At 37.9% G+C, this 71,631-nt stretch overlaps 4 protein-coding genes, 2 long non-coding RNA genes and 2 pseudogenes across 7 annotated transcripts in view; 6 read left to right on the plus strand and 2 right to left on the minus strand.

Annotated features, from left to right (window-relative positions):
- Positions 1-504: 504 nt before the first annotated feature.
- On the plus strand, positions 505-10,375 carry LOC131786763 (aquaporin-7). Its single transcript, XM_059103820.2, is given in 11 exon segments — positions 505-821; positions 6,538-6,640; positions 6,831-6,957; positions 7,395-7,405; positions 7,407-7,533; positions 7,891-7,916; positions 7,918-8,010; positions 8,641-8,803; positions 8,806-8,857; positions 9,307-9,520; positions 9,523-10,375. Coding segments are annotated over 10 exon segments (963 nt in total). The 5' UTR covers positions 505-821; positions 6,538-6,565; the 3' UTR covers positions 9,598-10,375.
- A 3,743-nt stretch (positions 10,376-14,118) lies between these two features.
- On the minus strand, positions 14,119-21,396 carry LOC131786764 (uncharacterized). Of its 2 annotated transcripts, XR_010717068.1 has the most exons (5): positions 21,327-21,396; positions 21,170-21,244; positions 21,028-21,066; positions 14,355-14,454; positions 14,119-14,203 (listed from the first exon to the last, which is right to left on the minus strand). It is a non-coding gene; the product is annotated as an uncharacterized lncRNA (long non-coding RNA). The 2 variants fall into 2 exon arrangements; XR_010717067.1 differs by lacking the exons at positions 21,028-21,066; positions 21,170-21,244; positions 21,327-21,396 and adding an exon at positions 16,646-16,742.
- Positions 21,397-21,980: 584 nt separating this feature from the next.
- On the plus strand, positions 21,981-24,899 carry LOC131786767 (glutathione peroxidase-like; annotated as a pseudogene).
- Positions 24,900-25,809: 910 nt separating this feature from the next.
- On the plus strand, positions 25,810-40,106 carry LOC131786803 (uncharacterized). The gene is made up of 14 exons (XM_066164118.1): positions 25,810-26,134; positions 27,306-27,590; positions 28,474-28,821; positions 29,143-29,291; positions 29,927-30,071; positions 30,653-30,937; positions 31,821-32,168; positions 32,494-32,642; positions 33,302-33,446; positions 34,288-34,376; positions 35,090-35,324; positions 36,688-36,802; positions 37,552-37,606; positions 38,216-40,106. The coding sequence occupies exons 1-14, from the start codon at positions 26,044-26,046 to the stop codon at positions 38,297-38,299; spliced, it is 2,523 nt and encodes an 840-aa protein (XP_066020215.1). The 5' UTR covers positions 25,810-26,043; the 3' UTR covers positions 38,300-40,106.
- Positions 40,107-45,960: 5,854 nt separating this feature from the next.
- LOC131790211 (uncharacterized) lies at positions 45,961-47,626 on the plus strand. The gene is made up of 2 exons (XM_066164029.1): positions 45,961-46,276; positions 46,769-47,626. Exons 1-2 carry the CDS (start codon positions 45,961-45,963, stop codon positions 47,077-47,079), a joined length of 627 nt encoding a protein of 208 aa, XP_066020126.1. The 3' UTR covers positions 47,080-47,626.
- Positions 47,627-47,959: 333 nt separating this feature from the next.
- Positions 47,960-61,601, minus strand: LOC131791292 (tetratricopeptide repeat protein 28-like; annotated as a pseudogene).
- Positions 60,389-63,422, plus strand: LOC136279795 (uncharacterized). The gene is made up of 2 exons (XR_010717002.1): positions 60,389-60,479; positions 62,826-63,422. It is a non-coding gene; the product is annotated as an uncharacterized lncRNA (long non-coding RNA).
- Positions 63,423-64,213: 791 nt separating this feature from the next.
- The window catches only part of LOC131791293 (uncharacterized), a 10,875-nt gene continuing 3,457 nt past the window's right edge, over positions 64,214-71,631 (plus strand). The window contains exons 1-8 of the mRNA XM_066164028.1: positions 64,214-64,539; positions 65,764-66,048; positions 66,952-67,299; positions 67,621-67,769; positions 68,638-68,782; positions 69,625-69,713; positions 70,429-70,663; positions 71,553-71,631. The exon at positions 71,553-71,631 is cut by the window's right edge and continues 36 nt beyond it. Of these exons, the coding sequence (XP_066020125.1) occupies positions 64,449-64,539; positions 65,764-66,048; positions 66,952-67,299; positions 67,621-67,769; positions 68,638-68,782; positions 69,625-69,713; positions 70,429-70,663; positions 71,553-71,631 (1,421 nt within the window). The 5' untranslated portion in view covers positions 64,214-64,448. The remainder of the gene's footprint in view (positions 64,540-65,763; positions 66,049-66,951; positions 67,300-67,620; positions 67,770-68,637; positions 68,783-69,624; positions 69,714-70,428; positions 70,664-71,552) is intronic.

Genomic DNA, 71,631 nt, shown 5'->3' on the forward strand with positions numbered 1-71,631 from the left:
AACTGAAATTTTAACAAATTAGATTAAAATTTCCTTCTTCCTATAAAGCTAGTTCGAGTAATAAACTGACAATGAAGGAATTTCTCGGTGCAGTAGAGCTGTGTTATGAGGAGGATACTGAACCATAATCACATATGTCGGAAATGAAGAGTTGTAGTTCGGTATTGAGAAGATTTGTTCACTATCCGTCTTGTCTCGAGCGTGGGACCCATCCCCAGACTTTCGGATTCCGCACTCGTTCAAGGCCAGGGAAATATTTTGGTTCTTCTTCTTTTTTTCTTCGTTGTTGTTGTTTTTTTGTTTGTTTTTCTCTTCTCATTGGAAATATTTCAAATCAAAGGTTTGTATTGCGCTGTTACAGACGTTGGGTGGATAAAACGGAGAGAACTGCTAAATGGTGCTATAGTTGCGGTGTAGAGAAAAAGTGAGGGGGGCTTGGGTATGAGTTTCTTCTTTTTTCTGCTCCTCAGTGTCTGTCACACGTGAGTTAGTGTAGAGCTTCGTTTTACAAACTGAACCGGCGCCTGAAACAAGCTAAGGTCTCCTCTACCTTTGCCTCGTAACTGAATTTCTGTCGTCGGTTCAAACCCACGCGATTTTTTGACACGAATATTTGTGTCAAAGTGCGGATGTCACAATATTTGTTTTTCAAAATGAATAACACGTAGTTTTGTTTGCACATATGAATCTTCACGACAGCTCTACACGCAACTCAAAGAACACTCATCACCAGAGGCTCTGAAATAATCACACAGTGTTAATTCCAATTTCAGGCCTGTTTTCAATATTCCAGGATCACAATCGCCAGATTACTTTACAAGGTATGTTTCCATCGAAGGGTAAATTAGGTTATCTATTCTATAGCCGGTTTTACATTCTCGTAAGCAGAAAATTTTCTTTTAGAAGATTTTAGCTTGAACAGGTTTAATAAGATAGTCTGTTTTGTGAATAATAGCATAATTTTGGCTTCCAAAGTATTAGCTTCGTTTGTCATCCCTTTAAAGATTATCTGATCTTAATTCGCTGCCCTTCAAAGTACGTGCAAGAATTAATTTTATAACTATTGGCAACCTAAATTTAAAAATTTTTCGGTCGTGGTTGATTGTTTACCTAATTGTATCTAATTACGCAGCACATTCTAGTTTCTTTACTGCACGCGACAGAGAGAAAAATTCCTTCCCGAAACAATTTTATCATGACATGTTTTTCAACTGCTTAATATGTTAAACTGAAATGGAATGAACAGTAGTGATTCGCATCCTAAACAAATCTTGGCCTTTCTTCGAAACCCTCGTCGTAGAATTAGCTTATAGAACAGGTTGTCAGGTCAAAGATGACAACAATAACACCACGCTTACAAGAGTTACAGGATATGTTTTTCAGAAAGGACCTAACGAGCACATCTAGGTCTTTCCTGCGTTTGCAAGTTAACTAGGCGGGTATAAAATTAGTTGTTCTCGAGCAAAGCACGATGCAGCTATTGTTTACAAAAGAAACCCTGTGCAATTATTTGCAGAAATATTGCACAACCACAAGTATTCGAAGACCAAGGTCATGTTTCATTCTCAAACGCAAGATTCCTTGGCCGAAAAAAGGCCTCCTCTTGCCATCTAAGCGATTGTTTTAAGAAATTGTTAATTAAGATTGATAAAAGGGAACACGAGCGGCTCCAGTTGTGACATGATCATCGTGCAAAATAAGAGTCATGGCCTCGTCATGTGCCTCGCCAGGGACCACACCGGTACTGGCATCAACAAATTGTTTTTAGAACCACGGGTGATAAGTGACGGTGTGGTCCCCGGCGAGCCACAGTTTGCAAAGGAGGCATGGTTACCAAGCTGGTTTTCAACGGTTGTGTGACGTGTGAAAGTGAACGAGGGCTGTTAGCGACGTCTAAACTGGAAACTTTTGAAGCAAACTGCGGCTTAGCGTCGGCTTCACGAAGAAGACTGAGTATGTGGTGAATTGAAATGAAACTACAGTATATGTGCTTGGATTATGCGTTCGATATGTGGCCGCCCGGTCATGTTGAGCTTGGAATATTTTGCTTCTTGGATCAGGCGTTCGGAAATGGAGTGTGCAGCCCTGGCCTTCTCTTAAGTAGTAAACCTAGAAAGAGATAACTCACTAAAATGGGTTCTTTTCAACATCGTATGCGGTCAGATAACAAGCTCTGCACTGCGGAAGTAAGGTGAGGTATTTTATTGAGAATTTTACTGTATTTTTTTATTCGTGAGAGCGGTTGTAAATATTCCCATACAAACTCTTATAATTTCGCAATGACTCATATTTTGCAAGATGATCATCTCACATTTGGAGCTTAGGCCGCCTGTGGGGGGAAAGGAAAAAGCAGGTATTACGTCTTTAAATACAACGTTAGGCAAACGTCCGTTTTTAAATAAGATTTTCACTTGAAATTGTCACTAAGGCAAATACATTGTGCTCGACTGAGCATTTCCCTCCTCCTGGCCTTTGAACTGTCGAAAAAAAGGATTTTTTTTAAACACAAAAATTGTTAGACAAACATACGCAAAGGTGACTAGTTGACGCTCGTCTCTTGTATCAGGCTGTATACAGGAAATCAAATAAGTTAATATTAACCTCTATTGATTGCCCGCTTGGAGAAATGACTATCAGACGTCTCTTACTAGGGAGTCTAACGGAGATGAGAGACAGAGCTCGAGATTAAGGCTACTAGAAGGACGCCATCGTTGACAATAAATCCAGTGTTAATATCGAGTTACAGTATTGTTTAAACAAGACTTGAAGGAAAATGAAAGCGAAAGTGACGAAATGAGTACTCATCGACAACTCGTGACCCAAAAAGATAGGAAAGCAGTGTGCCGCTTTTGGTTGTTCAAATACATTTTATGGCCCCAATGGTTTGCCAACGAGCTTACACTTCTTCAAGTTTATGCACGGAGGCATGTATTTTTGCTAAGTATTTATCGTTCTATACTTATCTTATTCTCTGTGAATTATGGATGAGGGTAACTATTGTTGCAAAATAAGTACGCATTTTCTAGTAGGTACTTGAATTGTTTTAAGTTCAGTAGAGTTTTTCTTATTCCGGCAGCAAGTCAAAAAGTTCAGTGCTGCTCACCTGTTTACTACATGGCTTGCCTAAAACACTCCTAGCAGAGAAACTCTTGGAAAGTAATTTCTTTTAATAAAATAACCAAGACACTGTATCTTCAGAGTTTTCACTTATTATGGCAGACCCAGAAAACTGACTCAAATTTGGTAGCAATTGTGACAAAAGCAGTTTTCAGTGGTTGTTGTTTTTGTTTTTTATGACAGCATAGTAATCCACTATGGATGCCACATGGAACTCTCAAAAAATATTTTGTGTGCGTAATATGTATCAATCAACTTGATGCTTCAAATTGAAAAAAAGAAAAAGTGAGTTTCACCAACTAAAAGAGTTCTCGACACAAAGATGAACTATGACAATAAATTTTATTATTCACAAAATTGTCCTCATAATAAAAAGTTTGATAGAAGTCTCGCAAAAAATAATTTCTCATACATTTCAATGGTCTGAAAGATTCTCTTTCAAACAAATCTTATGGTAACTATAACAAGATAAAATAAATATCTTGATTTGGATATATTTCTCAATCTTTTAAGTATCTTCTTTACATCTCAAAATTATATCATAACATTGGTTAGCACAATGCAGTAAGAACTAGTATTAATAGCAAACCTTTGTGTCAGAAGGCCTCTGAGTGCTATGAGTGGGAATATCAATTCACTGAATGTTTATCACTGACAGAAACTTAAATGTATGTAAAGGACTAGCATTGTTGAGATCAGTAGCTGAGAGGAAGCATTTCTGTTCTCTTCCTTTAACCCTTAAATACCCAAGATCTGATTGTCAATTCTCCCTTCTAGTTGCTGCACATTTACTTGTAAATAAGTTATGAGAATTTGATGTAAGATCAAGATAACTTTTGCCTGATAAGTTTCAGTATTAACATTATCTGTTTGCTGGATAGTGTTTGGAGAAGTTACATGAGTCAGTCACTTCTATGAGTTTTTAAATTGTCTAATAATTTGGTCTGATTCTTTCAATGGTGTCTTGCCACCTAATAAATTACCATGAGTCGCGAACTGAAATGGTTTTCAATGCATCACGAGTATAAGGTATCCTGGGCCAGATGGGTATGAAAATATTTTGACATCTGTTAGTTACAGTTTTCCTCATGGGTTGATAGAAACAAGGGTTATAATCAAGTGGTTCTACAGGCTCCATTGTATAGTTTCTCATAAGATAAAATGTACAAATGGCAAACTAAAAGACATCTTGGTGAACAAAATGGGAACAACTTTAACTGAAGAATATGGTACAACAACAAGTACCACATCAACAACAGCAGCAATAAAAAAATATCCTCTTCTAGAGGGCTGTAGCCTAAATTGCCCCGCTTTCTAAGCCATACCGAACAGCTTCTGTGGTACTTCCTGTAATGCGTTCCTCTCAACATGATGTGGCGATATTCTCGTGAAACAACGGGGTAATCGTAAAGCTGACTGAAATTCATCTCAGATAAATTACGGAGATTGCTCGCCCATCCAAGGGCTGAAATCCTTACCATAGTTACTTTGTATCTGAAGTCGTTCTGGTTTTGTTCTAGGTCCTGGACATCTGTAAGAGGTTCTCGGTTTTCTCCATTACTTGATGGAAGGACGTGTTACATCAGCAAAGCATAAACTTTCAACACTAAGTCGGCTCTAATTGAGACCGTCGATTTTAAATTATATTTTAAAATCTCCCTGAGATCTTTTGCTTCGAGTTTCTGGATGTCATCTAATGACGAAATTTTCATATTGTTGTGTTAAAGAACTATTTTGAAGGGAGAAATCGCATTGAAAAGTGCATTAGATCATGAAATGTCAGCAGATCAGCTGTTTGAAAGAACCGCCGGGTCAACCTCGTTATCGTGTATGCGCGGTTACTAATCCAATGTGGCGCCGGGAACTGTAAAAAGGTCTATTTCTATTGCCCAATGTTAAAATATGTGATTCACGAAATCTTTTAAGAATTCGCTTTTGCGTTTCAAAGGGTGGCACTTTTTAGTTAAAATGTATAGAATAAATACTCAAACAATAAATGACATACTCTTTTTTTTTTGACTATAGAAATGGTGAGAAATTGATTTCAGGCTTCTGCATCTTTTAGATGTTTGGAGGAGTAAACGAGAGTATCCCGGAATTCGATGTATTTCTCTCCATGAATTAAGTCTATCAAATCCAAAATGCAGCAAGCTTTGGCTAAAGATCTGTTCAATGGTTCTTTGACTTTACTTATGAGCAGTTCTTAGTTCAGATCCACTTAAAATAGAGGCCCATTTCTACACCGGTATCGCAGAGGTCATGGGTTCAAACCCTGTACAGGCCTGAATTTTTTTCAGGCCTTATTTTCTCTAACTGCTCACAGCAGCTGTACAAAATTATTTTCAATATAATTGGAGATTATTATAAAATACCATGCCACATTTTTTATGAGTCGTGAAGAGGAATTTAGCATAACATCGTACGACTGTGTCAAGACAGGAACTGCAATTATAGTTAATCTACAATATCGTAAGGGTTTCCTTGTATTGATTTCGGAAAAAAGGAATGGAAATATTATATTATTTTAAGTCATTTAATGCAAATTATAAAAAATGGCAGGTTGATTACTTCTTACTCCTTCTTGGTGGTCTTATCTTAAAGGTTGAGTTTGGTCACGTTCTTCTTGTGAGTTTAATCACGTTCTCCTATTGAGTTTAATCACGTTTTCCTCGTTGTGATCGTGAGGTTGACATGGAACTCGTGATCAGCCATGTTCTTAATAAAGTTAATTTGTTGGTCCAGGAAGAGTAAATCTCCCTGGTAATAAGTCGCGTTCGACACCTTCTTGTCCCCAGAGGTAATTTAAGGTGTAAACAGGTGATACCCCTCATGTTTCGCAACTAAAAGCAATTTGGAGGCGGTACTTGCGAGCGCCTTTCTTCTTTAACTCTTGTGACCAAGATGTTGTTATGTAACAATCTTTAAAGGTGATTTTCTCTTAAGATACCCTTTCAGGTATAAACAATACTCTGAACCAAGGTTATTTGTAATTTTTATATTATCGATCTCGTTTCTGTTCTGACCGATATCAACCGTAAAGATACGAAAATTAAGGTAGAAATTGATTTTGTAACTGCGTAAACAACTCGAAGGTGCATACTCAGTATGTAGGAACTATAATACGTAGTCAAGCGTGATTTGCTAGTTGAGATGTTACGATAACGACACAAGAAGATTGACGGCTTAGAAATGTCATCTGCAGTGTCACCTTTATAAGCGGAGACTCTAGTTTTCCCTGTCATAGAGAAGCTAGTCCCCGTTGTATTAATTTGTGAAGAAAGAGAATAAAGAAGAATTAACCTATCAAATGACGAGTGCTAGTATCATGGATTGAATTTTTCGTATTTTGTCTCCCTCATATGACAATATGGAATTACCTTTTAGTCAATATTTGCAATTTCTTAATGTTTTCGAAATTAGGTCGCGGGGTGATCTCCCTTAGGAAGTCATGACGTTTCGCTTTCGTTTTCCATCCTTGATGAGAGAAGCTGCAGCTGAGTTCGCTGCTACCTTCATCTTACTGGTGAGTGTTTTTATGAAGCAAATATAGTGAAAGGTCATACTATTTCAACTATATCTGTTATTTCAATAAAGCCGCCGTTCTGAAAAGGAGGGTAAAGTTTTCCCTCTACTCAGCCACTCACAAAATTTTATATTGTAAGTAGTCTTGATTGATCACTGCTTTTGGAAATGAATAGAATTCTATTCTACAGACTTTTGGAATTGGATCAGTGGCGCAGATGGTTCTCAGTAAGGGGAAGTTTGGAACTTTCTTCTCTGTCAACTTTGGTTGGGGAATTGGTGTAACGCTTGGCTGCTACTGGGCCGGTGGGATTTCAGGTGTGCCATTTGGTTTTACCTTTTTAGTAGATATCAGTGACTAAGAAGGACTTGGTGTACTCAGACTATATCATGGCGATTGTGCAGAACAGGTTTCCAGCCAGTCTTCCTTGGAAGACAAGGTCTTTACAAGGACACCCTGGCTCTTTACTCCTACACCTGTCTTTCACCAACACGAAAACCCAAACCATTTTATTCGTACTGACTTTTAATTTCTTTCTAATTTCGTCATTTTACACCCCTTGTCAATCTTCGAAAACCCTAATCATCATCGTTCGTTTTAGGACCTCTGACCTTCCGAGTTTATTGGACCAAGAAAAGAATTATTCCAAGGTTTATTCAATTTAGAGACGATCACTCATTTGCTAGGCTTTTTTGCCCGTGTTGGACCACGTTTCCAAAGGCATGATTAATTAACGTGTAATGATCGTTTGCAGGAGCTCACATGAAACCCCGCGGTCACATTGGCCTTTGCCGTCGTCGGGAGACTTCCATGGAAGAAGGTTCCCGTATATTGGATGGCACCGATGTTGGGAGCCTTCGTCGCTTCGGCTTGTGTTTATGGAGTTTATTATGGTGAGTTACTTGCAAGGACCACTAATAGTACTCATTATGATTATTTCAAATAGCTTTAGATCATATTTAAAGCGTTTTCGTGGTTCTCAAGAACTTTAAATACAAAATATTTGACTCACTGAATAGTCAATCATCTTGATCCGTCGTTTTCCCTAATTCGGGTGAAAAGTTTTTCATTTCACATTTTTTTTGTCTTTTGTATTAAAGAATCATAAAACCAGGAGTCAAAGACTTGACCTAAGGCATAACTAAGTGTCTTCTTAAAATCATAGTTTGTTTGTTTGTTTGTTTTTGTTTGCCGGGTTGGCTATTTGTCCATATGACTATTTCTACGGCTGACCATTTGTGACTTCATAGATGCATTGAATGCGTTTGATGGAGGAAGTACGACAGATATTGGGTGATAGTGGAACTGCAGGGATCTGGGCAACCTATCCCCAGTCTTTCTTGTCTACATGGAATGGACTAGGAGACCAGGTAAATTCCATATCTTACGTTAACCCTTTAACCTCTGAACGTGATTGAGATCTAATTTCTCTCAAAAATTCCCGTCTCATTCGAGTTACGTCACTTAATTGAAACTATACTAAAAAAAGTCCACTAATCAAGGCGTGAAATTGCGCCTAATACAGGCGCCAGTGCGACTAAATTTTTCACTTTGGCGACCAAATCCGAAAAGTAGTCGCCAAATTGGTGACTAGAATGCTTCATCATAATTATACCTAGAGATATAGTGAATTAAAAAGATTTGCAAAGAGAAATCCGCGGCAAACTTCCTCGTTAAGTTTGTTTAATTTCCAAAACGCAGCACATGCATCTTGATCGATAATTAGACGCCATCTTGGATTTAGGTGAGCTTGAACGTTGTATATCACCCATCCTAGTGTCAACTGGTGTAGAACTTTGTAGAACTTAATTTTGGGGAGGGTCTATCTAGAATGCTGACAGCGTTTAAAAAAAAGGTTGTTTGTCTTTAAAAAATGGCGACCAACCTTTTTTTGTATTGGCTGCCACTTTGAAAAATTTAGGAGCCAAGTGGCTATCAGAAAAAAAAATAATTTCACACCCTGCTAATACTATTACCTATTCTTCATTCAACTTTGTTAGGTGTTTGCCACAGCCCTGTTGGTCGGGTGCGTCTTCGCCATCGTCGATAAGAACAATAATGCTCCCGACCAAGGCGTGGCACCAGTCATGATAGGTCTGCTCGTATTTGTGATCGGCGCCACTTTCGGGTCCAATTGTGGTTACGCTATCAATCCTGCGAGGGATCTGGACCAAGGTTATTTACAGCAGTGGCTGGATGGGGCAGTGGAGTATTCACGTGAGTATCACGTTTATGTTCAAATTCCATCATCGGAGATTCAAGGGAAGAAATTCGGAGCCGCGTTGAGCGGTTTTAAATGTATACCACACGATCTCTAGGGATGTCCTCACTCTTACATGTGCCTATTATTTTTTTTTTAGGGAAAACTTTCGTCATTAATTCAGTAACATTGACATTATTAGTTGTTTATTTTTAGCTTTAAAATGTTATAGAAAACACTTTCCCAGGTTAAGGGTAATCTTCGAAGTTTTTTGTTCTCGTTTTCTTTCTTTTCTTTTCTCAGCTCTTGTGTGTTATTGCTCATGGTCTTATATTGCTGCTACCTTTTTAAAATAGTAGTTACTTCCATGAACATGAAAATTGATTTAAATAGCGAGACGATGACCTCGATATAAGAGTCTCATCATTACTGATTCCTTGAATAAATAATAAAATTTTTATTGCAGTGCGGCTAACAATTGGTCGTGGGTTCCAGTCGTGGGATGCATGTTGGGCGGAGTCCTGGGCGCCCTGGTATACATTGTTCGTATCGAAATACACCACGTTCCAGGAGATGATGGGGAGACTGGTTACGAACTTCAGTCAGTCTTTTCAACTAATCCCGATTCTACAAGGTCTAGGACTCAAGAAAATGGTCTGGGTATGGGAAACATGGCCCTTCTACTGAGGATGGTATGCGTCAACTTACTTGCCAGGGACCTACGATGAGCGTGGTTGAAAAGACATCTCAACTGTAACTTTTTGATGAGTTGTTGCTGTGTATTTAACGTGACCGCTTCAGATTCGAAAAAAAAAAAATTATTTTGGCTTTTGTAATTGTGTATTCTTACTCTGCATCTTGGCTTTGCATTCGATTAATGAAGTTGATAGAGCCGCTGCATGCAAAGAGTACATTCAGTGATTTTTAAAAATCATGGCACTCGATGTTCCGACTAAGTCACGCTTCAGGGAATTTTTAATTATGACATTCTCATGCTTTTAAAAGACGTTTATAACTAATTATTTAGAATTTGCTAGAAATGAAAGAAGTGCCTCGCAATTTTTTGAAGAAAAAAAATCGACTTAACAAATCGTTGCGATATACTGCTTTTTTTAATAAATCTTCCAGCGCTGCATTGTTTGATCTGTTGTTTATCGACTGAAAACGTCACAGGAAAAATAAAGAGAAGCCTTTCCGCCCTACGCTGTGTATGCGGAAATATTTGCAAAAGACTTTAACCAGATTTTCATTTCTTTAGGTTTAGAATTGGGCTCGTAGCCTTTTTACTTTTTTCGCCATTTTTCCCTACTATAGTTTGGGTTCGGACCGATGGACTTGACAGGAATGTTTGAAGAGAAGAAAGCCCTATGACTTTACACTATAACTTTACTTTTGAAGATGAAAATGTAATTACCCAAGTTTACTTCGATGCACAAGCTCACATTGCATTTAATATAAATGTTCGTCTAGGGGAAAAGACTTATTGCTTCAGCAAAGTCCCTATTATGGTGGACAACCCTCTTTACTTGTAAGAATACTAGGGCAGTATACTCATCCACCGTTGTCCATACATGGTAAGAGGTGCTAAGTAGAGGGTCTTTTTTTTATCTCTGACCTTATGGCATTTAATGGTCATAAGATTGAATTTTTTTGGCTCATTAAAATTTTATATGTAAAAAGAGGTTCATATTAGCGTTGAAACGTAATACTCAAAGCTATGTAAAAAACGGTGTCACCGTTTTAACTAACGAAAGGAAGTAAGATGTCAGAAAGTGGATCTTGTCCGAGAATATTGCAATAGATCTCCAGCGGTGCTAGTGCGCATGCTAGTAACTTAACAAACAAAGTGAACATGATATGTATTTATCTAATATAACAAGCCAAACGATACGATTATTTTTTTTTCACAATGTCCATCGGGTAGGTGTCCCTGGGTTACTTCATGGTTACTTTTGATGGTAATGTTTTCGAGTTCCACTCCGGGCTTTGCTTGGATCGTCCTTCGGGATGAATGCCATTCTCAATCAGACCGATGTAAGCGAGTGCCACCCAGAACTGCACCATAAGAAGCATACCACGATTGGCACCCAGAACCAATGGTCGCCCGCACTGGGGGGAAAGACATGAAAAAAAACGTTGTCCATTATCGAGAATGTTTTGTTTCGGTTGATAATTCCTTTCTAACCTTAGGAATCCTAACTATTAGGCACGATCTGCAAAGATGCATTAGACGAACATGCTAAAGGGTTTGTGTTAAAGTATGGATTCAATAGGAGTTCGTCCTCTTGATGCTGGTGTGGATAAAATAACTCACGTAAAACATTTCCGCGCCCCAGCCAGCCATAGCAGTGATAGTCTCGGACCCCAGATCCCTGGGCAGGATTAATAGCGTAACCGCCAGTTATATCCAAACGTAGCGCCAATGAAGAACACAGTCAACCCAATTATCACAGGCGTCGCCCCCCTTATCAGGAGTTGTTATTGGTTCTTATCAATGATGGCAAAGACAACAGCCAACAAGCAAGGGCCGTGCCGAACACCTAAGTAAAACATTAAGTCGTGTTAGTGACGCAATGCTAATTTTTAAACTGACCCTACCGGTTTTGGTCCGGCTTTGTCTGCCCATCTATTTTCACGGGCTCATGTTTTCTGGACGTCGAACCGTCTGCAGTTTCTCAATTCCAGATACCTAGCCACCTTCTCATTAACCTTTTCTTTCGTTGTAATTTTCTGCTGTCTATCTACCTTTCTATTTCTACCTGTTTTTCTGAGGTTCTTCCATTGTATATAGCTGTAGGTATGAACTTTCCTTGTCTTGCAATTGTTTTCGTTATCAGGATGTGAATCAGTGCATCGATTCTTATGCCAGTATCTGCCTCCATATATTCTAGGTATATCAATAACTCACTCCATACAGGCTAACCCCCATCTATTCCAGTCATATCAATAATTCACTCCTCTATAGACTAGCCCCCATCTATTCGTGACTGAGTGAGTTGGTCCATCGGTTAGTCTATCTGTTTTTCTTTCTTTTTGACTCTCGACCGTGATAAATTTGGAGTTATTAAGCATGGCAAACCAAATGATTTCGCCCTGGTGTACCTGGTCACCAAAAGCCGTTCCACAATGTTGACCAATAACCCTGAGGATCATGTTGCCCAGATCCCTGCAGTTACTTTTCTCACCCATTACACGAACGAGAACACCTACATCAAATGCATTTAAGGCATCTATAAAGATTAGGCGAAAAAAATGTTGTTAACTCCTGATTCATGTAGAATTGCGTCCCCTTCGTAATAGTGGGACGTCATAATACACTGCGTTATTATCAACCGAGTTATTAAACATAAATTGGGCAACAGTAAAGAGTCTAACGTTTTAAAGTGCTAGCGCCCTCATCAATAGCGACAACATTAGGAACTAGTCGTAAATCATTCCTAATCAAAGTGCTCTGTGAGCAAACTCGTGAATTGACGGATGACTTACATTGATTTTTTGGATTAATGTTTAACGTTATCTGGTTTAGAGGGAATTTTATGGTTGATTGTCATATTACACCACGATTAACGAAATGTAATGATCGATTTTTGTCCTCAATCTCACGCCAGAAAGGAAAAGCTTTTTAACAGCTGTAAACTCCGAGCGCTTCGGAGTAAGTGATATTTTTAATGAATCTTCAGATTGCTTCATTCAAGTTCAAGGATTGTTAAATTACAATTTTATGAAAAAACGAAGTTGTTCTCTTATTTCAGTGTGATCCTTCGCACTGCCTTGTCCAGTCGCTGGCGTCGCTCGTTGAAACTAAAACGAAAAAAATTGAACTCTTCTACGATGATCACTGGCTTCTTTTTCACCCCACCACTATTCTTAGCATACAAAGGTCGCCATTCGTTTTTAAAATCGCAAAAAAAAAAGTTTACAGGAATCGACCCATCGAGCGACGGCGAGCGAGCGAGTGCCATTCTCCACATCATATCCTACCAACTCGCTCTTGTATGCGCGCAATTCACAAGTTAAAAAAGGAATTATCAAAGTTTTTCCTTCCTCGGAATGAAATGAATGCACACGGAGAAACAAAAAGATAGGGAGTTCCATATTGAATACTAATGGGTTTTTGCGAACCTGACCTGTATTATTAAGTTAAAGAACAACAAAACATGAAAAGAAGCGGATCTTTTATGGACATGAGCTGTATATTGTGAGATCTCTTTCAGAGTAAGGAACAAATAACTCCAATTAAACTCTTTATAGACACCAGGTTTGAAACGAACGTAATCGAAGTCTGATGATGTATGCAGTCGTTCGTTTACACTACCCGTTTATGGAATTTCGGAACATTTTGGAGGAAAAATATATCTGGTAGACTGCTTATGCGGGTCGGCATTGGACCCACAAGCGTTGAGGAGAACAGTTTTTATTCTCTAAATTACCCACAATAATAAACTCAATAAACACAAGCCGAAGCAACGAATGCGCCCAGTAGTTGTGCCGCCCAGTATACGGGAACTTTCTTCCATGGAAATCTTCTTACGACGGCAAAGGCCACGGTGACCGCAGGGTTCATATGAGCGCCTGAATAAATAATCAGAATTATCGCCAGAATAAATGTAACCACATGAGTTGAACTGAAAATATGAGATTTGCAACGGAAAAAGATTACACAAGAAAGTTGAGAATGGTAAACAGTGTCCAATGAACGTAAGGCAATTAACACAGTGGCGAACAAGACTTTACGTCAAAAGCAAGATTATTGCCAATCAACTCTGGATTACTCCGATGTAATCCTACTTTTTGGTATAGTTTAAAATGAAAATAAAACTTAAGCTACCACAAAATTTTACTCGTACAATACAGTTAATCGGCTTATCGACAATCTTGCCTCGCGTCCAATACCTGTACCATGAGAATAAACTTCGTAAAGTGCTTATGAGAGTGTTAAAATCCAATTCTACGCATTTTATTTTAGCAAAAACATGTTCGGGATCAGTTTTGGCGTCTTGAAAAAGAAATTGCTTGCATAAAACCCTGAAATGGACCCATAGCTAAGCTTGGAAACACGCCAAAAACAAAAGAAAGGAATGAAGCAACAATGAGTGGGGCTAATTGTGGAGGCGCGAGAGAAAGAACGAGATTTAAAATTATGAAAATAACAAAAGTATTGCTCGGTTTTTCAAAATGGACGGACCAGGAAACAGAAAACTATTCAAGATGGTGACCCTTTGTCACAACTGACCTGAACATTCCACCAGCCCAATAGCAGCCGTAGAATAACACCAAGCCCCAACCGAAGTTCACGGAGAAAAATTTCCAAACTCCGACTTGCTGAGAACCATCTGAGCTAATGACAGACCTATTCCAAACGTCTCTGCAGAAATATAAAATTGATGACCGAACGTTTGCGCTTTTCCAATGTAAAAGAATCAGTTATGCCAGGAGCTACAATAAGATAGAAGGAACGTAGATAAGTTGTCACGTATGGGAATCAGTTAAAAAATCTACTTGCTGTTCACTCACCAGCAAAATGAATGTAGAAGCGAACTCAGCGGCAGCTTCTCTCATCAATTGGGGCAAACGGAAACGAACAGCACACATGGACGTAAACTCAGTGATCACGCTGTAGACACAAAAAGAGAAATGGAAATATGATGAAAACAAGGTTTAACCGGAATGAAATTGTTGCTGCACCAACATTTTTACATGCAGATGTTGGATAACCCATAAAACATCATTCTTACACAAGTAACCAGTTGTGTTTTTATGAAGGTAGTGGTGCATGAAACTTTTGGACCACAAAAAGATTGACCGGTCAAGTCCTCAAGCGCCTATGTTCGCTTTCAAAAAAAGCGGCAAAGATATGACGTCATGCAACGATAAACATCACAACAGCAAACACCGGACGACGGTCAAGAAAGAAGGCGCCAGTTTAGACCTGTAGTAACACAAGAGAACAACTGGCAATTGGCAGTCAGTCTTTAAAAATTATACCGCCACACCATAATTTTGGAGGCGATCGGCTCGTCTTCCTTATGTTTAAATTAAGCCCTCAAACGCGCTCAGAGAAGAGATTACCGGGCTACAGTTATGTTTATACAAAACATAAACCAATTGCTGGCAGACGAAAATTTGTCTCTGTACCTGAACAACCTGAATTGATATAGACATTTCCCCGTCTGTAAATGAACAACCAGAAAACTGTTAGGAGAAAATTTCCCCGCCTTGCTAACAGCCGCTGTAGTTCTGCTTTGACTATTAACTGTTCGAGTATTACATTCACAGATTTTGTGTTTGAGAAACTTGGGGGTAGTAACTTTTAGATCATTTTGCAGTTGAAATGATATCCCAGGAATAAGAAGATGGAGATAACACAGATCCAATTATTGACAATGCTTCATGACCAAATGATAGAGCATTTCAGATAAACCTTCCTTCATCTTCAGCCCGGTAAACTTGAAGCACAATGGTAACATTCGAAAATTTTTTTTTTTGTATCAAACAGGGGAAGCCATGAAGATAATTCATTAATCCAAAAGTCTTTTCTAACTGTCGAAAGTACGTCCTTCATTTGATGGTTGGCTCAATTCTATTGAAAGATATTTGCAAGTGAACTAGGCTGAGGAAAAGAGGGAAAAAGTCGGAAGTATTCTCCAATTACGTCCATGTAAATTCTTGCGAAGAATGTGAGTTGCAATTTGTCCAAGCAGTCTAATAAAACGAGATCGAGCCGAACTTTCGTGTGTTACAGTGTCCTAAAATGTCTGTTGTACTCACAACTCCCCCTCAGTTCTAAAGATTCAACAATAAATCAAACTTCTCCACCTCCTTCGCATTGTAATGTGAAAATAAATGGATCTGTCTGTATAGTATCTTGAACCGTCACACAATTTATAAAAAGGAAATGAACGAAGAATCAGAAGATAGGAAAATATAGTTGAAATTAAATTCTCTACCGCAACCCTCAAGTATAAGAGGATAGTTCACTGGGAGGTGATAGCTTTGCAATGAAACATATGCTTGATAAACTTGTTTGATTTGCTGCTGTTGAACTTGTAGCACGGGAGCATGTCTCTTAATCAGCACGAAACATTTTTTCACCTGCTTTGTTTCATGTTTTTATTTTTGATAGATGATCTGTAACAGGCAGGTTTTTAGCTTTCGATTGAGAATATCCCATCACATAAAGCTTTGCAAATGTCAACTGAAGAAAAAAAAAGCCTTGTCGGTGTGCGCTATCAAGAAACTGGAAATACTCCAAGGCCTGAGTGTAGACTGAAAGTCACGCAAACCGGTAAACTTTTAACGAATAAAAAGCAGAATAAATGGAAAATACAAATGTCACAATTCAGTGATAAATAGCAATTTGTCACACCTTTCGTTTGGGTGGTGTTGGCTAATTTCAAGATTCTATTTCGTGTCGATTTGTTACGCAAGTGCTTTCCATTAAGCTGTAAGCTTATTAACAACTGTGAACAACAACTGAGGAATGTTTGTTCTGAGTAATCACTAAAACGGTATACCCTTGGAAATATTTTGAAGCCCTTTTTCGGTGTTTTACTTTGCGGTAATGCGTAAAAAAAAGAAACATCTGAGAATATAAGCTGTGGTCAGCTTATGGCGTTTACTAAATTTAGTGATTCTACGGCTGACCAGATCCGGCAACTTTAGGACTCAATGAGCTTACTGAAGGCTTCTGTGTTGACCTCCAGCCTCTTTACGTAATACCTTCAATGTCTTGACTTCTTCTTAGATTTTTGTGCACACTTAAACCTTTTCCACTGTTACATTTAATCATCAGTTTTAATTCTTACCTCCGAAAGTGTAGACTGGTTCACAGGTTTCTGCCAAGCAACTACACAATAACGAAGCCTTTCTATGCAACTTACCAGTTCCTTCAATTTGTTTATGATTGAGTTTAAATGTTTATTTTAACCTTAATGTTTATTAGCTTTGATTTGACAGCTTTTTCAGCCTTTGTCACGTATCATTTGACATAATTTTGCAATAGAATGTGAGATTTTTACTGATTGGCGGCTTGGACTCCTGGACAATTGGACAATCAAACCTTTCGACATTGAAAGTGGTATTTGAGTTGATGTCGCGAGAGCTAAGAATATTTCTCTCTTTTGAAGAGACTTGCAATAAAATTAATTGTAAGATGAAAAAAAAAACCGCTATATCTTCTAGCCCTGGTTCTATGGAAACTATTAACCGACGTACGTACGTACGTTTTGAAATAGAGTTGACAACTTATCAGTTTGAAGACATTACAACCATTTACCTTGAAGGCCGAGAGACCATTTTAAAAATTCCAGATATTGTTGAATATTTCATGCCAGTGTAGGTAATGTACACAATATCACTAGCTAAACGGTGGTCGGTGTCTCTAATCCTTATGCCGATGTCTCGGGACCTAAGCGTGAAACGCTATTACGTTAAAATTGTAAAATGAGGTTTGTTCACGTTACTTCTAGCCAAAGGATAAGTAATGAGTCAACTACATTCGCTCGCTTTATATTAAACTATATATGTAATAAAAGAAGCGTTGTTGACATCAATGAGTATCCGTGACTGGGAAAGGCCGAATTTTGTTTAAAAAAAGTTGCTTAATTCCTGATACTCTTTAAAAAGAAGCTTTTCTTCTTAGCTTGATCGATCAGGATGCCTGTCAGCTAACTGATAGTTCGAATGCCTTACTGGTGTAATTGCATTATCATTGCTTATGTCGTCCTGATGAGTCAGTGCAGCTGTTACGATGTTTTTTGAAAGCTTCTTTATATGGAGTTATTGATCAGACTTAACTACTTGGTAAATTGATAAATAATAGAGAGACTAAATAAACAAACAACCATGGATGAAAATCGCAATAGGAAAGAACTGCAGGTGCGCATCAGAAAAATGAAATGAGATATCATGAAAATGCCGCGAGTCCAACCACACATCGAGTTCAAAAAATGAACTCTGGCCGATAAGGGAAGGAAACTCAGAGGCAATCACGAGAAAAGGGAAGGGGGATAGTAAGGAAGCAAAAGCCGAACCATTTCTCCCTAAATTTTTTCCAAATGTCGAGGTTTCCAAAAACATAAATAATTAAGAAGAAAATAGGCGAAAGTCCTTCCCTCATCTGATCAACAGACAGAGATGAGACATAGTTTGATGCTACTCTGGCTTAAAGATCTGATGAATGCAACTGAGAAGATACAATTCGTAGACCCAACGTTTTGACACTCCTGTCTAGTGCCTTCATCAGGGGTGATCTAAACGCTGCAACAAGAGGTCCTTTTATATGCTCACGATTGGCTGACCTTTTTTTCTGACGAAGTGTAAATAAGCGTCAGGAAGTAAGCCGCCATCATCACGATTTATAGGAGCGTGGGCGGAGTTGATATGCCAGGCTTCCAAACAAAGACAGAGATGACTCAGCGTCATCAACAACGCTTTGACTAGTATCTTTATCTCGCAAAATTGTGAGCTCTCCAGCCAAACATTGGTCCAATTTAACCTCGAATGAAATTTTTATCAATTTTTTTCCTCTTTGTTTCAGTTTTAAGCATTTCAAAAAAACACATGCTTCCATGAGAATCGACAACCTCTCTTTCTAAGTTAACTCTTATTACGTGTCAGTAGGGCTTTTTATACACGACTTGTTTCTTTTGATTAGATTGTTCAAACGTAACATTATTCTGTGAGCGAAACAGATCCCAAAGAACACTTCGAGAAAAAGACTGTGTTACATTCTAACTGCAATGATGTAGAAACGCCATCAGCATGAAAAAATAAATTAAAAAAGCAGGAACTAGTCCTCGCCTAGTTGTTAGCATTTCAGCATTAATGTAGTTAAATCTAGAACTAAGTCAGAGCTACCCTGCAAATTAAAGGAAAGAAAGTTAAAAAAAATCGTTACCTACATTTTTGTGCAAACAATTCCATGACCGCAAGACGATTGTGGCACTCTGTGGTGCGGTGAATAATCTGTATCCTAGAGTGAGCGGTGTGAATCACCTCAAAGGTTTAGAGTGCCTCTCGGCTAGCTAACCCTTACCGGAGTTATTGCATTATCACCGCTTATGTTGTCCTGATGAGTCACAGCACCTGTAGCGACGTTTTTTTTCCCTTAATATTCAGATGGAGTTACTGACTTAGGTACATTTTAAAATGATAAATGTGGCAACGATAAAAAGAGTAATTAAACAAACGACCAAGAATAAAAATCGCGATAGTAAAGAACTCAAGGTGCGCATTAAGAAAATGAAATGAGATATCATGAAAATGACGCGGATCAAACCACACATCGAGTTAAAAAAATGAAATCTGGCCGAGAGGGGAAAGAAACTCGGAGGCAATCACGAGAAAGGGAAGGTGGATAGATAGGAAGAAAAAGTAAAACCATTTCCTTTTAAAATTTTGCCAAATTCCTTTCCTCGTCTGAACGACAGACTGAGATGACTTAGCTGCATTGGGGACGCTTCGATCAGTATTTTTATCCCGTAAAATTATGAGCCCTCCAGCCAGATATATTACTCCAATTTATCTCCTGCTGTGGAAATGTTTTTTTCCTCTTTGTGCCAATTGTTTCTTTTGATCGATGAGATTGTTCAAATGTAACATTATTCTTTGAGCGAAGCAGATCCCAAGAAGCACTTCGCGAAAAAGACTGAGTTACATTCTATTATTGCAATGATGTAGAAACGCCATCAGCATGAAAAATTAAATTTAAAAAGCGGGAACCAGTCCTCGCCGCTGGCTGTCAGCATTTCAGCATCCATGTAGTTAAATCGAGAACTAAGTCAGAGCTATCTTGCAAATAAAAGGAAAGAAAGTGCAAAAAAAAAAATTACCTACACTTTCGTGTTTACAATTCTAAGGCCGCAAGACGATTGTGGCACTCCGTGGCACGGAGAATAATCTATATCCTGGAGTGAGCAGTGTAATTTAACTGAAGGTAACGAATCGACTATCTATTAAAACTCTTTATCACACCATAATTGTTTCAGCTGTTGAATGAAATGTCTGCCCAAGCACGCCTACGCTATAGACTCGCTATGTCTCGATACGTCCCAAAGCGAATGCAGTTCAAGTCAAAGCGAATCGTTCAATAAACACTAGGACCGCCACCCCATGATGCCCCTTCAAGCAATAGCGACAGACAAAAGCTTTTAACCCTTTGGTGAAGTTCACTTAATAATATGTTGACAGCCAACCCTGCCTCGTCTGCCTCGTTTTACATAAAGATAAGATCAAATGCTTAGTTTTCATTGACGAAAGCACCTTCCCCATAAAATGAGTGTTTTTATGACCTCATTCGTAAACAGCTCTTCACTTTCCAGTTTTTATTAGTCATTTGCTTTGAAAAAAACAAAACAAAACAAAACAAATAAACAAAAACAAAAACAAACAAAAAAACCAAATCCGTTGTGCTGTTAAGTAGTTCCGACGAGGTAAAATGACCTAGCGTGACTCAAGCGCATCCCAGACGATCGATGTCATCACAACACACATTTATGTAGACGTAAGATAAACACGTATATACTTACTGAAGAAGACATATTGCTGAGTTCGTCTGGAACTAACTGCTACTGCTAAGAATTACATTGTAGTTCGCTAAACAGTTTGGCAAACTGAATCTTGCCTTGGGTCGAAAGGTTTTACAGGTTCATTCATAGCGCCGCAAATTGGATATCGAAAAAAAAAAAAAGGCGCTCAAATGAGAATGTAAAATGATGACATAGAGCACCACGGTGTTAATTAGTGACCTATATTATGCAATGATATGAACAAATAACTTCAAACTTCAACTGTACCGTTGTTTTAAAGTTAATTCATCCAAGACTCTCCCATACAACTTAGCTTGCAAAATGACTGCCCTAATTTCGCCGAAGTGGAAAGACTGAGTTGTGTTTACCCACAAATCATACAGTACTGGCACTGCAGATTTAAAAAAGGAGTGACGTGACGGAAGAGGTGATTTTAGGAAAAACGAATATATCGGAACCACTTAAAGAAGGAGGAGTGGTCTGGCTAACAGCTGCCCTCGTCTCCTGATCTTTTTTTCTTATGTTTAGTTTTAGAAGAACAGACAGATCAGCAGTTTTCCACCAATTTCCGCCAGGATGTGATTTCATATTCTACGTTTAAAAAGGGAAATCGATACATGTCTACAACTAAAGGTAAAATTAATTGAAATCCGAATTACCTTTGATTCAAATTGTTGGACCTTTCGTTGTGTTATACACTGAAAAGTCAAGAAAAGCAGACTGTGATAAGCAAACGTACCAACACATACAACCAACACCAAACTATAGCTAGTACAGAGAGAAAAAAGCAACAAAATATACCTCACGGTGTGTCTGTACGTTCTCCTGAAGTTTGTCTCTGATGTTGCTTCAATGATAAGAAGAGTGTACGTAACCCTAAAAAAGTGCATGTCCTTTGTAACTTTCGGTCTTGTAGTCTAAATATCTTTAGAAGGCAAGAATAATACACATTACTTACGATTCTACAAGACAGGAGAGCTATCCGAAAACAATGTGTACGCTGTCCTTGTTCTGATTACACAATAGGTAATTGGAAGCTATTGCAGGTTTTAAAGTCATTTTATCTGATTATAAGCTTACACATTAACCACAACAAATTAAGCAAACACAGCAGAGAGGAGAGGGAGCGGTGAATAGGTTAATTTTATTGATACTTTAGAAACAATCCACTAGATAAGGTGTAGTAACTTATTGCACCCTTCGTTCCGCAAAGGGATTTTCGAAATTGGATCAAAATTAAACTCTCTTGCATGAAGGACTTCAGTGACTTTGTTTCAAGCCTTTTCAGGACATCTCGCCATCTAAAATGGATCCTCCAGGTACTCATATTTCCTTTGTGACTGTTATAACGTGGGACTCCCCTGGGGAGGATGATGTCATATTTTTGCACTTCTTTTCTCTGGGTAGCTTTGCCAAGAAAGAGCGGAAAAAGCGAGCTCAAACTTGCGGAAAAAGAAAAGATATCATCACAGGACCGTCGATGAAATTAATTTCACAGCAACGCATCCTTACGTAGCTTAGCTAGACACATTTCTCCTCCTTGCGGTCCCCTCTCTCGCCCAATAGAATGTTTATAAGAATCCCTTTGTTCCATCTTGAAGTGCGTGCGGTTTCAAATTACGTTAAGCCATGCGCTGCTTCAAATAGTAGCTGTCGGTGGCGCGTTGTTGTTCACAATGGCGCGCGCTTCTTTGCTTGCTTGTCTTTTGTACTTCTTTGCTGGTTTTTCAGCTGAAGCAGTAAGGGAGACCTCGACTTCTTGTACTCGAAGTAGAAACCGGTCGCTGTTCGACTTTCGCACAAAATATCTGAACGGCACAGCAACCTTGCTACGCAAGTACGCTGGGAACGTCACCCTGGCGCTAAACGTAGCTACCTACTGAGGATTCGCTGCGCAGTACCCTCACTTAAATGCACTCATGAAAGAACTTAACCAAAAAAACTACCGGTGTGGTTTGAATATTTTGGCTTTTCCGTGTAATCAGTTCCTAAACCAAGAACCAGGAGCGAACGAGAAGGAGATTATGAACGGGTTGAAATGGGTCCGGCCTGGCAATGGATTTGTTCCGAATTTTCCACTTTTTCAGAAAATCCGAGTCAACGGCGCATGGGAAGACCCGATCTACACCTATTTAAAGGTAACTTCTGCTCTTTAATGGGTTTAACTCGAGGATTTCTAGATTTTAATATCTTTAGGGCTACCGTCCATATCAGTATGAGATTACGTAATAAATGTGACCTTACGTAATTATAGTCACGGGTAAGAGTAATTTATAGACCTTTCCACAGTTTTTATTCAGTGTAACGTAGGGCTGGAAAATAAACTAATAAGAGCTCCGCTTTTAGGCTTGGCTAAATCTATATATTAGACATTTCCACTGATTTTCAGGGGCTTCTCTCTCCAAGCTTATACCCCCATTCACACCTGCAAAACATGTTCAGTTAAACCAGGTTTAAATGAGTTAAAATCAGAAATAAACCTTGAAAAACTGAATTTTCCATGTTTTTAGTAGTCACTACCTTTTCATTTCATATGTGCTAGATTTGAAGTCGACAAACATTGGTATAAGCAGGCTCTATGAAGAAAACATTATTGAACTGTGTTTAACAATATAGCTTTAAAACCCGTTTATTCTTTGGCGTGAATGGGGTATAAGCCCATCTTAGCCTGCCTTATTAAGTTGTTTCAATCTGATGTCATTTTACTTTTGGTCCTTAAGGCAGCTAAAACCGAACTATGTGTAAAATTATGCGAACGCCTGCAATTACCCTTACCACCAAAATCAAGGGGTAAGTCTTCCAGGTTGTCGAAACTTCCATTCAGCCGAGGTCTTAGAGCAAAAAGAAAATTCTTGGGAACCCCGTCCGCAACTGGACTTAAGCCGCCAGCTCACCGCTGGACTGAATATCGAATTAACTCTTTGGGGTGAGGTTCTGAAATGGAAAGAATCGTGAAAGCCCAGTGTCCTGTGCACTTTCGCGCTCGGTTCTGTCCAAATTTAAATCGCCCCTATCTTCGGGACTGACGGGAAGGGAACTTATTTAATCCGGAAGCTATCATGTAGACTAAGAGCCTCCTTCAGTCACAAGGCGGGTCGTGTAACGGCAAGATACATCACCTAACTCTGATTTCGCAAATGTTCCCTTTAACCCTGAAGAAGTATGGAGAATATTTATTCACAACGAGAACGGGTATTTTCATAATATCAGTGCGCAAGACAGAGAGTGGAATTTCAATCTCGTCCATTAGCAGAACTAGTTAACTTAGTCTGGGGGTCTGTCACCAATGTTTTTTTTTTTTTGCTTTTTATAATTATTGTTATTGTTACTATTTGACAAGCCAGGGCAAGCCGTAAAGCGAGCGCGTAAGATGAGTCTCACGTAAGAGGAGGGGCGCGGGAAAAAATGATATGTTAAAACTGATTGTAACTTCTTCTTGTAGTCGCTCTGTCCCCTTCCAGGAGGAGTAATCAGTCGCTATGTAGCTGTTTCATGGACTCCGGTGAGAAGTGAGGACATCTCTTGGAACTTCGAGAAGTTCTTGGTCGATCATAATGGATTTCCTGTGAAGCGTTACCTTCCCAGTACAAAGCCTTTTGACTTGTTGGGTGATATCCGAAATCTTATGCAACGTTGTTAATTGGATTTCGATAGAAGAACGACTTTTTTTCTTTTTGCCTCACTTTTATTCTTTTCACTTCTTCTTAAGTAGTGTTCATAACTGCGAAGATCACTTTCATATTCACATTAATTTTATTCTCTTACGAAGCTATATATACCGTCACGCACGTGTGAGAAGTTACACCAGCACGTGTTTCCGGTGGCAATGCGATTGGATGGTTAAGAAGGGGAAGGGCCGTAATCCCGTTTCACACATCACTTAGAGGCGAAACTTCAAATTTTCTTGTGTGCGAGCTTTCAGGGAAAACTTGACGTTTACTCGAAATGAAAGAAGAAACTTCACGGGTCGCGTATATTTCAGGATATACCAGTTCATAAATTCACAAATCACGTTGCCTTTCAAATTAAATTCACGTGTCACATGTTGATTTTGGTCTTAATCACGTGTCACGTATTAACCTTTTGACATCTTCCATTATCGAACGGCGTCTCTACATATAATTCTATTTCTTTAAATCCTTGTCATATTTATTTAGCATGAGCAGATTTTCTGTTTTGATTTTTCTGTATAATCAGGGGTGTCTGATAGCGCGCAACTGTTTCCTTTTTTTTTTTTACGATTGTTTTCTCTAGTTTTGTCTTGTTTCTCTTCTTACTTTTTTAATAATATATTCCTTCCTTAGTCACAAGCTAAGCGGTACTGATGTTATGTCTTGAACCGATACCTGCATTATGGCTCAGCTGTATGACGAACTATTTGTAAACTGTTTACTGCAGTGGAATAGTCCAGAGTTTCTGTTCTCTCTGTTCAGTGTTTGTGCATTTAGCTGTTACAGAATGAGAAACATTGTTTTGAGCTTAGTGTAATTTACTTTTAAAGGTATTACAATAAATCAGGAAGGAGATTGGAGTGATTCTTTATAATGCATTAAGTTACGGCGTTTTCAGCGGCCTGCTTTGCAAAAGCATTGGAAGGGGATGACATGAGCCGAAAAATCCCCCTTCCTTGTTGGCACTCAGTCCTTAGTAGCTGAGCTAACGATTATCCGCGTCTAAAACTCGCCCCACGGGTAAACAGTTTCTTCCTCGATTATCCACTCGTGAAACAGCTACAAAGCCCTTTGGACAATCGGACTCCAACAAATCATTCTCACTGCGAAGAACAAAGAATTAGCATGCATGTTTGTATTCATTGTCACGAGCCAAAAGGAAATTAGAGAACCCATATGGACTATGCAGAAAAGGAATTTGAGTCGTGAGCAATTGTTCAGTGTTTCACTCAATAACTTGGCCTATATTACACAAGGGATTGCGCACAATTGCTTAAAAGTGAGGTGAGCAACCGAGGTCTCACTTAAGAGAAAGAGTGGGCTGTTTTCTCGAAGAGAGTATAAGGACTTAAATTTTTTAATGAATTATTTATAACGCTGAATTTATTCATAATGAAGATTTATACCGCAAGAAAGAAACAATTTTATTCAAGCCAAGGTTTAAACCTGAAAATTTTCCTTTGTTATGAAAAGTAAAAATTTATTTTATTTTTTGAGGATAATTTCTGTTTTTTCTTCTCTGCAACTTAATTTTGACGCAATAAAAGCTCTAATGATAGCTTTGTGAACTTGCTTAGAACTAAAGCTAGTCTTCCACGTTTTTGTTAAAGTGAATTACCTCAATTTTTTCATCAGATTTCCTTCATTTTGGTATTGCCGCCAAACGCCAATTCCACGCGCGGGGGCTTAGTTAGTTCCCAGGCTTGTCAGGAACTAAGTACAGATACGTCATATAGTCGTAATTGAAAAGCATTCCAGACAACTACGAGGACGGAAGTGAAAAGTGACAGAAAATAACAGTCTTTCGAAACCGAAATTGGCAATCAACTGTGGATGTTCTGTGATACTTATGGCAAACCGATGAGGGGAGATTAATTTTACAAGCCAAGAGTTATTTTAATGAAGTAATTTTTAGTTACATTTTGCGTAGGAGACGAGATTTTCCTAATGAATCATGCAAAGGTATCCTCTATTGCGATGTTGGCACGAAGTCAAACGTAGACAATGAATTCGTACAGTTTACTTCCCTTCTACTCGATATTATTTTCGTTGCTGTCCTCTACCTACGTTTCCTCGCTAGGAAATCATTCTCGAGGTAAGATGGAAGGTTCATTTTGATAAATACACTTCTTTGGGGTTCGTTGTGTGCTTTTAGTAACTAAACCAAGCACTCTGCATATATCAATTATTTAGTTTGCGTTATAATGGACGTTGCACCTTTGAAGTAAGTTTATGAAATGATTTGGTTTAAGGTTATCGGCATGGTGAACAGGTTTGAATTGTGTTCGAATTTTAAAAGGGTGACTTTATATTTAATTTATTAAGGTTCTCTCTGTAGTTATCACTGAATTCCTTTAACGCTTCGAATCATAGAAGGCATGTACACGGAATATATTGAATTTGTTTGCAGGAAGGAATGAAATCCCTTTTATTTCTTTGGTTGCTCGCCAATTTTCGTGGCCCTACAGTTTCTGTTTTGTTTGGTTTTGATTCTTTTTTCATATAAGCCAGTTCAACTCTTAGGATGAAATCAGTCATTTCCTTCCCTCTTGCATAATTGAGCTGCAATTTATTTTCTTTAAATTAATGAACAAAATCAACGTGGTTCAGATGCTATCTTTTAATGAGCCTGATACAATATCGGAACTGACTTACGCTGTGTGCGAAAATGTCGATGTCTAAATTAAGTACAGATTAACGGCGTGTGAACGCCAGTTAGTTTACTTTCTGACTGGGGGTGCATTTTGGAGTTGCTATACGGAGCAATCTAGGTATGGACGTAAGTAGCAAATTTTGAAAAAGCAATTTAAATCCGAAATTAGTTTCAACAGTCAGCTTAAAATTTCTCCATTCTTTAAAACTCTTGCCAGGATATTGTTCTGAAATGTCAAAGAGAGGTGAAATACATGTCATCTGTTACTAAAACGTTTGGTACATCTTTGGTCTGCCTATTAAGTACATGTACTTACGTTATATATAGGAAAATCCTAATTTGCAACTACTTTCCACACACTAATATTGCCCAAATGATTTACAAATTATAGAATGTTTGCTCAAAACCTCATCAGTTGATTGCTGTAGACTTATGTTTAAATATTAAATGGTAATAAATTGACATGGTTTTCGACAAAACTAGTTTTGTTTAAATCACATATAGGCAATATTAGTGAGTCACCTTTAGTTAGTAAATGCAGATTTGGATTTAAAGAATTATATATGAGATGTTTACTTTAGTGAAAATAACAGTTACATTGCTTTTATTTCAGCTTCATTTGTCACAATTGAACCAGGGAGCCCTGACAATTCATACTTTGTCTTAAGGGGCTCTGTATTTCTGTTAAACTGCACTGTAAGATCTGGATTCGGACAAACCCCTAATGTATCCTGGAAGCACAATGACAAATGGTTGTTTGATCGAGTGAAAAAAATTGATGATTCAACAGTTCAGTTGCAATTATTGAATGCAAGTGCCCATGATAATGGAATTTACTGGTGTGGTCCAGTATCTGGTGATAAATCCCAAGGAGTAAATATCTCAGTCACTGTGGCAGGTAATAACCTGTTTTAATTTCACTTTGATATAATTTATACTTATTGAGAACTTTTTTTTGATATGATTTCAGTGCAGTTTATTGTAAGAATTATATATGGTCACTGTGTAAATACCAGAACTCCTCCAAATCTCAAAGAAAGACAAAACTAAACATTGAATTTAAAGCCACATACATACATGGATAAATTACAAAGGAAGAATGTTTTAAAAAAAGCAGTAAATGGTTTGAACCCAGAGGTAACTGTTGATAAAGTATTCTGATCGTCTGAGTGAGAGTAATCTTGAAAAGGATCAATGTAATTAGCAATGGCAGACATTCCAACAAACTGAGATAAAGTAATCATTAGATCAGTTGAGTTCTTAAAATCAAAGTTTACCTCACAAGTGCTGGGTACTCACTGAACAATGTTTGGTGAATTTTTTTTTTGGTTATTTTGTTTAAAATTTATTGAGACATTTAAGTTTGTAATAAGACACACTGTGTATCAAAAACACGTTAAATACCTAATATTCCCTGGACTTTGATAAGCAAACTAGAAATCTTGTAGGCTTCAATTTAAATGTACAAAAGGCTTTATTGCATTTAACTCCTTCAATTACCTCATGATTCTCCTTTTCAATGAGCTTTTATATTATAAAGTGTGATACTTTATCCCTTTGTCCCTAAAGTGATTAGAAACCAAGTTCTCCTCACAGTAACACCCTGAATCAAGCAATCACCAACTAAAGAAGCTTGTGATTGTTAAACAAATTCTCCTCATCAGCGCAATAGATATATAGAGAACAGTAATATGCATATGATGGTATAAATTAGTTATTTAAAGCCAATTTCCGTGGAGACTCACACAGTCATATAAATTATTCTGACTTTTGCTTTCCAGATCCACCAAGTTCCCCACGGAATTTAAACCTCAAAATCTATGGTGTTTATCCATTTACAGATGTCTGGATACTGTGGTCATCTTCCAGCTATACTGGTGGTTTACCTGTGAACTACTCCATCAAATTGTGCAATGACAAACCTGACAACTCATGTCAGAAAACTGCCTGCAGGTTGATCAACATAAAAGAATGCCAGCCTGTAAACATTCTCAGCACTACAATGAATTTCAAGTGCATTCTGAAAACTTTCTTAGATGCATGTGACTATAATATTTCTGTTATGGCCACAAATGCTGTTGGAAGTGCACAAAGTCTAATTTACCTGCCATTTATCTCTATAAGTTCAGGTATTTTTTTCAAAGTGCTTCTTCATTAATTTAGGATAATTTTAGTATTGCTAATAATATCACAATCCCCATAATGATTTCAGTCATTAAACCTTCAACACCTAGAATCTGATTGTTAATTGTCTCATCCAGCTCAGTGTTACACATTTCCTGGTAAATTAGTTACAAAAATTTGGTGTTAGATCAAGATGACAGCTTCTGCCTGATAATTTTGAGTAATCTCATTACCTGTTTGCTGGATTAAATATTTTGATAATTTAACAAGACGTTACATGTTATTGTCACTGCTGGAAAATTAAAAGGTTAATGTTTGTCTTTCAGTTACACCCAAGCCTCCTGAAAATTTTAGTGTTGAGCGCACAGATAAAGAGGGTGAATTACGTGTGCGTTGGAAAGCCAGACCAACTTGGGATCTAGCTGACCAAAATTATACAGTGCTCTATCATGCCAAAGGGGAGATTAAAAATAGGGTATGTTTAGGTAAACATTTTCTAACTAATTTTTCACACATCACCCATTGTAAATGAAATGTTACTGACTAAGAGAACTGTCCTCAAAGCTTTAATAAAATTAAATGAACAAATCCAATTTACATGTCAAGATAAAAAACTGCATCAGTAATTTGTGAAGAAAGAGAGGGGGGAGGAGAGGAGTGGGAGAAGTTATAGCTCAAGACAGATGAATGAAAATTGGCAGAAAGAGTGGGAGAATGGAAATTGGCAGAAAGAGTGGGAGAATGAAAATTGGCAGAAAGAGTGGGAGAATGGAAATTGGCAGAAAGAGTGGGAGAATGAAAATTGGCAGAGAGAGTGGGAGAATGGAATGAAAACTTGTGGTATCCTGGTCTGAGAAACCTATGTCGGTAGCATAAAAAATGATTTAAAAATTGTTTTTTATGTATTGATTTATTTTTCATGTTTCAAAATGGCTATCACTGTTTTTATTGTATGCACAAGTCAAACTATTTATTCATTCAGGTGGACATTTATTTCTTTAATCATCAGGGCCAATTTTATCATGATTACTAAATTAGTTAATGTCATTATTATTAAATTAAGAGAATACCAAAGTAATACACATTTTTTAAATGTTTGTTTCATTTCAGACAAGCACTAGATCCAATAAAGAATTTACACTGCTTACTGGACTGAAAGACTTTACAGAGTATTATGTTTATGTTGTGGTCAGATTAGATGAATCAGCCTGGAGTGAAGCCATCGGGCCAAAAATTGTCAGGACAAAAGCAGGCTGTATGTCTTTTTAATAGTTGTTGCCCTTGTATCTATGTAGTCCAGGCCATAATTTCTCATTTCTTCTACAACCCACACTTGGTTACAGAAATGTTCCCTGTTATTTGCAAACTGTTGAGTCACCTTGCACATTGTCTAAATATGAATCATTTTCATGGGTGTATTTGCAATGGCATCCAATATGAGTAAGCAATTCTTGTTTTTCTTGAGAGTATAAAGTGCCATGTCTCTTTAACCTTTTAAGTGCCATGTACCTATCATTATGCTCATTCACTATTATTGCCCAAATGATTTACAAATTGTAGAATGTTTGCTCAAAACCTCATCAGTTGATTGCTGTAGACTTATTTATAAATATTAAATGGTAATAAATTGACATGGTTTTCGACAAAACTAGTTTTGTTTAAATCACATATAGGCAATATTAGTGAGTCACCTTTAGTTAGTAAATGCAGATTTGGATTTAAAGAATTATATATGAGATGTTTACTTATACTTTTTTGGCTTTGGCAAGTGAAATCTCCCAGAACCTTATCATTATAAATTTAGTGAAAATAACAATTACATTGCTTTTATTTCAGCTTCATTTGTCACAATTGAACCAGGGAGCCCTGACAATTCATACTTTGTCTTAAGGGGCTCTGTATTTCTGTTAAACTGCACTGTAAGATCTGGATTTGGACAAACCCCTAATGTATCCTGGAAGCACAATGACAAATGGTTGTTTGATCGAGCGAAAAAAATTGATGATTCAACAGTTCAGTTGCAATTATTGAATGCAAGTGCCCATGATAATGGAATTTACTGGTGTGGTCCAGTATCTGGTGATAAATCCCAAGGAGTAAATATCTCAGTCACTGTGGCAGGTAATAATCTGTTTTAATTTCACTTTGATATAATTTATACTTATTGAGAACTTTTTTTTGATATGATTTCAGTGCAGTTTATAGTAAGAATTATGGTCACTGTGTAAATACCAGAACTCCTCCAAATCTCAAAGAAAGACAAAACTAAACATTGAATTTAAAGCCACATACATACATGGATAAATTACAAAGGAAGAATGTTTTAAAAAAAAGCAGTAAATGGTTTGAACCCAGAGGTAACTGTTGATAAAGTATTCTGATCGTCTGAGTGAGAGTAATCTTGAAAAGGATCAATGTAATTAGCAATGGCAGACATTCCAACAAACTGAGATAAAGTAATCATTAGATCAGTTGAGTTCTTAAAATCAAAGTTTACCTCACAAGTGCTGGGTACTCACTGAACAGTGTTAGGTGAATTTTTTTTTTTTTGGTTATTTTGTTTGAAATTTATTGAGACATTTAAGTTTGTAATAAGACACACTGTGTATCAAAAACACATTAAATACCTAATATTCCCTGGACTTTTATAAGCAAACTAGAAATCTTGTAGGCTTCAATTTAAATGTACAAAAGGCTTTATTGCATTTAACTTCTTCAATTACCTCATGATTCTCCTTTTCAATTAGCTTTTATATTATAAAGTGTGATACTTTATCCCTTTGTCCCTAAAGTGATTAGAAACCAAGTTCTCCTCACAGTAACACCCTGAATCAAGCAATCACCAATTAAAGAAGCTTGTGATTGTTAAACAAATTCTCCTCATCAGCGCAATAGATATATAGAGAACAGTAATATGCATATGATGGTATAAATTAGTTATTTAAAGCCAATTTCCGTGGAGACTCACACAGTCATATAAACTATTCTGACTTTTGCTTTCCAGATCCACCAAGTTCCCCACGGAATTTAAACCTCAAAATCTATGGTGTTTATCCATCTACGGATGTCTGGATACTGTGGTCATCTTCCAGCTATACTGGTGGTTTACCTGTGAACTACTCCATCAAATTGTGCAATGACAAACCTGACAACTCATGTCAGAAAACTGCCTGCAGGTTGATCAACATAAATGAATGCCAGCCTGTAAACATTTTCAGCACTACAATGAATTTCAAGTGCATTCTGAAAAGTTTCTCAGATGCCTGTGACTATAATATTTCTGTTATGGCCACAAATGCTGTTGGAAGTGCACAAAGTCTAATTTACCTGCCATATATCCTTTTTAGTTCAGGTATTTTTTTCAAAGTGCTTCTTCATTAATTTAGGATAATTTTAGTATTGCTAATAATATCACAATCCCCATAATGATTTCAGTCATTAAACCTTCAACTCCTAGAATCTGATTGTTAATTGTCTCATCCAGCTCAGTGTTACACATTTCCGGGTGAATTATTTACAAGAATTTGGTGTTAGATCAAGATGACAGCTTAATTCTGCCTGATAATTTTGAGTTATCTCATTACCTGTTTGCTGGATTAAATATTTTGATAATTTAACAAGACGTTACATGTTATTGTCACTGCTGGAAAATTAAAAGGTTAATGTTTGTCTTTCAGTTACACCCAAGCCTCCTGAAAATTTTAGTGTTGAGCGCACAGATAAAGAGGGTGAATTACGTGTGCGTTGGAAAGCCAGACCAACTTGGGATCTAGCCAACCAAAATTATGCAGTGCTCTATCATGCCAAAGGGGAGATTAAAAATAGGGTATGTTTAGGTAAACATTTTCTAACTAATTTTTCACACATCACCCATTGTAAATGAAATGTTACTGACTAAGAGAACTGTCCTCAAAGCTTTAATAAAATTAAATGAACAAATCCAATTTACATGTCAAGATAAAAAACTGCATCAGTAATTTGTGAAGAAAGAGAGGGGGGAGGAGAGGAGTGGGAGAAGTTATAGCTCAAGACAGATGAATGAAAATTGGCAGAAAGAGTGGGAGAATGGAAATTGGCAGAAAGAGTGGGAGAATGATAATTGGCAGAAAGAGTGGGAGAATGGAAATTGGCAGAAAGAGTGGGAGAATGAAAATTGGTAGAGAGAGTGGGAGAATGGAATGAAAACTTGTGGTATCCTGGTCTGAGAAACCTATGTCGGTAGCATAAAAAATGATTTAAAAATTGTTTTTTATGTATTGATTTATTTTTCATGTTTCAAAATGGCTATTCACTGTTTTTATTGTATGCACAAGTCAAACTATTTATTTATTCATTCAGGTGGACATTTATTTCTTTAATCATCAGGGCCAATTTTATCATGATTACTAAATTAGTTAATGTCATTATTATTAAATTAAGAGAATACCAAAGTAATTTTTAAATTTAATATTAATACACATTTTTTAAATGTTTGTTTCATTTCAGACAAGCACTAGATCCAATAAAGAATTTACACTGCTCACTGGACTGAAAGACTTTACAGAGTATTATGTTTATGTTGTGGTCAGATTTGATGAATCAGCCTGGAGTGAAGCCATCGGGCCAAAAATTGTCAGGACAAAAGCAGGCTGTATGTCTTTTTAATAGTTGTTGCCCTTGTATCTATGTAGTCCAGGCCATAATTTCTCATTTCTTCTACAACCCACACTTGGTTACAGAAATGTTCCCTGTTATTTGCAAACTGTTGAGTCACCTTGCACATTGTCTAAATATGAATCATTTTCATGGGTGTATTTGCAATGGCATCCAATATGAGTAAGCAATTCTTGTTTTTCTTGAGAGTATAAAGTGCCATGTCTCTTTAACCTTTTAAGTGCCATGTACCTATCATTATGCTCATTTTTCTCTTTTGCCATTGGTCACTCTGACTTTTCTTTTCTAAGGACTTCCTTATCACCTTCTCCCTCTTGTCTTCCACCTTCTTGCACACATTGCCTCTTTGTTTCTTTCCTCATCAGCTTAATTGTCTCGTGGGACCTGTTTCTCAAGAGCAAGTTCTAGCACCCTAACCAGTCCATTTTGTTTCTTTAGCTGATAGTTTTGTTTGTATAGTTTTCAAAACTTTTGAAACTCCCATCTGGAATGAAAACAGAACAGCCATAGGGGCCATAAAGTACAAGGACCTTCGAGAAACAGGCCCCTGGCAGGTCACTTCCCTAAACTATACCCCCATTTACTGACCTTTTCTTGATCTTGCCTCCTTTCCCTTCACTCTAATTCCATCCTTTCCTTTTACAATCTATTTCTCTCTCTTTTCCTTCACTTCACTTTAACTCTCCTCCCTTCATCCTTTGCTCCAATTTTTTTCTGTCTTGATTAACCCTCCCTCCAATCTCACAATCCTTTACCATATTCTTCCATTCCCCCCGCCCCTCTACAGCTGTAGATGACATCAATCATTTTGATTACAGATCCAGTCAATCTACCAAAGGTGATAAGAGATTATTCGATATCCTTTCCGGGCAATTCTGGTCTCAGGAATGTATCAGTGGAATGGGAGGTGGGTTTTAAACCTTAATTCTTGATACCTAAAATTTCTTTTTAGAACACATGTCTGGGTGTGTACACTTCAAACTGGACTTTTTTCAATTTGAAAATTGTTGATCATTGAGTCTGCTATACTTCAATTTGAAAATCAATCAGGCACAAAACTTGTGGTCTAAGGCTAAATAATCGTGGTAAACTCATAGTTTACAGGCTTTATATTTTTCTCTAATGATTGAGATAATCTGAGTGTTTTTTTTCTTTCGGGAAAGGGTTTTCTGAAAAAAAATTCAATATATTGTCTGAAGTAAAGCAAGATTTAATGGGTTTTGTTTTATCTATCCACTGTGATTAGTCCAGAAAAATTATGCCATTTTCTTTACTATTCAGATGCAAAACTAGAAACCAATGGTGCCTTGGCTACACGCATTTCCAAGGCTTTTAACACTTTAATTGTTTTTATTTTGAGTTCTGATTTGCTCCTTGTGATTTTTTGTTCCATGATTGGGCAATTTAATTGTTATCACTGGTACTTGGTTTTGGTTTTTACCACACTCAGATGAGATGGGGCCCTCTTGGCTGCCTCATGAAATAATTTGTTTGTTTGTTCTTTGCTATTATTTATCATTCGATCTCTTTGGGAAGGGGAGTGCTTCTCATAGTGATGTCTGGTAATAGAGATTTGATCTAATGCCACCATGATGATGACAAAAGGTAATTGTCTCTCAGCCGGCAGATACCTCATCATGGCGGGGCAATCCTGGTCAGTACGTGATTTCATGCGCATACCATGTTGGCCAGAGGGAAGTTAAAGGTTGTAGTTATACTACTGATGCCAAAGCAACCAACATTACTTTACCAAGATTGGAAAATGCGCACAGCTATGATGTCTTCATGATCATGCGTAATATGGAAGGAAAGTCCAGCACACGCAGATTGGTTTATGTCATTAAGAAAGTGCAAGGTGAGTGATGAAAAAGAGCAGAATGTCATGTGGGGCAAATGCAAATGAAGTGCAAAGCATGAATCTTCATTGCCACTTACCTCTTGATATGATCCTTCTTTGCATAAATGTGGTATTACCTGCCTGAGTGTGATTGTTATGAGTTCAATGTTTTGGCACTGGCGACTTTACTCAGGATTATTGGTAAAAAAAAAAACAATTGAAACAAGTTTAATATCACAACAGCTACATAACATCCTGAATCCAACAACATGAATCACAATGAACCCTGGAATGTAGAAAAGTCAGCATATTTAACCCTTTACACCGTAACTGGATCATTATGCATATTCTCCATTCTGTTTTCTATACATTACCTAAGTTCTAACAAGGAGAATTTGTAAAACCATCAAGAGCTTCTTTAGTTGCTGATCATTTCCTTTATTCTTGTGACTTAAACATTTGTTTCAGGGGTGATATTGTAAGGAGACATTAGAACCTTGTCACTCTTAGGGATTAAAGGGTTAAACCTGATGGGTGACAACCTTGAAAACTGTGAACCAAACAAAAGGAACCTGAACAATAAAATAACAAAACTACAGCTCAAAGGATTACAAATATGAAATTAGGAGATCCTCGCAGCTAAGAACACTACTGAAACGAGTAGTTGTAAATAGGACCTGAAAAAAATTTCAGGCCCGTACGGGATTTGAACCCATGACCTCTGCGATACCGGTGCATATATCTAAAATCTTCATTCACTTGGATGTTTATTTGGACCCAATTCATTGACCAGCTCCCAGTTGGCTTGTTAGCTCAATTGGTAGAGCGCTGCACCGGTATCGCAGAGGTCATGGGTTCGAATCCCGTACGGGCCTGAAATTTTTTTCAGGTCCTATTTACAACTACTCGTTTCAGTAGTGTTCTTAGCTGCGAGGATCTCCTAATTTCATCTTTCCACCGCAGTGCAAATATGTGAATTTTCATATATCTAAAATCTAGATTACAAATATTTTGCTGAAAATACCCACAATAATAATTACCTATGCCTATCAGAAAAAAAAAGAAACTTATAATAATAATGAATGTTCTATAAGCACAAATACAATGACGAGAAATTAGAAGACATGACAATTACTTTTTTTCAAGTTTCTAGACACATCACCTCCTGTATATACAGTAACATTAACCTACACGCATGTGTTCTTAATATAATTGGGAAAACACAATCAGAAAACATTTGTAACTTTTCATGTTGTGAAAATACATCTTACCCAAAGTTTTGATCAGTGATTGTGATAATTTTCTATTATTGGTTTAGTTGTGTGAAAGTTTTTTTTTTTAAATAGACTCCTCAATCACTGCTCTCTCTTTTATTCCTCAGAGACCCAAACAACAACGACCCAAGAAAGAAAATTAAGTAGCGCAGAAATTGCCGGGCTTACTATTTCAGTTCTCGTAGGATGTACGATAGCTGGAGTTGCTGTTTACTTTGTAAGGTATGAAGATGAATTTCTGTTGGTTTTTAGGGTGGAAGGAAGAGGGGGAAGACAGTAAGGGATGGCAGTGTGAGAGGGCAGGGAGCTCAGGAACCAATCAATCCACCATCCCTGGGGGGATGGAAGTTTTTTTTTGAGGGGGTGGGTGAGGGGGAGGAGATCACACGGAATTTAAAGGAAACAGAGGGGACATCAGTCGTCGCCAACAGAGTATGAAGTGGGGGGTAGGATAGGTATAGAAAACTGACAACTAATTAACTGCCAATGATGAGGGTGTAGATCATAAGAATATTACAGAACCTTAAGGAAGGATCACGTAAATCTTACCGTGACACAATCAAAATCCTCCAGAGAGGATGGAAGAGAAGTATTGGGAGTGAAGGATAAGGAAACAGATGCAGATATGGAGAAAGAAACTGACAAAGGTGTGTGATTTTGAGAAAGGAATAATGGGAAAAGAGACAGAGATGGAGAGGGAGAAATAGATGAGAAGGAAGGAAGGAAGAGAGAAACGAAGGAATGGAAAGAAGAGAGCAAAAGAATAAGAAGGAATGTGAGAGCAAGGGATTGAGAGGGCGAGGGTAGAAGGGACTTGTTTAGAAGGAAGCTGAAATAGAAATGAGGGTAGGCTGTTTGGGACAATGAGAAAGTATTGGTAACAGCACAGTATTCCAAAATATTCCAGTAATTATCTCACAGGACTTTATCATTATCTTTACCCAACGCCTTTTTTTTTTTTCTAATGGTAGAAAATGGGGACGCCGGCAAACACCTCTGATGCCCTTGAAGGACATTCAGCTAGAGGTAAGTATTTTTTAGAAGGTGGGGGAGGGTTTTCCTTTGGTGTCTACGTGTGGTTAATAGAGGCAGAATTGAATGGCCATATGAAAACATCCTTCAAGGTACAAAAATAGTCATAATAGCACTTTTTTCTTAGATGTTTAGTCGAAATATTTGCTCAAACGGTTCATACGTCTTGTTTGACTTTTTTCGTTTATTTATGCGCTTATTGATATATTAATTTCTTCCTTATACTCATGAGAAGCACTTGCGGATTTGTAGAAGGAAGTTCGTTTTTACGTCGGAAAATTGTCTTCAATAGTTGCGTCGGTGTATTCGTTTCTGTTCACCAATAGCTTAGACCATGTGGATTTAGTTTCGGCGAAGTAGCGCGGTTTGCTCATTTCTTCCGCATACTTCTATGATAAAACCGTTGAGTTCCCACACAAGCGCGTTTAATATCGTGTTTTTGTAGCACAATTCCGCTCGAAAGCATTTGTCTTATTCACATTCGTTTTTGTGTCATGAGCTGGGACTGTCTGTGTTTCTAATTACAAACTAAGCAGTGTCAACTTCAATGATAGTCAGTGTTGATTATCAACAAGTCACTTTTGGATCCTTTTTATTTTCCAGCCGCCGCCGGTAGAGTATGACTACATCGCTGAAGCGGATAGCAAAGACGCTAATGGGGACTACAGTCAACTCTATGACAAGTAGTATTGGTGTGATTGATATCGGGTGACTGTCACACGCGAATAAGTGTTTTCAAATAATAACTGTTGATCCTTTCTCTCCCAAAATAGGATTCCTAATGCTCAGTTGGATATAAAGAGTTAAAAAAAATACCAGAAGACTGGTTAGCAGAGGTGACTGGTTAATAAAAATGACTGACAAGGATTAGTGGACGAGCAATCCCTGCTTTTAGGCGAACTCTGGGTCCGTCAGTGGAAAACAAATTGATGTCAGTGCGCCGCGCGGAACTCTGGGAGTCAGACGCCCTAGCATCCATTTTTTTCCTCTAATTGTGTTTTATCCGCACGACGAACTTCTCCGAAATGCAGGGATTGCTCTTAGTCTAGGCAACAAGTGAAGATTAAAAAAAATAGCGAAAAACAGAAAATAAAACGGCAATGCAATATATGTTGGAGGCTCTCGTGGAGAATCAGCGGAACGCTTATATTGATCTGTTGGTTCAAAATGATTGGAATAGTTTTAAATGCTGTGCTTGGACTGTGAAGCGAAAAAGATAGCAGTCACATTTAAACAAAGAATCTGTTGAGTTTACGAAGCAGTCACCTCTGCCACCCAGGGGGAAGATCAATTAATGAATCTTCTATGTGAAAACTTGAAGCTTCCGTTTGAAATAGTTTTATAGCGATTCCAGAAGAATTAAGAGAAATGTTAAAAGGAAAAATTCGTGGCACTTAAGATAATCTTTGTTCCTCTAAATTACCTCAAGAATTAAGGTAAGCAGAGAAAAAAGAGATTAACGAAAATTTTCGGTTCGTTCTAAACGAATGAAAAGTCTAATTTTTATATATTTTTAACTTTCTGAAAAATTGCGTGTAATCAGTTCATGAAGTATATAGTTTCTAATTGAGAAGCTTCCTGAAATTTTTACTACAACTCATTTCTATGCTAAAATTCACTCTCGTAAAATCTTAGAAAAAATGAATTGCACATTCGTATGTGTCGGAAAAAAGATTTTTCATAAATGTTCACTGATTGATTTGCGAAACGATGCTTTTCTCTGTATTTGCTCTTTATAAAAAATTCAACCACTAGATCTTATTTCGAACGGCTGTTTTTATAGATCCTTAAATTATTGTAGTAGTTTTTTTATCTCATATTATAATTTTTATAGCGATTAGAATCTTATTATATAAGAAAAGTTAATTAGAGTCAATTTCAATTGAGTGTCTTAAAGTAATCCGAAAATGCATTGGTTTTGCTTTAATTCGGTCTATGTTTGGTCCAAAAAACTTGCGTCACTCTCAACCAATCAGATGCAAAACTGAAGTTAATCATGACTACGTCGCCCACGTTTTCCCGCGCTTTGGCGGTTTGCCTCGTTTAGTTTGAGTCCTCTGTTCTAATTAGTCATTTGGTTTTGCGACACTCAATCGAGAAGCGCTCTGAAAGTTACTTTTCGTAATGTAAATACTTAGAAATAGTTATAAGCCCGTAGTTTAAGATCCATGATTTGGTGGAATTCCTCAATCTCCTACCCCAGGGGTCTCCTGGTCCCGCATTATCTTTTCCCTCTGATATGTTCGACCTCCGCTACCTCAGAACTCCATCCAAGATGAAGTTTAATTAGCAGGATCGTACCGACTTATACGAATTACATTTGTACTGGCACAGTTTGTGCATAGAGGCTTTGTAAACTTTTTTTTTTTCTTTAATAAGTTAAATTTTCGAGTTACTTTTCTCTGCTTTGCTTTGCTTTTGTCGACATCAAAGGAAAGAAAGATGAAAATAAACAAAGAAGCTGGAGAAAAAGCGTTTGATTCAAAAGAATATTTTTAGTGAATAAATGTTTTTAATCATCAGTTGCTGTTGCTGTGTGTAAGTCTCCTAATTGACGTTAACTCCCAGAAGTGATTTACATGAAAGTTCTCTCTACAGTATCCTTACATTGTTCAACAAACAGGTATAATGAAAATGCTCAAAGTCATCAGGAAAAAGTTGTTGTCTGATCTGACTTCAAATTCTCGTAACTAATTTACAAGGAAATGTGTAGCAGCTAAAGGGGAGAAGTCACAATCAGATCTTAAAGAGTTGAATTACTGCTCTGAGCAAAACCATATACTTTAAAAGCGCAAAAGCTGATGGTCCCATCCACCCTGTTAGCAGGTTGCAACTTGGGATAATTTAGCATGTCGCGTTTGTCTCGCGTAACACGGTGAACAAGTTCCAAGGATTAAGAATCATATAGTGCCCTCTTAGGCGACCATGCACCCCTCCTAAAAAAACCACCTTCAGTTTAAAGGATTCTAGCGATATTTCCACCCAGCAATTGTGTAAGCCACTGAAGATTTCAACCACACCTGCAAGGGCCTTTGCTTTATCAATCCGTTATAAATCTCCTATTTTCCATTTGAGAAATCATCTTATGATTAAAGCATTCCGGAGATATTTTACCGGCTCTGCTAGAAGTTCAAGCAACTGGAGATTTCAACCGCGCCCACGGACCTCCCATGCACTACAAACCTTAAAAAGAGGGTGTTTTCTAGAGAATGTTCTTTGATTATATTTGACGAGCATGGTATTCGATATACTGAGGTAGGAAAGACACTCCAGGGGAAATTAGGGGAGAGACTTCCGTTTATGTCCAATACAGTCCCAAGGTAGTTTACTGAGAAGTATCCAGATCTATACAAGAATTTTGTCTATAATTCCAAAGTGCTGACCACATTGTTTGACGTGTACGCTACACTGCGTCACATCCTGTCGTATCCAAATTACCCCGGTGATACAATAACTGGTCAAAGTCTGTTTACTAAAATTTACAAGCGGTCACCTCTATCAATTAAGTGGTCGTGGTCACTCTTTACCAAGTCCCAACGGCCTGTTTGTATTGTTCTCCACCCGTATCCAAAGGTCACTTACAGTGCAACCACTCATATTAACTAAAAATGATCTTTGAATGAAAATTCAATCCATTTTTATCCCTCAAAATTTATGCCAGTAGTAGTTTTTAGCGAGGTTTTGGATATTAATAATCAGCGATGGGCATTTTTGTCGTTTTTTATCATACACACTTACATCGTTCTAATGTCAAAAAAACTTGATGTTGAAGGATTTATACATGTACGTCACATTTCACCTAAGGAAATTCGGAAAAGCTCCATGATGACATACTGAGATAAACGGGGTTAACTTCGAATTAAGGGCCTGGAAACATAATTGTAAAAAACAAAATAAATAATCCTATTTGGCTGAGCTGTAGTTCCTCATCCATATAAGGAGCTGGTCTCAAACTTCAACAACAACGTTAGCGTAGTAATGACAATTGCATGCGCGCACACGATTTTCAACTTCAATCCTTTGGTTGACGCATGTTTGAAAATGTTCGAATGCAAAAATGGAGAGTTGTATTTTGAGCGCTCGAAATGTACCCGGTTAGAGCTTGCGATTGTTTGCGGGTACTTTTTTCAGGTAAGGCAAGCTTTGTTGTTATTCACGTGACAGTGCCTTACTGGTACCTGTGCATGCCATAGTATAACTTCAATTGCGTGTACTGTTAAAAAGATGTTAAAATGACAACGAGTACATCTTACGCTCTCAAACAGAATGCAGTTACGTTGCCTCTGCTTCACTTTTAAAAGCCTGTCGAAGACATATTGAAGTCATCCGTTGCTTTGTTTTTATTAGTATAAGGTTTTTTTAACATAAACGTGTAACAAGTAACGGATCCGTTCCGCGCAAGTTACACAAACAGCAAAACGAGAAAATTTAGTTAATTTGTTTTTCTATTTCTTTCATAGACAAAAATAAACATTTCAGCTTGGCCAGCTTGAAAAAATAAAAATAAAAAACTGGCCAGTATGCTTCCTGAACACTACGGTCTTTGATAGGAAGAACTCAATGGGATGATAGCTCTTACGGTAAACGGTTAATTTTTTTCCCATTTTAAAGCTGTCGGTTAACCCAAAATGAAACAAAATAACACATTGTACTGAGAAGATAAACATGTACGGTGATTTTTTCTTACGACCAACGGTTAAAATTTGTCAAGTTTTTCGCCTGATGGTTTTTTTTAACGATAGGGACTGGATAACCCTATTGAATCCGCCTGTCAACTGTTATTGAAATAACTTTTAAGCCTGTGCCTTGTACAAGCAGTAAATTTCAAAATAACTGCCCAAGGACTTTTCACTATTAAAGACCCTTTTCATTATGAGAATACGCCCATCAACTTCAACCACAAATCAACCAGGAGCCCACTAGCTCCTGCTAATCTAGGTATAAGAGGGTATTTTTGGAGGCCACGGTTTTAGTTAAAACCGTGGTTATTGTTTTACAACCACTGTTCGCAGAGTGTTGCTCACTAGTTTAGTTTTTAAATAATTAATTTAAAAAAGACGTTAATGGAGCCAAGTCATGGGTAACACTAGGTCCCCAGGGGTGAATAGAAGTGAGTAGTTCGATAAATATCCGAGGTCCATTGTGGTAGGAGAGAATTCTTACAAGGTTTCAGTCTGGAAGAAAGCGATGCTCGCGGGCTAAGAAGATACAAATACACTTGTTGTACACTTAGACTGGTCCTTGAAAAGCTCAGCAAATGAACTTGAAGACCAAAACAAACAGCCAACAAGCGATGAGTCGACTCTCAACAAATGATGGACGGAAATTTCGATTGATGACAAATTTGACGATAGTATCTCTGAAGAAACATGAGATACGATAAAAGGATTTTTTTATGCAATGAAAAGAAGATACGTATAGCTAAATGCTTGTGGGATGATTATTGCTCCTGGCATAGACTATTCCGTTGGATGTAATCTTCCGTAGAAATTATCGATAAACAGTCATAGAGAAACCAAACTGACGTGCAGTCGGCTTTGTAGAAGCATTGCACTAAAAGATGGACGCAAAAATATTTGCCTCCAAATCACGTTATCTTAATTTTTAAGAAATAAGAACATGTATCATCATGCCATATTTACCATAATGACGCTTAGCTGTACATAGTATGGAGTGAATTAAGATTTCAGTTTTTTGTTATAAGGGCGTGGGCTATCAGCTGGGCACTAACGCAAGCATTGATCTGCCTCCAATAAGCAATCAAGGTACAAGACAGTTCCAGATCATTAGAATTATCTAACCACACTTAAAAAAATGTGACAGTTACGATGTCAGAGTCTTTGACTATAAAAAAAACCGCTGTTCTTACTACCGTCATTGTAGGAAGTAACGGAAGAAGGCTATAGAAGCTTGCGCTGCACGCGCACTTGAGTGATTGAACAGAAGTCACCCCGAGTTACCGAATTCTGGATCATTTATTAGTGTCGATGTTGGTTTGAGAAAAAAATTGCAATTACATCTGTTCTTTCACGCGAGATACCTTTCGAATCAAGCTTATTCAGTCAACAGTCAATGATTGGAACCTGGGATATAAATTCTACCGTGAAGAGTAATCGTCTCTGGGATGGTGCTCTTGAGGAAGTCTTTTTTCCTCGCAGGCATTTTACTAACTTTTGAAAATCTGAGCAGAAATCATTATCAGAGTCAGATAAAGAGGATGATCTGCACTCAGATTTTGAAAAGATCAGCTTGTGACGCCCCGAACGTTAAGTTCTCGAGTTTTTACGGGACATCAGGAAAACAATAAGGATGAGGGGGAGAGGGAGAGTCCTTGTTTGACCCCAGGGATTTGTTAATTTCACCTAAGTTATCTATAGACAGCCTCTCAAAATGGAAGTTAATTTTCCAGGAATTCCTCAACATGCTTACCTAGATCAAACGTCCAAATAACAATAGACGGTGACATGGCGGGGAGAGCAGAGATACCTTTGGCGATGAATGCCACTTGGTAAAAGAAGGAAAGGGATGATACAAAAAATAACCGAGGTGGAATAGATATAATCCGGCCAAAATACTCCCCCCCCCCCCCCCCCCTCTGTCCCACTGTTTTTTCTTGGTGGCACTACGCTTTAAGAGCATGAATTTCTCAATTGCCCCCGAATTGTAACACGTACGTGTACTTACGTCACAAATCGCTCGTTGTTTTTCTTGACGAGTGTTATAGATAGTGGCGTTTGTTTCTCATTGACGCTTAAAGTTACTTCCACCTTCAACAGTTCTGTTCAAGTCTTCGCTGACCCGAACAATCAGACTACACTACGTACAAGCAAAAAGACAGTGCAGAGGGAACATGCTTATCATTACTATTTGCATTATAGGGAAACAGCCTTAGTCCGTGAAACAAAGCAACAGGACGAAAATGTAAAGTAAAAAAAAAAAAAAAGCGCAATGAGAGCAGTGTTGGGTCACGCGAATAACTTTCCAGAAAATTATTTTCAAGATCAGATGAACATTTTATTTGTTATGGCGTATCATTTGATGTTTAATTGTGGTAAAACTTCTAAGAACCCTTTCATCGAGTGCACGCTTAAAGTCATACCCTAAGGGAAGGGAAACTAAACGAGGGGAACTAAAACTTATTGAAAATATTCGAATTCCCCTCGAGAAATCGAATTTCATTCAATCCAATTTCGCAGAGGATGTTATAAACAATGATCACCTACAACCGCATCCGACCAGAAAATCACAAAGCATGAGCTTCGAATCCTTCATTTTTCAGGGTAATCGCTAAACAAGATGTTACCGGGATGAGTTCCATCATCAAGGCCCGGTTTTTCAAAGGTTGGATAACGCTATCCACTGGATAAATCGTTATCCGGTGGATAGCGCAGTACGTTTTCTTAACAGTTATCCACTGATTTATCCGTTAGATAGCGTTATTCACTCTTTTAAAAACCGGGCCCAAATCTATAACAAAGGACATTCTGTTACTGAATTTTTATTTTCACATGAAATCAAAGTCAAAGAGATTACAATAACTTTCTGAGTCAATACTGTGCCTAACTCGCTACAAAAACTGTCCCAATAAAAAGGGCTTGGTGAAAGAAGAATCCAACTCGAGGAAATTTAAAAGACCCAAGGATCTTGATGATGATATCAAAACTATCTTCTAAGCACCAAAAACCAAAAACTAAAAACTATAATAAAGATAATGAATATGAAAGCGATCTCCGCTGTAATGAAGTTAACATGAAGTATATATATACATATATGATTGTCATATATTCACAGCTGTAAACTACAAACTTTAACATTCAGTTTGCATAGAAACTCCCTTGGTGCTATTATTAACCGACAAAGGAAATTGCAACTTAAAAATAAATTCAATTTTACAATGAAAATGAAAGAGGGTGTGAATGGGGTTAACCGACTAGCGACAAAGGGCGTAAAAAATTACTGACTACCGACGAAACGGGGAAAAAATTACCGACTAGCGACAAATAAATTCTAACCGACAACCGACATGGTCAGACGTGATAGGGATGTTTGTATTCAGAAAGAACAGCATTTTGATGATTTCTAGCTCAGAAAATCCTTCTTCACCCGACGAAACCACATTAATTCCAAATTTAGCCGAATTATAGAATTTCTTGTCTTCAAATTACTTTAAATCCACGGGATCCTTCTCTTCGGTGAGCAGCGTGGGCTCATTTCTAGAACAGCGGCTCGTAATGGGGCTGACAAGACGCCATGCTGTCTCATTTCAAGAACAGCGCATCACAATCGAGCCGACAAGACGCCCTGCTGTTGTCTTTTTATTGCTCGTTGTTTGTTCATGCGGTCGGGTCATGACTGGGATTGCTAAAGTCATCGTGGGTTTTTTTCGAAAAGGTGAAGAAGTCGCCATCGAACGTCATCGAAGCAGGGTCCCAGTAGACAAAGAAGCTCATAGAGGAGTATCTGAACTAAAAAAACATCTTACGGAGTTTTTAGGACTAAAGGAGCAGGCACATCAATATGGAATTGGCGGATTTTCGTTAAAGTTATTTCGCCTGGCGAAATCGCCTGCAGGCAAATGCGAAAATTTTGCAATTGTGACGGATGGGCAATGGCAGCTTGAACTTCCAAATTCAATATCGGATGAAAGTAGCAGTGAGCTCAACGGTAAGTGTGGAACGCGTGCAGCGGAGTTTGATGAATCACTTTAGTTCTGTAGTTAAATATTAAGCTCAAATATTAATGTGGTTAAACTCTGGTTCCACCGTTTTTTGTTTGTTGTTTTGTGGAGCGGAATGTTTTTTTTTTCTTTTTCACCGTCCATTTGAATGCGAAAATTGAGAAGAAAAATCTCTACAAAGAAGTAGCGAGTAAATCAGTTTATAAGCTTCTTTCTGATTAATTGGTGAATGAACAACAGTGTAGCTTAACATATTAAAGACCCCGTTTATTTATACACGCCCTTAAATTTATTCGTTTCTGAAAACCAGACGTTCAAATAATATTCAATTCTCTCCTCGAGGGAAGCTACGCACGAGAGATTTCGCTCGATGTGCACGTTTTATACATCTTGACGAGCATTTGCTGATAAGAACTGTGTAAGTTTCTCAAAAGCCTACTAAAGAGAAAACTTAAAACACACGGTATTTAATATTTTAGTACACATTATCCAAGAGGTCACAAACTGGACCGGAAAGCCAGTAGTGTTGCTGAAGGCGCCGGCTACATCTGATAAAAGCAAGCAGAAGTCAATGAACGACACTGAGAAGAAAGGTGACGCGTCAAAAGTGAGAAGGAAACGGAAATCACGAGAAGAAGCAAAAGAAGATGAAAATCTGGCAAAGAGGATCATGACTGAAGGAGGTGACATCGAGAGAAACGAAAGGCAACAAGGAGACCTTCAAAAGTTTCAGGATGGTAGGGCTGAATTAGCACTTGTAGTTCGTTTACCTGATTTTCAAAAGTCATAAATTTCGCTACTTTGGAAATTCTGCGGTATTCCTTGTTTATAAACACTGCCTTGTTTATACAACGAAAAACGCTCACTTGGTGCGTTTGCTATGTAAAGATAGTTTCTTTTAAATTCCGGCTAAAAACTGTATTATTATCACTTTGATGGGCATTGTGGCGCATTTTGCGTGCTAAAATAAAGAATTTGCCGGGCTAAAATGTATTTTTAAAAATAAACCAAGACAACCAATGTTCGCGCCATCTTCTTGTAGCGTTGGTAAAAGAAACCGTGGAGCTATTTTTAAAGCCCAAATCATGGCTGAAAACACAGAAAACAACAAAAAATTTGTAAATTCTCAATCTTCTCAGGTAGGGAAGAAGATCTTAAAAAGTTAGATGAGACACAAGACTCATGCTCATTCAAACAAATCGAAGGGATATGCTCTGTAGACAAGAACTTGTTTGTTACAGATGTTTCCGCTGGAAAACTGAAGATAGTGACGAGCCTCTCAGAAATGGTATCTTTTCTGGGGATTCTTGGCTCCCTTTACGATACCTTTGGAATTCGTTCTAAGGGTATGAAACCAGACGGAGTGTCCTTGAAACAAGTAAAAGAGAACGTGACAAAGATTGACAGCTATGTAAAAGACACTGTGAGTAAGGTGAAAGAACGCTACCAGTTGAGCGAGACGTCTCCAACCAATGGTCCACAGGGAACTGTATCACAGAAGACGCAAGTATCTGTGTCTTTGCTTAAAAAGGGCATAGAAAGGCTATACAAGAGCGTGATGGACATTAACCCCCAATTTGTAGATGATCTACTGCTCGAAACGTTGCTCACAACAGAAGTGGAAAATTTGCACGCTGTTTCGCACCTTAAACACGAGACATTTACGGTACTCACATATGCCCAGGATTTTGGAACAATTTGCAAGGAATCTCTGAAGCGCACATCTAGATGGGAAGCAAAGTACTACACGCATGACAAATCCTACTATCCGGTACCTCAATCCGCCATGCCCCTTTCTGCTATAGCTACGATGACACCTTTGCCAAGTGAGGACATAACACCAGGGATGGAAGGACAGATCAAAGAATTCTCCCGATGATCACTACTTCTTCTCTGGCACATGGCAGTGGATCGAGCGTCCTCTTCTCGAAAAGAACCCCCTCCAAACATGGATCACCCACGAGGAGAACACTTTTCTCATTGTGAAAGTCATCGGGGTGATCGTTTATCAACTTCAAAGTAGTCAGGGACGGAATCGATCGCACTCGGAAAGAGTCACACAAATAATTTGACTCGAAATCCATCAATGCAGCAAAAGGGACTGACCACAATGAACTCTCGGGAACAAAGATAAGTTCACTTCCATTGACGAGATCACCAATCGGCTCAATGATAACATCATACAAAATCCGTAAAGCAGTTTTCGGTGAGCATTCAGTAGAGAAATAAGCATGACCTGACCTTTTCTTCACCAATTCGTCAGTACAGGGCTCATCAAGAGAGCGATCTTCGCATTTAATAACACCTCTTTTAAACTCTCTTGATGCTGTGTTCATTAAGCTTCCAATAAAGGTATTGACATCTTCGAACGAGCCATAATTACTTATTTCAATACTTCTCAATTGAATATCTTGAAAGCTGTTAATAAACCAGTAGAATATCTTGCGTTCCTTATTATCTACAGCCATAAAAACTGTATTTGAAACAGCACCGCTTACAAGAACGTCAAAATCAAAATTCCTTAGGGTGTGAGGCCGAGGTTGTATTTCTTTTAACCCATATGTAAGACAAATCAGATCATTAAGAGCCTGTGCACGTCCTTGTTCAGCAGATAGAAAGGCATCCAAAATTTGATTTTGTTCTAATTGAAGACGCCACAAACAAGTATATGCGTTTCTTTGCATGTCGCGGAAGCTAATCTTGCAATCATCTCTGAACCGCAGATTGGCTCGGATGGCATCAAAAATTATCACACAAGAACGACATAGGTTAACAGCTCTTTCTAGATCTCCCAACCCCCAATAAACATTGGCCAGATTACCGTAGCTGGTTCCCTCTCCAGCCTTGTCTCCCACTTCTTTGGCAATTTTCAGATGACTTTCATGATACTGGATGGCTCTCTCGAACTCTCCTAGGCTATGATAAACATTGCCGAGATGGCAGTAACTCTTTCCCTCTCCAGCCTTGTCTCCCACTTCTTTGTCAATTTTCAGATGACTTTCATGATACTGGATGGCTCTCTCGAAATCTCCTAGGCTATCATAAGCAATGCCGAGATTTCCGTTACTCTTTCCCTCTCCAGCCTTGTCTCCCACTTCTTTGGCAATTTTCAGATCACTTTCATGACACTGGATGGCTTTCTCGAAATCTCCTAGGCTATCATAAGTATTGCCGAGATTGCAGTAACTCTTTCCCTCTCCAGCCTTGTCTCCCACTTCTTTGGCAATTTTCAGATCACTTTCATGATACTGGATGGCTCTCTCGAAATCTCCTAGGCTATCATAAGCATTGCCGAGATTGCAGTAACTCTTTCCCTCTCCAGCCTTGTCTCCCACTTCTTTGGCAATTTTCAGATCACTTTCATGATACTGGATGGCTCTCTCGAACTCTCCTAGGCTATGATAAGCATTGCCGAGATTGCAGTAACTCTTTCCCTCCCCAGCCTTGTCTCCCACTTCTTTGGCAATTTTCAGATGACTTTCATGATATTGGATGGCTCTCTCAAAATCTCCTAGGCTATGATAAGCATTGCCGAGATTTCCGTAACTCTTTCCCTCTCCAGCCTTGTCTCCCACTTCTTTGGCAATTTTCAGATCACTTTCATGATACTAGATGGCTCTCTCGAACTCTCCTAGGCTATGATAAGCATTGCCGAGATTGCAGTAACTCTTTCCCTCTCCATCCTTGTCTCCCACTTCTTTGGCAATTTTCAGATGACTTTCATGATACTGGATGGCTCTCTCGAAATCTCCCAGGCTATGATAAGCATTGCCGAGATTTCCGTAACTATTTCCCTCTCCAGCCTTGTCTCCCACTTCTTTGGCAATTTTCAGATCACTTTCATGATACTGGATGGCTCTCTCGAAATCTCCTAGGCTATCATAAGCATTGCCGAGATTTCCATAACTCTATCTCTCTTTAACCTTGTCTCCCAATTCTTTGGCAATTTTCAGATCACCTTCATGATACTGGATGGCTTTTTTGAAATCTCCTAGGCTATCATAAGCATTGCCGAGATTGCAGTAGCAGATTCCCTCTCCAGCCTTGTCTCCCACTTCTTTGGCAATTTTCAGATCACTTTCATGATACTGGATGGCTCTCTCGAAATCTCCTTGGCTATGATAAGCATTGCCGAGATTTCCGTAACTCTTTCCCTCTCCAGCCTTGTCTCCCACTTCTTTGGCAATTTTCAGATCACTTTCATGATACTGGATGGCTCTTTCGAAATCTCCTAGGCTATGATAAGCATTGCCGAGATCGCAGTAACTCTTTCCCTCTCCAGCCTTGTCTCCCACTCTTTTGGCAATTTTTAGATGACTTTCATGATACTGGATGGCTCTCTCGAAATCTCCTTGGCTATGATAAGCATTGCCGAGATTGCAGTAGCAGATTCCTTCTCCAGCCTTGTCTCCCACTTCTTTAGCAATTTTCAGATGACTTTCATGATACTGGATGGCTCTTATGAAATCTCCTAGGCTATCATAAGCATTGCCGAGATTTCCGTAACTCTTTCCCTCTCCAGCTTTGTCTCCTACTCCAATAGAAAAACGCAAATTGTTCGCATAGAGGAAGATCTTTTGAACAGCTTCTTGAGGTAGCTGCTCGTTGATATGTATATCCTAAGGTTTGAAGTTATAAGTATTTAAATCGTTTATATGCATTTTTACCCCTTGGCTTACTTATCCTTCATTACGTTTCTTGATCGCTTATCATTTGAACCAGACTTGCCTACGGTGCTACTCAATTTATCCAACCAAGCCAACCGAGTGTGGACTGCGAACATTTGTCCTTGAGCCTTTTCATCAATGAAATGTAAACTGCCTTGACCCAGTGGACGTTGTTTTAGGTTTACAAATGATAATATCTTTGAAGTTAGCCAAACACTTACCTTCAGAGTTTACGAAAATTGAGTAAATAGATTCAATAATAACGAATAGTCAATAAACAATATGAACAGCGCACAGCTTACGACCTCTGTGAAACACAACTGCTCAACCGTCTTAGATTTCAGACATAATCTAGGTATCACAAACATAACAACCACCTTCTTAAGTATATCTATCGCTCTTCCATACGACCGTCCCTCTCCGTGTTACCTCTTAATTTTCATTGAATTTTAAAGCCGTAAACATTCTCTTACCTCGATTTTTGCTTTTTTTTTGTCACGGTTAGTATTAATCTCCTTATTAACTCTCGTTTCATCTGTTGCATCAGTTGGTTGATTATCACACTCGGTCCACAAATCAAGTGACTTCTTATTGTTATTGTTAATCTTCAAAGGGTCAAGTCAAATAATTTGCCTTCTAAAGAGTTTTGGGTCAGTTCTGTTTACACTAAAATTTCAAACCCAACCCGATTCATGGCAGCATTCACTCCGGTGAAATGAAAATTGGCAGAAGTAGCAGCGGCGGCAGTGGCACTAATTGGCACCACCATCGCCAACATCACCACCACTTCTAGCACCACTGCCAGCGCAAGAAGCACTATTACTATATTCCCATTGTGATCGCTAGTGCAACCTCAAGGACAACTTTTCACTGCCTATGCCATTTCGTAAGCAACTCTCAACACTGATACCAACAACTGTCACCGCCACCGCTGGTACAATACGAGTGTTTGGAGTCAGCCGCACATTTACATCTATTCAATGTAAGCCCTATTAGACAAATCCTTTACCTGAATGGGTGAGTTTAAAAAACTCTCCGTGTCTGTGAACTACTCTTCAATTCCTTCATTTTACTCAGGCATCACATTAAAGGGTTAAACTAGGGTTTATAAGCCGACAACCCAGAAGTACAGGTATATTTTTGCCCAAAGTGGAATAGGAGGTTAGACAAAAATTGTGCCGTAAATTCTCATGGCCTAGATCAGTTGTGTTGATGAATATAGAAGCTTATATGTAAACTTGCGCCTGACTCCTCACTCTTCCGGTGACTGGAGCTGGCAATGACATTGCCAGCGATGCAAGCAATAAGGTTTTAATACCAGTGATAGGACATGAGAGAAAAGAAATCACAGAGCTTTGACTTTAGGATTAAGGTTCGATAGGAATTTGGAGTTGTTTGGCACCCACTGTGTATTATGGTAAGAGCTGATATAATTAAGGGTATTATTCATGTAAACGTTTGAACCCAGTACTGTTTAAGATGATTTCTGTTGTTGTTGCCGTCTTCATGACAGGTCGCCCGGTTTCTTGAATTCGTTTATTTATTAGAGTTAACAGCATATGGGAACCGATTACTTTTCGCTTTTAAACATGAGTAATTAAATGAAAGGAATCTCCAACGCAATATTGGCTTTTTCTACATTCGTCAAAGGATACTGCCAATCCTTTCTGACACCAGGTAATGCCTTCTTGATACAGGTGTTGCTGTACGCATGCACTGGCCCCTAAAATAAATTGAAAAAAATTGTATTAAGGAAGATCATTTTTCCCATTGCGGATACTAAAACACCTCAACTTGAACTTCTATTTTGATCTTACAAATCTCAACTTTATTGATGTCTCGCAATCAAAGGAAATTTACCAGACTCGAGACAGAGTATAATGTGCAGACTGGTGAAAAAAATGAGAGTTGTACATGGGTACGCGTAGATATAGAATTTCTCTCCGAGGGGTCAACGCGATAGCCTATGAGAGAAAACAGGGGAAGAGGTGGGGATGTCGGGTTGAACACTCGAGGAGAAGTTTCATATCTACGAGCAACCACCTATTATTTTGTTTGTTATATAAACATGATAGTCTTTATTGACAATAAAAGTCGACTTCATCAATGAATGAAAAAAAAAAAAAAAGATCCTCGATGCCCGAAAAAAGTCAAAGTGCGTGGGCAATAAGGCTTCTCGCAATTTTACACGTGTGCTGTTAGGGCATTATCCACGCCTGGAAATCCTTTTAAAACATCGCTGTTTAAATAATAAATGTGATGGTACAGCAGCTTTTTTTTATTAAACTGTCAGAACTTACAACTTAATTTAAAACAATTTAAGAGTAGGAGAATTACTTTTCAAAATGAAAAATTTGGAATTTTCATTCTGCTTTTGGAAGAAGGTCTGTATAACGGAAAGTCGAAATTGAGCCATAACGATTAAATTAAATTAAGAAGATCAGACAATGTTGCACCCCAGTACAAGCTGTTTGCCTGAATGGTCAACTGGTCAGAAGTCCAACCTTTCGGTCATTCTCGGAGACAATTCCTGTATGTCTCAGGAAATGCATAGAACTTACCGATTTCTATTGCTTCAATGGAAGTCGGTGCCAATTGAACAGACACTGTAGCATCATCCAAGGCTTCTCGAAAATTTCCTAACAAAATAATTTCATGTGAATTCTCAACTTTCAGAATTGGAGTCTACTTTATACACAGCAGCTAATAATGTTTTTTCAGTGCTTGATAAGTTGCCAAATTAGCGAAAAAGTCTTGCAAGAGCATCTGAATTTCGGTCTGTTTGTTTTCGACCTGTTTTTCTTATATCCGATTGGCTAGTTTGAGGTTCACAATTTTTAGTGTCGGGTTTTATCTCATCTTTAATTCGCTAGCGGACGAATAGAAAATTGGCCAGAACGCGTGACGTTGGTGACGGGGCCGTGCATTGAGCCTTTGACTGAGATTGCTGCAAACGCAACAAAAGATTTCCTTCACGCACTCGATTCGAACTGTAAATGATTGTAATGAATCCCTATCAAAATGAATACAAAATTGGTTAATCATGATCGATCAGTTATTACCCAAAAGGAGCTGAGCCGCTGCTCTGCTGCTATAGAGTTTGGCGTTTAGCTCGATATCTTTGCACAACACTTGCAGTCCCTCCGAGTAAAAGTGTATTGCATTGTTGGTTTCCCCTTTCCTGTGCTCGTTATCGCCTTCTTTCAAGTACACCTCCGCCATCGCTAACAGGAAAGTAAAAAACATCCATGATATAGAACATAACTGAATAGGGATGCACAGAATAGTAGCCTGACATAAACAGATGTGTAAAATATCTAGGAGAGCAGCATTCTGAATTGGCTGTCAAACGTTGAAGTCATTTTGTTGACTTGCAAAATATATTTGCATTTTTCCTGTTACATGATGACTAGGCGGTACAGGTCCTTTTGTGTGCCTCTCTTTTTTGGTTGTTATTGTTACCTTTTAAGGTTGCATCATCAAATTGCGATGTACCATCGGACGGTGAAACGGCCAGAACGTCTATAACGAGAGAAAAATAATCAGACAAGTATATGGTGGATAAGGATCTTTCTGATCTCTCTGTCGGTCTCGAATCACTGTGGCGCGATTGTTCAACCACTGAACAGTTTCAAACCTAAAATGTACCAAACCAGCTGAGATGTAAAAAATCACATACGCTGCAACATTTGCCAATATTGACAAATACTGATAAGTTAATTCAAAACAACGCGTATCGTGGTATTTGGAAAAATACTCAAACTCTATCTCCAGTGTTTGATATATCTTTCCCATCAAAACTAAAATTAAGATCTAGAAGTGGCGAAATAAGATTGTGAAAAAGTACGCCGTTTAAAGAAGATTTCCAATCACACGCTACGGTACCGACAGTGTTATTAAACACTGATTAACGAGTTTAACGAACAGATGTATGTTGATCTTATCGACAAAATCAGCAAAAACGTCAGGTGCTGGACTCTAATCGAGGTGGGAGTGAGAGGAAGAACGATAGAGATCTGAAGATGGACAACAGAAAAGTGGATAAAGAGGAACTGATTTACCTGGAGAGAGGTACTGGGGACAAATTGTAAAAAAAATTGCTCTGGTGGTCCCTTTTCATAACGTTAGGAACCCGAAGGTTCAATAGTTTTTCGAAGTTTTTGTTTCGTTTTGTTTTGCTTTTATGTTCCTTACGAGATCACATTCAATGTTTCATATAGTCTGAGAAATACGCTATCCTAAAAGTTGGGTTAGGTCAGGCAGTTCATAATTTCATACTTCCAAATTTTTCTCTCAGTAGAAGAGTTTTGGCGTGGAACTGAGTTTCCCTTTAACTCAAAAGTTGGCATCTGAAACATGATAATAAATCAGACCATAAATTCACGTTGTGACTATGACTTGTAAGACTACCTTCCTCACCTGCTTGAATATCATCAGCTAAATTCAATTTTAAGTCAATGGATCTGACCTGACGTTCCTCTGCAACTGGAAAAGAAAGCATCACGTTTATGGTGAGACCATTACCCTTAAAAAACAAAACCTTTCACGAGTATTTCCCTTGTGGTTTTACTTTTATTTATCATCATGCATGAGAAAAACTGTCAAATAATGTATTTTGTCAATCAAGCCCCAAACTGGAAGTGATGATCATGTGACATTTTCCAAACAGAAGGTTGACTGTAATTAAACTGTTTTTCCCTCTTACCTTCTGTAGATTTCCCATCTTCAACATTCACCTTACCACCTTCCGCCATCACTGAAAGAGAACCAATTACTCTAAAACTTAATATCAATTTTGGGCACAATCTTACAGGCTTTGGTTGTAAATCGATAAGGACGGCTTTCAACATCAATGGCTCTTTCAGCCGAAAATTCAACATAATCATTACTTTGTTCACCCGTCATTTGTTGATTTTTCATAATTATTTTTCTGATAATGATATAAATGGGTGAAAACAATCAGGACCGGATTCCACAATAGTTGCGGAAAGAAACGTCAAGGCTTTCACTGAAAATGAAACTCCTAAAGAGTAAGAGAGGGAGGGGTTCATTCGGTGAATTAGGGCTATTATCGCAGGGTTGGTAACATGGATTATGAACCACAACAAACCTCTGTTATTCAGAGTGAACTGAACGAACTTGACGCACTAGCGTTAGATAAGTCACATGACCTGTCAACCTAAAGGAAAAAACACGCTATTTTAGTCCTTAACAGCAAAACTAATGAGCCACAATCAGGCCAATGGTTGAGAAATATGATTGTAAAAGCACAAGACTCAATACTTGGAGACAGAATAACATTTTTAAGGGGTCAACAAAAGTGTAAAGAGCTAACGACATCAGTCATAATGTTCGAAATGTTTGAAAACAGGTTAAGTAAAGTAAATGTTTCTAACCCAGTTTCTAAGGTTCGCCATAGCACACGCTATGCGTGCGTGTGCGCCCATTGGTACCGAGAGTTTGTCAAGTGAACTTCGGTTGCACGTAGATAACTTTTCAACCGGAAAAAGAAAAAGATCACAAGATTCGCTTCCTGACAAAGCCTTATTTGGAAAGATTGACTCTTTAACCATTTTCGCAAAGAGGATTTCAAGGGACGTCATCCCGTGTACTATGGGTCTATCAAAAGACATCAAGTCGCGCTGTAATTGGGGGTTAATTTAGTTTGAAATTTAATCAAATTTAACTCCTCTCCTCCCTGTACTACAGCTACATATACAAGAGCGTAAGTGGATCGGCGCATTGGGAATTATCACCTCTTAAGTGCAAAAGCGGTATACCTCGGGGCTTGAAGGCTCCCTAAACTAACATCCAAACGCAGACCAGGCGACGTCAAGTGTTTATCCTAGGGATCTTTTGAGCAAGGTTAAATGTAGGTCAACAGCGAATTCACTCAATTGACACCATCGCTCAAATCCGGAATATAATTATAGTACAGAAGAATATGTACTTCAAAAAACCTCTGAGAAAAACTTGGGCTAATTTAACACATGTTACTGGAATCGCTCAAAGATAAATGCGTGAACAGCTTTATTTGCGACGATGTTTAAAGATTATCTGAATTCGAAGGTAATAAACACTTTCGCTACAACTAGATCCTTGTCTTTCAAGTTGAACCACGTGGTAATCAAAAGTGTTCTTATAAAAGCCTGAGTAAAAGGAACATGCCGTGTCCACAATGAAACTTTCCTAAAAAAAGACCCATTTTCGAGCACTACTATAGTGGGCTTCTCATACGCTGCGGAAGTTTATTGAAGATGTCAAGCGTTACTGGGAAATTTCCCCGAAAGTTGCGAAAAGGGGGTTCCCCTTCATTAGAAACCGAAACCGGAACTCATGACGTCACGCATTCCTCCACAAAAAAAACTACTAAGGTTTATCATCCAGGTATTTGGAAATTTCGCCTCAGAAAGCTTATTGCCCAGGTTTTCTGAATTTAGTTAAATAAAATGCAAACGCAAATTTTATTTTGGTCCAATGGACGACTAGCTTAGAGTTATTTCTGTGATATTGGCAAGGGAAACTTTACAGCTTGGTTTCGCTGACAGAAAATGAACGACAATGTGTCAATACTGGCGGTTTTTCTTTAATTCTACCCAAATGAAAAATCTAACTGTCAGTTTTGGTGAACAAAAAATACTCCAACAGCATTTAGAACTAAGGGGGTATAAGTTTCTGAAGAAACTGTGGTGCTGCGTCGGTGGGAGAGTATAGCAGGTAATTTAGTGTTAACAACTGAGTTGAAGACGTAAATTGGCCACCATAAAAAGTAAAAAAGCGGACGTTTCGAGCGTTAGCCCTTCGTCAGAGCAATTGACGAAGGGCTAACGCTCGAAACGTCAGCTTTTTTACTTTTTACGGTGGCCAATTTACGTTTTCAACTCAGTTGCTAACACTAAATTACCAGTATTTAGAACTGTTTATTGTGTCAGATCCACGATAATCCGTGAAATATCAGCGGACGATGTATCCAACGATTTACGTAGGTAAAGGTGCAATGAACACCTGCTTTGATGTATTAGGACTGGTGAAAAGAGATGTAACTAAACTTGCCATTCATCTACAGTTTTCCTCGCCCTAAAGACGATTGCGGTAAATGTGACCCTGCATGCGTAAATTAAAATGTATCCTGACCGGGGCACAGTTATGAATGAGATCAATGTCCTCGACTCTTCACCGAATAATTAAAATTCTGTGTAAACCTACACTGCTAAACAAAATTAAAGGCCGCCCCAAGATTGTAAACTGACAGAATTCCACTATTTTTATGGTCTTCAATGAAAGAGAGGTTTGCTAAATGAGGTAATATTATAAATTTGCGGACATCTGTAACTGCAACTACGTATATGTCGCCAAGTTTTCGGGAGGGCGAGTTTAATCACATCTGCTAGTCCTCATACTGCAGCCAAAATCTTACCCCGGAGTTCCCGAGTTCCTTTTTTAGTTAACTACATGCAGGATTCTAGAAATATCTCACTGCATCTATGGACTTGCCTAGAGGCACCTACGTTTGCGTTGCCGAGCTATCGAGACGGCAAAATCATTTAATTACATATACAATAACCAAAATCTTACCTCAGCGTTTCCGACTTTATTTTCAATTTTTTTTTTCTTTAATAGCCTTCACAAAGAGTCCAAGAGAAAAGCTGATATACTAAACTCACAGCAAGAGTTCCGTTTCAAGACTATGCAAATATCCACAGTAAACGGTTGAATATGAGCGAACAATCAAACCAACCATTTATGCAGGGAAGTTTGGAATGAAGATTTGGAGCGTTATGGGATATAATTACATTTAAATAAGAACTTTACCCTATAAAGTGATAATCTATCGTCTGTACAATCCTCGCCATGTTAACTCAGATCTCTTTTCAATAGATAGATAGATAGATAGATAGATAGTTTATTATCAAGAACCTTGCAGCCACAGGCTGAATTACGTTTGATTTACAATAAAATATATACTACAAAAAATACATGGCTAAGAAGAACTAATTAAAAAGAAAAAAATATATAATTAAGAGAAAAACAATATTACATCATTGCTTTATGGACATAGTGATGGATAAAACTATTTCGAGTACGAATGGTGTGGAGGCGCCGTGTAGTAAAAGAGTGCTGACTCCTTAAATTGACTTCGCACTCATTTTTGGGAGGTAGTAAGCTATAGAGCTTGTGCGAGGGATTAGACAGGATGGAATTAAAAAGCTTATCACATAAGAACTCGCGGCGGTTGTGTAAGGGAACTAGACCAGTCAAAAGAAGCGCCTCATTGTACGAACAATCTGGATAGATAATACGTAAAGCTCGCCTTTGACATCTCTCAAGATCTACTGAAAGGTATTGCGGGAGGCTATGATGATAAACAGGGCATGCATATTCAGTGACAGGCCTAATACAAGTCAAATAGAAGAGCAAAAGTTCCTCTGACTTGACTTGTGCACGCTTAAGCTGACGCAAAAAATACAGGCGCTTGTTTACTTTCTTTACAACTTCGGATACGTGATTATTCCACGTAAGATCGCAAGATATCTGCAAACCTAAGATCTTTGCTTGCTCTACACACTCTAAGTCCTGATCATTAACCTTAATTGGATCAAAGTTCTTTCTAGAGTGACTGAATGTTATGCGCAGTTCCTTGCACTTGGTTTCATTTAATTGGAACTTGTCAGCAGAAGCTTGCGTCGCGAGTTCATCAACCGCTTGTTGGACTTTGCTGACCTCAGACTTCATGACTGTTTCAGAAATAGTGGAGTCATCGACATATTTCCACATGTCTGTACCCGGGATGATGAGGTCGTTTATCATAATAGTAAATAACCAGGGGCCAAGTTTTGTGCCCTGTGGGACCCCTGATGGGATGGCCCCCCACTCCGAGTAACAGTCCTGACTAAGTTTCAATAAATTCATCGACCAGGTTTATGCTCGTTTAAATTTAATGTGGCATCCTGGATCTTAATAAACCTAACAAAGCCAATTTCACATCTCCGCCGTCTGAGAATTTTACGGTGACTCTTCGCTGATCATTAAACATTGTGAGTAAAATTACAATGCTAAAGAAAACTAAAAGCCGCGCTGATATTGTGAGCAGACAGAATTCACTTACTTTTGAATTTATTCAAAGGATTCTGCTAAACAAGAAAAAATATCTACACTAGCGGACATCTGTAACTGCACAAACGTTTGTGTCGCTGAGTTATAAGGAGGGCAAGATTATCCACATATACCACAACCAAAATCTTACCTCGGCGTTTCCGACCTGTCTAGTTATCTTCGCTAGTCTTTACAGCAAGACTTTGGAAATATCCCACTGCAGCTGGTAAAATATACTTGCCGTAGAAGTATATTCAAAAGGGAAATTTCCCAACATTTTTAGGGGGCACCCCTAATTCTAGAAACTGAAAGCGGAAATCTTTGTCACGAAAAGCGTAACGCTATTATTAAGCTCATTTTATTTGCCTGCAAATGTACCTTGTCAAAAGAAGTTTCAATTTTGCTGTATGGTTTGCTTTATTGATATCAGGTAAGCGCATAAATGAAATTAAATACAAATTGACGGATTGTAGGAGTTTCTAAGTTTCAAATGCGAAGTCGAATGCTAATAAGTGAAATGGGGACAACAGCGGAAAACTTGACGTCACTGTTATAAATTGTTCTAATTTGAATTCGCTTCTGAGCTTTCGAAACAAATCTATAATTTTTTTCTAATCGTGCTTGGGTTTAATCTTAAATAATAGCTTTCTTGTGTTTCATGTCAGTTGGGTATGTTTTTTTCAGAGATTCATAGCAATTGAAACAAAGTCAGCCATTTTGTTTTTGTTAGTTAAACCTTGGACCGATTTTTCTAGTCTTACAAACGATTTGCCTTTGAAAATCACCAAATCCTCGCTTCTACGTCACCTACAAAGAATGCACGAGTTACAAATAATTTTTGGAGTCACTAAATGAAAGCAAAGTAGAGAACAGACACAGCGGAAATCATCAGTTACAATATCATTTGCTGTCTTTTCGTGTAAGGCTTAAATAAACCATAAGTTTAAAACTTCGCCTGCGATTAACAACCACAGACCGCGCGGGTTACTCCAAATATCTTCAGCTGACTGACGTTAGACCCACAGTAAACCGTTGAAACTGAGCAAACAATCGAACCAACCGTTTATATCGAGAAAATTTGGAATGTAGAAAAGGTTTGCAGCGTTGTGACTTCTGGCATGGGATGTAATCACATTTAAATAAGAAATTTACTATGTAGAGTGATAATCTATCGTTTGTACAAAACTCGACATGTTAACTCAGGTCTCTTTCCAATGAGTAAGTTCATCGACCAGATTTATGCCTGTTCAAATTAAATGTAGCATTGTGGGTCTGAGTAAACCTAACGAAGCCAATTTCTCCGCCGTCTGAGAATTTTGACAATGACTCTTCGACGAGAAATAAAATATTGTGGGTAAAATTGCAATGCTGAAGAAAATTAAAAGCCGCGCAGATATTGTGAGCTGACAAAATTGACCTACTCTTCAATTCATTCAAAGAACGATTCTGCAAAACAAGAAAAAATATCTGCTCTAGCGGACATTTGTAACTGCACCTACGTTTGTGTCGCTGAGTTATCATGAGGGCGAGATTATTCACATATACCACAACCAAAATCTTACCTCGGCGTTTTCGACTTGTCTAGTTTTGCCCACTAGTCTTTACAGCAAGACTTTGGAAATATCCCACTGCAGCTATCAAATATACTTGCCTAGGAAGTATATTCAAAAGGGAAATTTCCCAATATTATTAGGGGGCTCCCCTAATTTTAGAAACTGAAAGCGGAAATCATCGTCACGGAAAGCGTAACACTATTAGGGAGCTCACTCCATTTTGCCTGCAAATGTATACAGTGAAAAGAAGTTTCAATTTTGCTGTATGGTTTGCTTCATTAATATTAGGTATCCAGGTAACTAAAAATTAATACAAATTGACGGATTGTAGGAGTTTCTAAGTTTCAAAAGCGAATTCGAATGCCTGTCTTGTGTCTCTTCTTTGATGCTAAGTGACTGTTAGACACAGTGACCTCAAAGTGTCTCCCAGGTTACCAAAGCACGAATTAAAGGTATACCTGCATATCCTACACAGCACATTTTATTCGCAAGGAAAACGGCATTATTGGAAAAAAAAAAAAAGAACGTTACGGCCTCATTTCAGTCGAGTGTCCTTGCGCGTTCTGGGAGATTCTAATGACTTTTTCCTGCGAGGACCTGTGAGCGAGAGAACTTGTTTATAGAGATAAAAATACCTCACATATTTTATTGGGAATCACCGAAAGCAAACGAACTGTTTTTAGAGCAACCTACAGACAAACCAAAAACTCCTAGATCTTTAACATTAGTTATTAGCTTCACCCGAAATCAACTAGCCCACCTCCGTCAACCAAGGGGCCTTACCGTCACTTAAATTGTCAAAACTTCAGCCGACTGACCCAGATATTATTGACATGTAGCTTTTCCAATATGGAAACTTTATCCTTCAAACAAGTAATGAGAATGAATTAACTCATTAGCTTGGTGGTGGCCTGTAGAATCCTCTTTTTATTTTTAGGCGAGCGCAGGCAAGCGCGAAGCGAGTGGGAGGGGAGGGTAAGGGGAGGGGCTCCTTCCTCTTGCGTGTCTCGTGCGTGTTTGCCTCCGCTCGCCTGAGAGAAAAAAATGCAGAAACAAATTGACGCTTGTTCTGCGCGCTAGCTTGATAATGATTTCTTGATATAACACTAAATTTTCTTAACCTATTTTAAGGAATTATATGCTAGGTAGATGGGAGAAATACGATTCATATCCAAGGGAAACTAAGACCTGATATTCCAAAACAATACTTTGTGTTCTTGTAGAAACGCGGACATCTTCCTCAACTCAAGTGACTACTTTGTCTATCTAATCAAACATGATGGACACTCGAGACGTTTGAGAGTCACTCGCCTTCGGCTCGTGATTTGGAAGACCTTCTGGCTCAGGGACGTTCTCTCGTGGGTCGTTAAGCCTTGAGACCGATATAGCAAGAGCGGTGTAATCGACTGAGGTGGACTCAAACTGTAGTGATAAACGTCATCTTTTTTACTTGTTAAGTAAAATTTCTCGCCCAACCACCATCTCACGCGTTTGCAGCAGCTTTTTGTGAAGAGCTCCTTGATAGAAGCACGGTATTGTAAGTTGCAAAGCACGTATACCAGTGGATTTAAAAGAGGGTTGACGTGAGCCAGTAGCTCAGAGTAGAAGTATGTGTGGTCATCTTATGAGGGTGGGCCTCGTATCAGAATAAACACGCAGTAAGACGAACTATTTGTAAACTGTTTACTGCAGTGGAATAGTCCAGAGTTTCTGTTCTCTCTGTTCAGTGTTTGTGCATTTAGCTGTTACAGAATGAGAAACATTGTTTTGAGCTTAGTGTAATTTACTTTTAAAGGTATTACAATAAATCAGGAAGGAGATTGGAGTGATTCTTTATAATGCATTAAGTTACGGCGTTCTCAGCGGCCTGCTTTGCAAAAGCATTGGAAGGGGATGACATGAGCCGAAAAATCCCCCTTCCTTGTTGGCACTCAGTCCTTAGTAGCTGAGCTAACGATTCACTGCGAAGAACAAAGAATTAGCATGCATGTTTGTAGTCATTGTCACGAGCCAAAAGGAAATTAGAGAACCCACATGGACTTTGCAGAAAAGGAATTTGAGTCGTGAGCAATTGTTCAGTGTTTCACTCAATAACTTGGCCTATATTACACAAGGGATTGCGCACAATTGCTTAAAAGTGAGGTGAGCAACCGAGGTCTCACTTAAGAGAAAGAGTGGGCTGTTTTCTCGAAGAGAGTATTTTTTAATGAATTATTTATAACGCTGAATTTATTCATAATGAAGATTTATACCGCAAGAAAGAAACAAATTTATTCAAGCCAAGGTTTAAACTTGAGAATTTTCCTTTGTTATGAAAAGTAAAAATTTATTCTATTTGTTGAGGATAATTTCTGTTTTTTCTTCTCTGCAACTTAATTTTGACGCAATAAAAGCTCTAATGATAGCTTCGTGAACTTGCTTAGAACTAAAGCTAGTCTTCCACGTTTTTGTTAAAGTGAATTACCTCAATTTTTTCAGATTTCCTTCATTTTGGTATTGCCGCCAAACGCCAATTTCACGCGCGGGGGCTTAGTTAGTTCCCAGGCTTGTCAGGAACTAAGAACAGATACTTCATATAGTCGTAATTGAAAAGCATTCCTGACAACCACGAGGGCGGAAGTGAAAAGTGACAGAAAATAACAGTCTTTCGAAACCGAAATTGGCAATCGACTGTGGATGTTCTGTGATACTTATGGCAAACCGATTAGGGGAGATTAATTTTACAAGCCAAGAGTTATTTTAATGAAGTAATTTTGGTTACATTTTGCGTAGGAGACGAGATTTTCCTAATGAATCATGCAAAGGTATCCTCTATTGCGATGTTGGCACGAAGTCAATCGTAGACAATGAATTCGTACAGTTTACTTCCCTTTCACTCGATATTATTTTCGTTGCTGTCCTCTACCTACGTTTCCTCGCTAGGAAATCATTCTCGAGGTAAGATGGAAGGTTTATTTTGATAAATACACTTCTTTGGGGTTCGTTGTGTGCTTTTAGTAACTAAACCAAGCACTGTGCATATATCAATTATTTAGTTTGCGTTATAATGGACGTTGCACCTTTGAAGTAAGTTTATGAAATGATTTGGTTTAAGGTTATCGGCATGGTGAACAGGTTTGAATTGTGTTCGAATTTTAAAAGGGTGACTTAATATTTAATTTATTAAGGTTCTCTCTGTAGTTATCACTGAATTCCTTTAACGATAGAATCATAGAAGGCATGTACACGGAATATATTGAATTTGTTTGCAGGGAGGAATGAAATCCCCTCTATTTCTTTGGTTGCTCGCCAATTTTCGTGGCCCTACAGTTTCTGTTTTGTTTGGTTTTGATTCTTTTTTCATATAAGCCAGTTCAACTCTTAGGATGAAATCAGTCATTTCCTTCCCTCTTGCATAATTGAGCTGCAATTTATTTTCTTTAAATTAATGAACAAAATCAACGTGGTTCAGATGCTATCTTTTAATGAGCCCGATACAATATCGGAACTGACTTACGCTGTGTGCGAAAATGTCGATGTCTAAATTAAGTACAGATTAACGGCGTGTGAACGCCAGTTAGTTTACTTTCTGACTGGGGGTGCATTTTGGAGTTGCTATACGGAGCAATCTAGGTATGGACGTAAGTAGCAAATTTTGAAAAAGCAATTTAAATCCGAAATTAGTTTCAACAGTCAACTTAAAATTTCTCCATTCTTTAAAACTCTTGCCAGGATATTGTTCTGAAATGTCAAAGAGAGGTGATATACATGTCATCTGTTACTAAAACGTTTGGTACATCTTTGGTCTGCCTATTAAGTACATGTACTTACGTTATATATAGGAAAATCCTACTTTGCAACTACTTTCCACACACTAATATTGCCCAAATGATTTACAAATTATAGAATGTTTGCTCAAAACCTCATCAGTTGATTGCTGTAGACTTATGTTTAAATATTAAATGGTAATAAATTGACATGGTTTTCGACAAAACTAGTTTTGTTTAAATCACATATAGGCAATATTAGTGAGTCACCTTTAGTTAGTAAATGCAGATTTGGATTTAAAGAATTATTTATGAGATGTTTACTTATACTTTTTTGGCTTTGGCAAGTGAAATCTCCCAGAACCTTATCATTATAAATTTAGTGAAAATAACAATTACATTGCTTTTATTTCAGCTTCATTTGTCACAATTGAACCAGGGAGCCCTGACAATTCATACTTTGTCTTAAGGGGCTCTGTATTTCTGTTAAACTGCACTGTAAGATCTGGATTTGGACAAAGCCCTAATGTATCCTGGAAGCACAATGACAAATGGTTGTTTGATCGAGCGAAAAAAATTGATGATTCAACAGTTCAGTTGCAATTATTGAATGCAAGTGCCCATGATAATGGAATTTACTGGTGTGGTCCAGTATCTGGTGATAAATCCCAAGGAGTAAATATCTCAGTCACTGTGGCAGGTAATAGTCTGTTTTAATTTCACTTTGATATAATTTATACTTATTGAGAACTTTTTTTTGATATGATTTCAGTGCAGTTTATTGTAAGAATTATGGTCACTGTGTAAATACCAGAACTCCTCCAAATCTCAAAGAAAGACAAAACTAAACATTGAATTTAAAGCCACATACATACATGGATAAATTACAAAGGAAGAATGTTTTAAAAAAAGCAGTAAATGGTTTGAACCTAGAGGTAACTGTTGATAAAGTATTCTGATTGTCTGAGTGAGAGTAATCTTGAAAAGGATCAATGACTTTGTAATTAGCAATGGCAGACATTCCAACAACCTGAGATAAAGTAATTATTAGATCAGTCAAGTTCTTAAAATCAAAGTTTACCTCACTTAGTACTGGGTACTCACTGGACAGTGTTTTGTGAATTTTTTTTTTTTTTGGTTATTTTGTTTGTTTCACTTGTTTAAAATTTATTGAGACATTTAAGTTTGTAATAAGACACACTGTGTATCAAAAACACATTAAATACCTAATATTCCCTGGACTTTTATAAGCAAACTAGAAATCTTGTAGGCTTCAATTTAAATGTACAAAAGGCTTTATTGCATTTAACTCCTTCAATTACCTCATGATTCTCCTTTTCAATTAGCTTTTATATTATAAAGTGTGATACTTTATCCCTTTGTCCCTAAAATGATTAGAAACCAAGTTCTCCTCACAGTAACACCCTGAATCGAGCAATCACCAATTAAAGAAGCTTGGGATTGTTAAACAAATTCTCCTCATCAGCACAATAGATATATAGAGAACAGTAATATGCATATGATGGTATAAATTAGTTATTTAAAGCCAATTTCCGTGGAGACTCACACAGTCATATAAACTATTCTGACTTTTGCTTTCCAGATCCACCAAGTTCCCCACGGAATTTAAACCTCAAAATCTATGGTGTTTATCCATTTACAGATGTCTGGATACTGTGGTCATCTTCCAGCTATACTGGTGGTTTACCTGTGAACTACTCCATCAAATTGTGCAATGACAAACCTGACAACTCATGTCAGAAAACTGCCTGCAGGTTGATCAACATAAAAGAATGCCAGCCTGTAAACATTCTCAGCACTACAATTAATTTCAAGTGTATTCTGAAAACTTTCTTAGATGCCTGTGACTATAATATTTCTGTTATGGCCACAAATGCTGTTGGAAGTGCACAAAGTCTAATTTACCTGCCATATATCTCTACAAGTTCAGGTATTTTTTTCAAAGTGCTTCTTCATTAATTTAGGATAATTTTAGTATTGCTAATAATATCACAATCCCCATAATGATTTCTGTCATTAAACCTTCAACTCCTAGAATCTGATTGTTAATTGTCTCATCCAGCTCAGTGTTACACATTTCCTGGTAAATTAGTTACAAAAATTTGGTGTTAGATCAAGATGACAGCTTCTGCCTGATAATTTTGAGTAATCTCATTACCTGTTTGCTGGATTAAATATTTTGATAATTTAACAAGACGTTACATGTTATTGTCACTGCTGGAAAATTAAAAGGTTAATGTTTGTCTTTCAGTTACACCCAAGCCTCCTGAAAATTTTAGTGTTGAGCGCACAGATAAAGAGGGTGAATTACGTGTGCGTTGGAGAGCCAGACTATCTTGGGATCTAGCCGACCAAAATTATACAGTGCTCTATCATGCCAAAGGGGAGATTAAAAATAGGGTATGTTTAGGTAAACATTTTCTAACTAATTTTTCACACATCACCCATTGTAAATGAAATGTTACTGACTAAGAGAACTGTCCTCAAAGCTTTAATAAAATTAAATGAACAAATCAAATTTACATGTCAAGATAAAAAACTGCATCAGTAATTTGTGAAGAAAGAGAGAGGGGGGGAGAGGAGTGGGAGAAGTTATAGCTCAAGACAGGTGAATGAAAATTGGCAGAAAGAGTGGGAGAATGGAAATTGGCAGAAAGAGTGGGAGAATGAAAATTGGCAGAAAGAGTGGGAGAATGAAAATTGGCAGAAAGTGGGAGAATGAAAATTGGCAGAAAGAGTGGGAGAATGGAAATTGGCAGAAAGAGTGGGAGAATGGAAATTGGCAGAAAGAGTGGGAGAATGAAAATTGGCAGAAAGAGTGGGAGAATGGAAATTGGCAGAAAGAGTGGGAGAATGGAAATTGGCAGAAAGAGTGGGAGAATGGAAATTGGCAGAAAGAGTGGGAGAATGAAAATTGGCAGAAAGAGTGGGAGAATGGAACTTGGCAGAAAGAGTGGGAGACTGGAACAAAAAACAAAAACTGGTCTGAGAAACCTATGTCAGTAGCATAAAAAATGATTTAAAAATTGTTTTTTATGTATTGATTTATTTTTCATGTTTCAAAATGGCTATTCACTGTTTTTATTGTATGCACAAGTCAAACTATTTATTCATTCAGGTGGACATTTATTTCTTTAATCATCAGGGCCAATTTTATCATGATTACTAAATTAGTTAATGTCATTATTATTAAAATAAGAGAATATCAAAAGTAATTTTTTAAATTAGTATTAATACACGAACTTTTTAAATGTTTGTTTCATTTCAGACAAGTTCTAGATCCAATAAAGAATTTACACTGCTCACTGGACTGAAAGACTTTACAGAGTATTATCTTTATGTCGTGGTCAGATTAGATGAATCAGCCTGGAGTGAAGCCATCGGGCCAAAAATTGTCAGGACAAAAGCAGGCTGTATGTCTTTTTAATAGTTGTTGCCCTTGTATCTATGTAGTCCAGGCCATAATTTCTCATTTCTTCTTCAACCCACACTTGGTTACAGAAATGTTCCCTGTTATTTGCAAACTGTTGAGTCACCTTGCACATTGTCTAAATATGAATCATTTTCATGGGTGTATTTGCAATGGCATCCAATATGAGTAAGCAATTCTTGTTTTTCTTGAGAGTATAAAGTGCCATGTCTCTTTAACCTTTTAAGTGCCATGTACCTATCATTATGCTCATTTTTCTCTTTTGCCATTGGTCACTCTGACTCTTCTTTTCTAAGGACTTCCTTATCACCTTCTCCCTCTTGTCTTCCACCTTCTTGTACACATTGCCTCTTTGTTTCTTTTCTCATCAGCCTAATTGTCTCGTGGGACCTGTTTCTCTAGAACAAGTTCTGGCACCCTAACCAGTCCATTTTGTTTCTTTAGCTGATAGTTTTGTTTGTATAGTTTTCAAAACTTTTGAAACTCCCATCTGGAATGAAAACAGAACAGCCATAGGGGCCCATAAAGTACAAGGACCTTCAAGAAACAGGCCCCTGGCAGGTCACTTCCCTAAACTATACCCCCATTTACTGACCTTTTCTTGATCTTGCCTCCTTTCCCTTCACTCTAATTCCATCCTTTCCTTTTACAATCTATTTCTCTCTCTTTTCCTTAACTTCACTTTAACTCTCCTCCCTTCATCCTTTGCTCCAATTTTTTTCTGTCTTGATTAACCCTCTCTCCAATCTCGCAATCCTTTACCATATTCTTCCATTCCCTCCACCCCTCTACAGCTGTAGATGACATCAATCATTTTGATTACAGATCCAGTCAATCTACCAAAGGTGATAAGAGATTATTCGTTATCCTTTCCGGGCAATTCTGGTCTCAGGAATGTATCAGTGGAATGGGAGGTGGGTTTTAAACCTTAATTCTTGATACCTAAAATTTCTTTTTAGAACACAATCATGTCTGGGTGTGTACACTTCAAACTGGATTTTTTTCAATTTGAAAATTGTTCATCATTGAAATTGCTATACTTCAATTTGAAAATCATTCAGGCACAAAACTTGTGGTCTAAGGCTAAAGAATCGTGGTAAACTCATAGTTTACAGGCTTTATATTTTTCTCTAATGATTGAGATAATCTGAGTGATTTTTTCTTTTGGGAAAGGCTTTTCTGAAAAAAAATTCAATATATTGTCTGAAGTAAAGCAAGAGTTCATGGGTTTTGTTTTATCTATCCACTGTGATTAGTCCAGAAAAATTATGCCATTTTCTTTACTATTCAGATGCAAAACTAGAAACCAATGGTGCCTTGGCTACACGCATTTCCAAGGCTTTTAACACTTTAATTGTTTTTACTTTGAGTTCTGATTTGCTCCTTGTGATTTTTTGTTCCATGATTGGGAAATTTAATTGTTATCACTGGTACTTGGTTTTGGTTTTTACCACACTCAGATGAGATGGGGCCCTCTTGGCTGCCTCGTGAAATAATTTGTTTGTTTGTTCTTTGCTATTATTCATCATTCAATCTCTTTGGGAGGGGAGTGCTTCTCATAGTGATGTCTGGTAGTAGAGATTTGATCTAATGCCACCATGATGATGACAAAAGGTAATTGTCTCTCAGCCGGCAGATACCTCATCATGGCGGGGCAATCCTGGTCAGTATGTGATTTCATGCGCATACCATGTTGGCCAGAGGAAAGTTAAAGGTTGTAGTTATACTACTGATGCCAAAGCAACCAACATTACTTTACCAAGATTGGAAAATGCACACAGCTATGATGTCTTCATGATCATGCGTAATATGGAAGGAAAGTCCAGCACACGCAGATTGTTTCATGTCATTAAGAAAGTGCAAGGTGGGTGATGAAAAAGAGCAGAATGTCATGTAGGGCAAATGCAAATAAAGTGCAAAGCATGAATCTTCATTGCCACTCACCCCTTGATATGATCCTTCTTTGCATAAATGTGGTATTACCTGCCTGAGTGTGATTTTTATGAGTTCATTGTTTTGGCACTGGTGACTTTACTCAGGATTATGAACCCTGGAATGTAGAAAAGTCAGCATATTTAACCCTTTACACCCTAACTGGATCATTATGCATATTCTCCATTCTGTTTTCTATACATTACCTAAGTTCTAACAAGGAGAATTTGTAAAACCATCAAGAGCTTCGTTAGTTGCTGATCATTTCCTTTATTCTTGTGACTTAAACATTTGTTTCAGGGGTGATATTGTAAGGAGAAATTAGAACCTTGTCACTCTTAGGGATTAAAGGGTTAAACCTGATGGATGACAACCTTGAAAACTATGAACCAAACAAAAGGAACCTGAACAATAAAATAACAAAACTACAGCTCAAAGGATTACAAATATTTTGCTGAAAATACCCACAATAATAATTACCTACGCCTATCAGAAAAAACAAAGAAACTTATAATAATAATGAATGTTCTATAAGCACAAATACAATGACGAAAAATTAGAAGACATGACAATTACAGTTTTTCAAGTTTCTAGACACATCACCTCCTGTATATACAGTAACATTAACCTACACGCATGTGTTCTTAATATAACTGGGAAAACACAATCAGAAAACATTTGTAACTTTTCATGTTGTGAAAATACATCTTACCCAAAGTTTTGATCAGTGATTGTGATAATTTTTTATTATTGGTTTAGTTGTGTGAAAGTTTTTTTTTGAAATAGACTCCTCAATCACTGCTCTCTCTTTTATTCCTCAGAGACCCAAACAACAACGACCCAAGAAAGAAAATTAAGTAGCGTAGAAATTGCCGGGCTTACTATTTCAGTTCTCGTAGG

This window comes from Pocillopora verrucosa, chromosome 3, assembly GCF_036669915.1.
Source record: "Pocillopora verrucosa isolate sample1 chromosome 3, ASM3666991v2, whole genome shotgun sequence".
Taxonomy (NCBI): Eukaryota; Metazoa; Cnidaria; class Anthozoa; order Scleractinia; family Pocilloporidae; genus Pocillopora; species Pocillopora verrucosa.

What these genes read in the sequence shown, in the direction of transcription:
- LOC131790211 (XM_066164029.1), top strand. Translation starts at nt 45,961, where the DNA reads ATGACTGGGATTGCTAAAGTCATCGTGGGTTTTTTTCGAAAAGGTGAA. An exon ending in AAGTAGCAGTGAGCTCAACG is followed by an intron (nt 46,277 to 46,768) that starts GTAAGTGTGGAA and finishes TTAATATTTTAG; the next exon opens with TACACATTATCCAAGAGGTC.
- LOC131786803 (XM_066164118.1), top strand. Translation starts at nt 26,044, where the DNA reads ATGAATTCGTACAGTTTACTTCCCTTCTACTCGATATTATTTTCGTTG. An exon ending in TGTCAGGACAAAAGCAGGCT is followed by an intron (nt 30,072 to 30,652) that starts GTATGTCTTTTT and finishes CTTTTATTTCAG; the next exon opens with CTTCATTTGTCACAATTGAA. An exon ending in TGTCATTAAGAAAGTGCAAG is followed by an intron (nt 35,325 to 36,687) that starts GTGAGTGATGAA and finishes TTTATTCCTCAG; the next exon opens with AGACCCAAACAACAACGACC.